The following is a 61,168-nucleotide window of genomic DNA, read 5'->3' on the forward strand; positions in this document are numbered from 1 at the left end:
GTGATGAGTCATGACTCCCTGTATATAAGTTGTTGATAAGTTTAGGGTTAGATATTTTCTATTGATGGATTATTGAATTCTTTCTAACCCTAGCTACCAACTATTTTCCCCTTGTTTCTTCTCTTCTTTCTTCAAATTTCTCTTACCTATTTACAATAGTTGTCATTAGCTTTATCCAAGCTATTTTGGTAAAAGCTGTTCTAGGTATCTGCAAGGCAAGGAAGCAAAGTGTGACTTCACCTCAATTGGGGCAAATTGATTAGACAATTTCAGGAGAATTAGTGTTTCATGATATGGGCTCTTGCAGTAGTAAAGCAATTTTTGGAACTGTGGTTGGTTGATTGCATTGCAGCAAGAAATAAAATCTCTTCAGAATATTCAAAATTAGAAAATTTTAAATAACATGGATTCAAATAGTCATTCAAGAAAGCAGATATCATAGTTGATGGAGTGGGACATACATTAGAGTTTTCTCTTGTAATTAGATGTATAATTCAGTTTTTTGTCCTGTGTAGTTTAAATGTTCAATCTTGATGATAGAAACTGGTTCTTAGTGGTAGTTTGAGCGTTTCATTGTTTAAAAAAAAAACAATAAGAAAAAAAAGTTTGAACATGTTTTTTTGTTGGACCACCTACTTTAAGATTGGAGATGATATCCACTATTAGCATAGAAAGTAATGTTTATACCTTTAGGTTTGCCTAGATTTTGTGGAGAAGTTAGTGTGATAATATTTGCAATACTTTGTTTTAATTTTTATCAAATGTTGATGTACTAAAGAGGTTTGATATGATGCTGATAGCAAACAGCCACGAAACACAAGAAAAACTGTTAAATTCTAGATAAATTTAGCAATAACAGTGCAGCTTTCGCAATAATCTGTAAGAAAATAGGGAAAACACTTTTGTAGTTTAATAAGAGAAGGAAAAGACAACACGATACAATGAATCTTCAATTCGAGAGGAAGATTCAGCTCTCCAAATCTCTAGCCGAAGCTTAGAGTCCAAGAACAAACCCTAGATCTCAAATTCAGATTCTCACAAATTCAAGATAATCCCAAACCCTAACAAGAGAAACTAATTAAAGCAAAAGGAACATTACACAATTCCTAAACAGCCCCTAATTCAAAATTTTCCTCTCAAATAAAGTTTAATTAAGCCTTGGGCCCGACCAAGGCTTCCCCCCTCTCCCTCTTGCTTTCTTCCCTTCCCCCCCAACCAAAAAAAAAAAGGACCGGCAGGTGTAAACCAGAACCGGTCCAGGTTGGACCGGTTCTGGTCTAACATTACCACCCTTTCAAAGACTCATCTTGTCTTGAAATGAAGGAAACCGATCTTTCATCATTTCATAGGGTTCCCAAGTAGCTTCAAATTCAAAAAGGTCTCTCCACCTAATAAGCACTTCTTTGTTTCCCTTTTTATTTGATATGACCCCTCGTAGCTCCAGTGGTTTCAATATTACATCTAACTCTGTAAGTGTAGCTGGCAAATCCATACTAGATACATGCTCTCCTAGAGCTCTTTTCAATTACGACACATGGAAGATTGGGTGTATGGTGGCGGATGGGGGTAACTTCAAATGATATGCTACTGCTCCGATTTTATCCACAATCTCGTAGGGGCCAAAGTACATTGGGGCCAATTTCTCGTTCCTTCTGTTGACAACTGATCTCTGATTGTAGGGTTGTAGTTTTAAAAACACTTTCTCCTGCACTTCATACTGTATGTCCTTCCGGCGTGTAGATGTCTACTTTTTCATGATTTGTTGTGCCCTCAACAGATATTTCTTCAACTCTTCAAATACCTTGTCCCTTTCTTCTAAGTATTGTTCAACTAAAGAAACTAGTGTACCTCCTTTTCCAAAATGTACTAAGTGTGAGGGGTCTCTTCCATAAAGCACTTTAAAATGAGTCATCTGAGAAGAAGAATGGTACGAAGTATTGTACCAATATTCAACCCACGCCAACCATTTTTCCCACATCCGCGATGTTTCAGAAGTAAAACACCTCAAATAAATCTCCAAACTTCTTTTTACCAGCTATGTTTGCCCGTCTGTCTGCGGATGGTAGGCAATGCTTCTTTTAAGAACAATATCTTGCAACCTGAATAGCTCCCTCCAAAACTGGCTAAGGATAACTTTGTCTCGATCTGACACAATCGACTCAGGAATCTCATGCAGTCTAACCACCTCCCTGATGAATGTTGTCGCCACTGACACTACGGTGTAAGGATGACTTAAGAGGATGAAATGTGCATACTTACTAAGTCTGTCAACCATCACCATGATGATTGTGTACCCCTTCGATCGTGGCATGTCATCGATAAAATCCATTGACACTTTGTCCCATACTCTGTTTAGAAGTGCCAAGGGTTGGAGTAGTCCTCCTGGAGCCATTGCCATGTATTTGTTTCTTTGGCACACTTCGCACTTCGCCACCATCTACTCAACTTCTTTATGCATCCCTTTCCAGTAAAGCTTAGCTGCCAACCTCCTATATGTCATATGTACCCCAGAATGGCCTCCAACTGCACCGTCATGGAATTCCTATAGCAAGTGGGGAATATGTATGGAAGTTCATGGCCTCAAAAACCTCCCTTGATGCAATAGCCTCTCCCCTTCAAGATAGTACCCTGGATGGCTATTCTTATCTTTCATCAAGTCCTTCCTAATCTTTCTTAACTCCTCAGTCTGCATACTTTCTTCCTTGATGACCCCTAGTCTACCATTGAAAGTTCTCTAACACATCTGGATATAAGGCATCAGTTGCTTTATTTTCCAAACCCGGCCTGTACTATATCTCAAAATCATAGCCTAACAATTTGGATAATCACCTATGATGGTCCTTGGTCACTATCATTTGCTCTAACAAGTACTTCAAACTCATCTGATCCGTCCGGACAATGAAATGCCTACACAACATGTAAGGGCACTATTTCTGAATGGCCAAAACAATTGCCATCATTTTCCTCTCATACATCGACTTCAGCCTAGCCCTAGTGGACAAGACTTGACTAAAGTATGCTATAGGCCTATGATTCTGCATGAGTATTGCCCCCAATCCATATTCGAACGCATCTGTCTCCACTACAAAGATCTGGTTGAAATCCGGAAGAGTTAAAATTGGAACTATAGTCATGGCTTTCTTCAATATTTCGAAGGCCTGAGTCGTTGCCTCTCCCCATAAAAAGTTGTGTTTCTTCAATTGCTCGGTTAAAAGCCAAGCGATAGTATTGTACCCCCTCACAAATCTCCAATAGTAACCCGTCAGTTTTAGGAAACCCCCTCAACTCCCCCAAGTTCCTAGGCAGAGGTTATTTCTGCATTGTCTTAATTTTTATTTAGTTAGCTGACACTCCTTTCTTGGACACTACATGTCCTAAGTACTCCACACTAGCTTGGGCAAAGCTGCACTTTTTTAGATTGGCCTTCAGCTGATGCTCCTGTAGAACTCTTAAAACCATCCTCAAGTGCTCTATATATTCCTCTTCAATTTTGCTGTACACCAGTATGTCATCAAAAATACCAGAACAAACTTCTTGAGGTATTGCTAGAACACCCTGTTCATCAAAGACTGGAAAGTAGTTGGGGCATTAGTAGCCCAAATAACATTACCAAAAACTCATAATGCCCCTTTTATGTTCTTAAAGCTGTCTTTGAAATGTCTGTCTCCCTCATTCTGATATGATGATACCCTGATTTCAAATCCAACTTGGAAAACATCACGGCCCATACAATTCATCCAAGAGCTCATCAATCACAGGAATAGGGAACTTATCCGGCATTATCCTCCTGTTCAAGGCTCTGTAGTCCACACAAAACCTCCAGCTTCCATCCTTTTTATTGACCAGTAGGACTGGACTAGAGAAATGTCTCATACTTGGCCTGATGATCCTAGCCTCTAGCATCTCATGGATCAGCTTCTCAATCTCATCCTTCTGAATTTGAGGATAGCGGTATGGACGAACACTGATTGGCGACCCCCTTCCGTCAAAGTAATAGCATGCTCTAGCTCCCTCTGAGGAGGTAGTCCCTGGGGAGGCTGAAAAACCTCGTTGAACTGCTGTATGAGTGGTTGTATTGAAGAGAGAATGTCTCCCTCCTCCCGTCTGACCCCCTCCAAGCAATGCAACTCCACCAAATATCCTCATCCCACCTCCTCTATGGTCATGATCATAGACTTGAGATATACTACAGTCTTAGATAGCCCTGCATCACCTTGAATCACCATTCTCTTTCCCTCAACCACCATCTTCATCCTCAGTGTTCCCCAATTGACCTTGGTCTCTCCCAAGGTCTGTAGCCACTTTATCCCTAGAATGACATCAGGGTTTCCCAACTCCAAGGGAAGAAAATTCTCCCTCATCTGTATCCCCTGAATGGTCAAAACCACTTCCTACAAACTCCTCTACCCATATTCACATTTCCCGTGCCCATCATCACACCATAGCCACCTGTATCCACTACTTTCACCCCCAACAGATCAATAATCTAAGTGGAGATGAAATTGTGGGTTGTCGCACTGTCTATCAGCACCACCACCTCTCTGTCACCTATTTCTCCCTTCATTTTCATGATGTAATTCAGGGTGAATCCCACCACTAAGTTTAGGGAGACTTCCGTCACGTCCATATGCAACTTCTCTTCTTCCTCCACCATTAACCCACTCTCATCTCCCTCTTCAGCTTCCTCGTCATCACAGACGATGAGAATCTGAAGAGTTTGATCCTTACACCTATGCGCCAGTATGTACTTCTCATCACATCTAAAACACATCTCTTTTACTCTTTTCTCTTGTATCTCCTTCTTTGTAAGCTTTTTGAAATTTCCTCCATATCCCCCTCCTCTTCTCCTTAGGCACTTCCCTTGAACTCCCTGATGCAGGTCCCTTGGGAGCTAAGAAGGTGGTGGTCATCCTGTATGATCCACCCGAATTGCTCCCTTAGACCCCCTTTTTCAGATGCTTCTGGTCTTCCACCAACTGCACTAGCTCCATGGTCTCTCCCAAGTCTCAAGACCTCATCACCCTAACTGTTGCGGATCTCCGTTTTAAGCCCTTTCTTAAAGTTTCCCTCTAGCATTGTCTCTGAGAACCGATCTAGTTTGTTGGCCAGATACTCGAACCTGTTACGGTAATCTGCCATGGTCCCCTCCTATGTCTGGGCAAAGAATTGCTCATCTCCTCCCCTATTGGTTCGGAAACATTCTAGTAAACAATCTTTGAACACCCTTCAGCTTCGAATGGGTTACCTCATGTCTCGCCATTCGTCTAAACACAAATTTGCCCCCGTCAGCTTCTCTTCCTCTGTCAACCCGTTGACACTTCTCCTCTTATTCCTCGAAGAGGAGGTGCTCCTGTAGCTGACCCCACATAGTAAGATAAAGGCTTGTTGTTGTTGTTATTGGACACGTTTTTGATGTTTTGGAGGCGTGTCGGATGCGTGTGGTGTCAGATATGTGTCAGACACTGCACGCCCCTTTGAGGAGAAGTGTCGGTGCATCGTAGGCTGTAATTTAAGCTTGATTGGGTTACTGTGATGAAACACTAAAAAAAAAAGGAGAAAATTTAGTGAGTTTAACTGATTCGCAATTATTATTATTATTTGTATTAATATTATTTTGAACAGGTGATTGACATGCTTCTATTTAAAGCAATGGAGGAGCTGACAAATGTTGTTGATCATGCTAAGCAGCGACACCACATAATTGGCCAGTATGTTGTAGGCCGTGAAGGCCTTGTCAAGGATTCGGGCACAAAAGATGAAGGAGCTTCTGATTTCTTGAAGCGTTTCTATGAAACCAACTATTTCTAATTGAATCTCAGATCAAATAAGTGAAGTATCTTTGCACTCCTCACAGTTTCAAACATTGGGAAATAATTACAACTCTTTAGCTGAGATAGAATGTATTCTTTTATGTAACAATTTGAGCAAATCTTCCTTCCATGTTTTGTTAAATCTGAAAGTATTTGTTGATAAAATTTCAACTCTAGCTGGGACTGTTTGCTGTGCTGAAACTGAGCAAATTGGCCCTGAAATGTAATGAGGCATTTCGTCAAATACATGAAGTGTGTGAGGCTGTAAGCCAGTGCATCCCGATCCACTAACTCAACCTATGAGCAGTCATAATTTCCTTTAGATTCCATATTATTTAAGCATTTATTTCAACATTTTAGGCACGACAACTCTAAAGTTTTCAATTAGGAAGCTGAAGAGGTCATGATAAAGCTAAGACAAACACCATGATTGCTTGTTTGAAGCGTAGGAAAGTGCTTTTTTTAGTATTGTTTTACTTTCATCAAAGCTTGCATAGCTTAGGGTGATCATTACAAAAGAGTTGTGTTCGAAATTTTCTTTACTAAAAGCTTGCATGCTATCATATTTTATTCTAACTTTCATGCATCAAGAAAGCATCTTAGCAACTTAATATTTGATTTTTAAATTGATTTTTTAGTGAATGTCATACATTGATCTAATCATCTGATTAAATTATAGCTTAATTAAATTTCTTTTTGACAAGAATGAATTTTAAATATCCAACATAAATTCTATTATATAGCTAATCATAAAGAATGTTAATGAAAAATGCCTAAATTATTAATGAAAAAAATATGTTTTTAATAGGCAAAATGTATAGTTTTAATTATTTGGTCATAATATACTTTTGATTATTCATTTAAAAGACCCCTTTCTTTTATCTTAGCCAAACTAAAGCTTCATTTGGGATGATTTTCTTAGTGCTTAAAATAGCTTCTTAGTGTAAAAATTTTAATTTTATATTAAAAAATTATTTTAAGCAGTAAAAAGCCGTCCCAACTAAAGCCTAAGGTTTTGTTTAAAATAACTTTTTTATTGCTTTATTGTTTTGCTTTTTAAATCATAATTATATATATTTTTGTTTGGGCACTGTTTTCAAAAAATTTGTGTTAGAAAGTTGCTTTTTATAATAGCTTTTAAAAAATTGCTTTTTACATAATAATTTTATGATCATCTTCATAAAAAATTGTAGATGTCCGACGGATCCTAAGTAAGCTTGAAGCACATGCAATATAATTAGTTTAATGCTATGAAAAGACTCATACCAATATGATTAAAAAATCATAAAACACATCAATAATCTTATTAGGAAAGCTGTTGGGAAACCAAAAACCTTATTGACTTGAGAAAATTCTTCAGCTTTATATCCCCTCGGCTTTCACCAAAGCTCCCTTATAAATGGACCCCCTTGGCATGAAAAGATGCCACCACCTTCTCAAGTTCTCATTATGGCGCTTCTTTTCCTTTTGTATTATCCCCTTTTTTACTAAGAGGTGGTCTGATCTATACTAATGAATCATTGCTAAAGTATAAATTAATATATTTTTTATATATGTAATCTACATCAAATATGTCATGGTATGTACTGATCAGCTCAAGAAAGAAGGAAGGTTTAGGGTTTAGGTTTTTTCTTTTTTCTTTTGTTATCATTATGAAAGTTCATGTAAATGAAATCAGAGGTAATCAGCTGGTCATAGAGAGCATGCATGCAATGCTGTGTGTGCCTCATAAGCACATAGACATGCACCTTTCAAACTAAGGACAAGGAGAGAGAGAGAGAGAGAGAGAGAGAGAGAGAGAGAGAGAGAGAGAGACCTGCTGTCAACTTCGAAAAGGTGCTTGGTGGTGTGACTAATTCTCGGCTGTACCGAGCAATACCGAGCAATACCGAGTTATACCGAGCAATACCGAGTTATACAAAAAAATACCGAGTTTTTTCTAGGAAAAACTCTGTATTTTTTGTATAACTCGGTATTGCTCGGTATAACTAGGTATTGGGTCTTCACATGATGGTATTCCTCGTTATTGTTTGGTATTGCTCGGTATTTCTCGTTTTTTTGCGCGATTTTAGCTCCGATCGGACGTAGCTCTACGTCCGGTCGGAGGACCTAATAATTGTTCACACTTAAGAAGCGGTGCTGCTCGAGGGGAATCGAGCACGGGTGGGAGTTCCCAACCGTACTCGTCCACCAACCAAACTAAATAACGGTGGGTTAAAGAGATTTTCATAATGAAAATATTTATATGCATGTAAATCCTTTAATTTTTATGGTATATAAATTCATAAGAATTTTACGGTATGCATGTAAATCCTTTACTTTTTATACGAAATTTTTTATTTGTTTATTTTTCAAAGAAATTTTATTTCTCAAGCATGCATATATCTTCATTTTTCACTTAGATTTTCTTCTCATTTGAATTTCTTAGCAAAAAATTCTTCTTTATTTGCAACCTTGAATCAATTGGATCTCCTAAGGCCATGTGAGTAGTGACCCACCACAATGTCTTTTATATGGAAAGATAAGGAAAATGTTTATTTTTTTATTAAAAGCTTCCTTTGGGTACTAAGATCCCTATCTTTGTAGGGATTAATTACCCCCCTTTTCCCATCTTTTTCAAACATTTCAAAGATTATTTTGCTTTCTCAAATGTTAGAAATGCTTTTGAGAGTATCATTGTCTCTTCCAATTATATTTTAAAGGAGAGGATTGGTAGAAGTTTTGCTCTTAATTAGTAATAAATAAGTGACAAGATCCTCAATATCAAATTAATTTAAAAATAATATAGACCCACAACTAGGACAAAAATATTCGCCCTAAAATTTTACGCATGTATTAGAAAAAATAATAATAATAATTTTATTACAAAAATTTTATATCATGTGAAATTTTTTATGAAATTTATTTAATTTATTCATAAATTATTATTTTTGGTATCAAATACTATATACATTCTGAAAATTCTCACTGAAAACATCTAAAGGATTTCCTTCAAAATTTTTGTATATTATCCTGATCATAGATAATGTAGATCAAAACACATAAAGCTCAAAGGGATTAGATGATAAAAATTAATCCTTGAAATGATTTCCCTTTGATTATATCAATTTCCCATGATGCATCAACATCTCACCATTAATTGTCCCTTCAATGCCTAAGCTTTCTTGTTGGAATTATGTCATGGTCACATGTACACATCTTTACATTTGAATAATAAATGAAACATTGGACCAAAACCTCTCTCTCTCTCTTCTTTCTCCCTCTCTCTCTCTCTCTCCTCTCCCTTCTCTCTTCTCTCTCTCACTCTCCTCTCTCTCTCTTCTCTCTCTCTCTCTTCTCTCTCTCTCTCTTCTTTCTCCCTCTCTCTCTCTCTCCTCTCCCTTCTCTCTTCTCTCTCTCACTCTCCTCTCTCTCTCTTCTCTCTTCTCTCTTCTCTCTTCTCTCTTCTCTCTCCCTTCTCTCTCTCTCTCTTCTTTCTCCCTCTCTCTCTCTGTCTCTCCTCTCTCCCTTCTCTCTTCTCTCTCTCACTCTCCTCTTTCTCTCTTCTCTCTCCCTCTCTCTCTCTCCCTTCTCTCTCTCTTCTCTCTCTCTCTTCGCTCTCTCTCTTCGCTCTCTCTCTCCTCCTTTTCTCTCTCTTACCTTTATCATTTTCAGTCAAAGAGAGATCTAAGCCTGCATTACTAAGCAGTGGGTCACATGTGGATAGGGATAGGTCATGTGATATACATATTAGAAGCCAGATGAAGATAGATGTGGATTATTCAAGCAATTTGTCATATCTGGAATAGAATCTTCCACATTATTAATGTTACCATTAAACAATTCCAGGCCTGCAACTGTACCTATATATCTTTGATGTAATACCACCATAGTTTTTCTTCTTATAAGCTCTCTCTTTTGCCTCCCAAATCCACTTTATTACATTACATTATCTCTTTGCAGGCAAGCACAAAAATGTTATCTGTAACAGTACTGATGGGAGCATATATATTGATGAACAGCACATGTGGCAGATTAAATAGAAAGAAGATTGTATGTGAGCTATATAAGTATGGTGGGAAGGTCTATTTTTTTATATTGGATGTGTAGAAATGTGATATGACCTGCATATTTGGGTACCTGTGAAACATGCTAAATACCAATCCTGCATAAATTTGGTATGGCACTATTGCTTACTTTGACTAGAAGAGCTGATATTCAAGGAATACCTTGAAGGAATAAATATCACTGAACCTATAATGTGCCTCTCACAGTTCCATTTTATTGTGGAGAAAAGTTTCTCCCATTCAAATTTTGATTTTGATTTTTTTTTTTTTTGTAAGTTTAAGTTGAAATTGATCTTTTTAATTTCTTTAGGTTCAATTTTAATTATGATATGTTAGAAAATATCACTAAAGGAAAATCGTCCATTACCGACGGTTTTGATATATTTTTCGGCGGTTTGGAAAATTTCCGACATTTCATAAACTAGTGAATTGCCGGAATAAACCACGTAGGAAATGCAAACCGGCGGCCAATTTTCGGCGGAAAAAATTTTCGGCAATTTTCCAGTGGCTCAAACAGCCGGAAATTAATGAACCCAAAATTGCAAGTAAACCGCCAAAACATTTCGGCGCAAAAACCACCGCCGGTTTATTACCAACAATAAGAACCGCCGGTATTTCCATGCTAGGTAAGGCTCCCTTTAGGTGAGTGTTGCTTTAACCACATGCTCCCCCTAGCTATGTCTCATGGAATGGAACCTGGTGAGATACTTGTCTTCATATCTAAGTTCCATGCTATTAATAATGCACATATCTTTAGGTCAATATTATTAATCTAGGCTCACCACAACTTAGAGGATGTTGAATCTAAATTTTTCATAGGCGATAACTGACCCTACTAACATGTATTTAGCATGCGAGAGCTTGAGAATTGAGTGAGAAAGATAATGAGTATGGAAAATTAGTGGAAAGCTCTAGTATCTCTATGAGTAATTTCCATAATATGAAATCTAAAATATGTCTATTCACCCGTTACTTATAGGGTTAAGAGGGCTATAAAAAAGACTACACATAAAATAAACAAGAAAAATAATACAATATGTGACCAATACAAATTGATACAAATATGTGGACGACTAGCTTGATGGTGTACACGTGGACCCTTACCTCTAGCATTTCCCTCTCCCCTTAGGCAAGTACCTTGGGAAATCTTCAAGGGTGAATGCTTTGGGTGAGCCTTTAAGATCTAGCATATAGTTCAAGTGTATGAAGGTGAGTCCCTAGGAATAGATGGCGAGTCCAGTAGGAAGTTGCTGCCAACCTAGGATGAGTTTGGTCATTGGAGTTATGGCTGTAGATTCTGTATGTGAGAGCTTCTTATAGCAGCTTGATTTGAGACACCCATGGAATATGGGTGCTCTTAATTATGAACAGTTGTTGTGGGGGAGTGAATTCTCTTAGGGTGAGCACCCTTTGGGCTGAAGGATTGTGTAGGTGAACCCTTTGGAGGAACCAGAAAAGGATGGTTGCATCCTCAGATTGATCTCCTAGGGCGAGTCTGTATACCGCAATCCCTCACATAGGTCACTTTGTCCACATGTTGGTGCTAGTAAATTCCCTGTAGGATAAGGGTCCATTTGGGTGAGTCATGCTTGACTAAGTACTCTGTCGAAGTAAGTCTCATGAATTGGAACATGATGAGATACTTGTGAGCTACCTGCATAGGGATATATATGTGTGAAGTTGCTGGGCGGAAGAAAATTTAGATTTTTTTTTGGAAATAATTCAAGCCAAGTTTATACTTAAAAAAAAAAAGACATGATGATCAACATGATATTATCACTCACCTTGGTAAATAAACAAAAACTTTCTCCAAATAAAATATCCATAAAATAATTAAGCGACACTCTCCCTTTCAATTAAATCACCTATGAATAAATATATATATATATATATATATATATAAAGAGTGCAAAAATGCTTAAAACAAACATCATCAATCTAGATTTAACTTTTCACACTAAGTCTATCATTAAAACATAAGTAGATATTCATATTAGCATCACATAAATATCAAATAACACAGATGTAAAATGAAAAAAAAAAAAAAAGCCCTCATTCAATCTCCTTCTTTTCTCTTATCTGTTTTACTTATATGCCAAATAAGATTTTTGTAAAGCTGATTATATATTTTTAATAAGCACTAATTTTTTAGTGCAATCAATAGATCATAATTGTAAGGATCTACAGCTAAACAATTAGAAAAAAATATATTTTTTTTCTAATTTTAAATTTATTGCTCATAAGTGGAAATATTTTTTTTATTTACACATTCAACAAAAAAAAAAACACATAAGAATTTTTTTATAAAAGAAAAAGTTAAAATTTGGAGAATAGGTTTTTGTACATAGCTATTCTCTATGGAAGGAAGGACTCACACTGAAACAATTCACAAATCCCAAGTAAGCATCTTCCCTGATGAGCAAAGCTATATATGCCCCATCTATCAAAGCAAGATATACTATTTCTTCTTTAGAAGCATTACCTCTTTCAATGTGGGTTGTAAGTGAGGAATGTTTGTTTTTATGTTTGAATATTTATTTACATGTGGAAGGAAAAGGCTTTGAACCCCACCAAGCAAGCCAATGACAAAAATGGCCAGAAAACTAAAAATATTGCATAAACAAAGTTCTTCCTACCAGAGGAAATTAAACTATTCTCCACCTTTCTTTTTTATTATTAATTCTCTTACCTTGCCATGTAAGTCACGGGCTTGCCTTGAAACTGCAAATAGAAATTATATTTATTCAGAATGGCAGCTAATAAAAGAAAGATAAAAGGCTTCATTTTGGACGATTTTCTTACTGCTTCTTAAAGCAGCTTTTTAATACTGAAAAGCTATTTTAAGAAGCAATAAAAGAGTTGTCTCAAATGAAACCAAAATAACATATTGTAAGTAAGCTTATCAGCAAGGAAACAGAAAATTTGGGCATTCTCAGTGTTGTTGATATGAGATCTCAGGAGTTGTTGAAGTCTTATTGAACATAGTTTTCAAATTTGGAAAACATTTATTTTGAATTTATATGACTCTCTTAAGAGATAATAAACTATAAAAGTATAAGGAGTTGTTTGGTGGGCACTATTTATATTTTTTTCTGCATTTAATCTTTTCTATATTTTAAGTTTTTGGTGTTTGATTTAAAGAAAAAGAAATACAATATTAAGGCTTCGTTTGGGACGGCTAAAAATTTTATACTAGAAAACAGCTTTAAGAAGCAGCAAAAAAGTATCCCAAACGAATTTCAAACTTGAGTTGTTGTCGGCCTTCGACTGTTAGTGCCGCCGGTGTTCACTCTCATATGAATTTCAATGTATTTTACTTATGTAGAAGGAAACATCTCCTACATGCTTAAAATTTATGAATTTATATTAATTTCTATTTCTAAAATGCATGTATTTTATAAATGTTCAACCAAATAGCCTCTAAATTTTTTTTTAATGCAATTAGAACCATCTGTTAAAAAGATTCTCTATGCACAGACTTTGCATGTGGTTCATATTCTACTTGAAAATTAAAGAAATATTAGTTTCAGAAATCCAACATTTTAGATATAGGTATTTTACTTCTCTGATCTTATAGAAAGAGAGTGTGCTGGAAGATGCCATCTTTTACTATTAGCTTCCAGGCCAGAACTTTAGAGTTACTCGCTGTAAAAGTAACTCATAGCTGGGATTTTATATCTAATGTTTTGTTGGTTAAACAATACATTTTATGCACTAATGTTCATTATCAGTATAAATCTATATAAATATAAAGCAGAAAGAGAATACTTTAGAACATTTGTAGAAGAAGTAAATTACTACTGTGTTCTGTGAAGCCATGGCCTTCCTGGTTGATAGGTGTGGAGAGATGATAGTCTCTGCAGAGTCTCATAAGTCAGCTCCTGCTCCATTTCTCACCAAAACCTTCCAACTTGTTGATGATCCTTCTACAGATCACATTGTTTCATGGGGAGAAGATGCCTCTACCTTTATAGTGTGGAGACCTCCAGAATTTTCAAGAGATCTCTTGCCCAACTACTTCAAGCACAATAACTTCTCCAGCTTTGTGAGGCAGCTCAATACTTATGTAAGCATTCATTCCACTCTTGCCTTTTCTCCTTCTGTAGCCTTTTGTTTTTTTTTACTTGTCCACTTGAAGTTCCTTTCCACCTCTTAAGCAGAAAGCAGGAATTTGTTTCTCTCTGTTCAACTTCATTCTGAAAAGTTTCTGAGTTTCTGAACTGGTTTCTTAGCCATCCCTTGTTCTTCCCCTCTCTTTTTAACCACATGAAAGGTTTCCGATCAGTTCTTTTTTCATCCATAAATTAATTTAAAATTGTTTCTTTGAGACACTCTCTTCAAAGTTCAAATCTTTTTTGTGTTTTCTAAAGTTGCATCACTTCATGTTGATAAAATCAAGGAAGAAAATGTGTGTTTGAATGGTCTTCCTAAACTTTAAATAGTTAAACATAAGTAATGTGCAGTTTCTTTCTTCCTAAAGATGGTTAATCATCTTTTAAAACTTAGTAATGAACTAATGATAATGGTCTTTCCGTACTAATTCTCTGCAGGGTTTCAGGAAAATAGTTGCAGATAGGTGGGAGTTTGCTAATGAGTTCTTCAGGAAAGGAGAGAAGCATTTACTCTCTGAGATTCACAGAAGAAAGACTCCTCAGATCCCTCAACAGTATCACCATCATCAGCAATACATTAACTCACCAACAACATTTCACTGTCAGGAAGAAATGAGCAGTTGGATTGAACCCCCATTGCCTCAACCAGATAATGAATCTAATCCTTTCATTTCTGCTCTTTCTGAGGATAACGAGAGGCTGAGGAGGAATAACTCTTATCTATTATCAGAGCTCACTCATATGAAGAAGCTCTACAATGACATTATCTACTTCGTTCAAAATCATGTAAGTCCAATGCCCACAGACCAAAGGCTGGGAAGCCAAAAGCCGTGCAGGCTTATAGAGATTGATCCTTGTGATCAACAAGAAACCTCTGAATCAGAGCTACATCTCTGTGAAAACTATGGATCTATTGAGGGCGGCTCATTGAAACAGAATGAAGATTTTAATGGCACAGTCAAGCTTTTTGGAGTTCCTCTTCATGGCAAAAAGAGATTGCACTCAGAAACTGTTGGCTGCAAAGATTAGTTCAGTAGGAACCAAGAAGCAGTAATTAGTTTGAAGAGGAAAACTATGTATATAGAGTTCAGATTGAAACTAAAAATTTGCTTTGGAGGTCAAGTTAGAACTTGATATTTGGGTTTCTTCTTCTCTTCCATCTAGTTTAATGCAGTCTTCTTCCTGAAATCTTCATTTTTCTTGCTACTTTTTTGTAATTTTCTTGTAGAATCTACAAGCTAGAATTGATCACATGAACATGTCCACTGAAAAAAAAATGCTAGATCTTACTACATGTTAGGAATAGGAAAAACCTATTCAAAACACGATTAATTATTCTGTACGGATACGGACACCGGACGTCATCTGGAGGCACCGCTGTGTACCGGGTGACATGGCACGCTCTTATTCGCCTCTAGATACAGTAAGGAAGGTCAATCCATAATTAAATTTGCTAAGTGCATTTTTTTCATAGGACAAAAATAAGCTTCACAACTTAAACAGATCATTGGATTCTTCTAGTCTTCCATGAGTAGGATGAAGACCTTCAAACTAGAGCAATCAAATAATGTAGCTCATGGGTTATAGATTTTAGATTCCATTTCATGATGGAAACATTGAAAGCTTACATAGTTGGGATAGGGCCCTTGACAGCTATGTAGGAGGATTCATTTCATTGGCTTTTGATGCAAACTTTCTTTGGGAAAAGTGGAGAGAAGTTTGAACTTTAAAGAGAAAGGGAAGCAACAAGTGTTGGAGCATTCCAGAAAGGCACAGCCTGAAAGATATTGTTTTTGGATTTTAATATAATTGTTCTTCTGTCTTGTACTGCTTTGTATTCTTTAGTCATTAGATTCTGAACTGATCATTGGTTATATAATATAAAGATTACATCAAACCCGAGATGATACAAAAGTGAAGTGCTTATATTACATTTTAAAACATACCAAACACCTTTTGTTTAGGTGGATTTTTTTTTTTTTTTTTTCAAATAAAAGTATATATCACCCTCCTCATTTTTATTATTCTACTTAAAGAAAATGAGTCCTAAACAATTTTTTGTGCTTTTTTTTTTTATGAGATAAAGGATTCATGTTGGCGACTCCACGTAGTGGGATAAAAGCTCGATTTTGTTGTTGTTGTTGTTGAGTGCAATAATATAAAATATACACTTAGGCATGCACCTTCTATAGAAAGAGATAATTTGAGATAGCTGCGAGCCAACGGATAGCATGTTGGATGATGGGAGATTAAGACTTCGTGTGGGATGACATTTTTTTGCTTCTTAAAGTAGCTTTTTAGTATAAAAATTTTAACTTTTGTACTAAAAAACTGCTTTATGAAACAATAAAAAAGCCATCCCAAACGAAGCCTAAGGCTTCATTCGGGACAGTTTTCTTAATGTTTTCTAAAGCAGTTTTTCAATACATTTTTTTTTTAAGTTGAAATTTTTATACTAAAAAGATGTTTTGGAAAGCAATAAGAAAGTTGTCTCAAACAAAATCTAAAATGTGTTTTGTGCGTTGTACTTTTGAGATATATGCAGGAGCTATTTGGCTAAAAGAGTAAGATCTAACTTAGAAGATAGGATTAAAATTTGTAAATTTTGATAACATTAAAATCTGAAAAAAAAAATTGCCATGACAAGAAGTAAACCTTGCTAAATTATAATAAACTATTTAATTATTTGTTTCAGGATTTAACTTTTGTAAGAGAGAGTATCCCTAATATGTTAAATACTAACAATAAGGGGATTGAAATGATAATTATCATAATAATAGGATTTAAAGTTTCAAATTCTGTTTGGAAGGATTTAAGCTAAATCTTGCTTAAATCCTGCCCAAAATAGGACTTCAAACAGCCCCATAAAGGTATTTGCTAGCTGTGCTTTTATGCTATAGGAAAGTTGGCTGTATCTTCTCCAGCTACACATTAGAACATAGAGATATGTCTTTTCTCTTGTCTGCTATTGCTTCTTGCTGTTGCTAACTTGTTCTTTGAAATTCAAAGTTTTGAACTTGATTTCTTTTTTTTTTTTAAATACAAACAGAATTTTTTCAAATGAGTGTTAGAGTTTTCGGCTGTTTCGATGGACATAATTTCTTGCATATAAAGTAAATAGAGATTTTAGTTTTGATGTAGTTGGTTAGAGATGCTTCTTATTTTGTGCAAAGGCTTTAGCTTGAGCCATAAACCTTCTGTGGCATTTCTTCAAATACTTTCTTGAATACCTTATCTTTTAAACAACATTGAATTATTGAAAGAGTTTTTCAATCTATCTTATCTTTTTCACTGACATTCCAATGCCTGAATCTTTTCGAGCCATGAATCTTTTGAAGCAATGTAAATTTCATTAAGGATAAAGAGATTAAAAGAAACAGGCAATAAGAGAGTATTCTGTGATAAATGGAGCAATAAGCAAAGTATAACAGAAATATGGAAAGCACAGGATTCAATCAGACAAGCACAAAAGAAATGATTAGACATGATCAATTTTTCATTATGAAGAATCATAGCTAACAAAACTCTTCACAGATGGTCTGGTAAACCGGAGAGATTATTCTGTGTGGACATCGGACACAGCTTACCGTCCAGAGACCAATCAGGTGCAGCCACTCATCCAGTATCGAACAGTACCGAGCCGCGGCACCGAGTAGGGGTGACGTGGCATATTTTCATTGGGCTCAGGACGGCATTCGGTGTCCGCACCTAATAATTTCACGGTAAACCGCAGGTTCACAGTAAAATCCTTCTCCAGAGAGAGAAAGAGAGAGAGAGAGAGAGAGAGAGAGAGAGAGAGAGAGAGAAACTTATTTTGCTTGATTATATATTTGCAGACATTAATTTAAAATTTAATTTAAAAAAAAAAAAACATTCCTTTCACTCAAAGTTCTTACAACCAAACATAAGCACAAATCACAAAAACAAATGCTTTGTCTCCAAACACATCCAAACTTAAAAGAAAAGGAGTGACAAAAAGCAGCAGGCAATAACTACAGCATAACTTCAAACTGGAAATTTGAATAGCTTGCCAGCCTAGGTATATAACTATAAGAAATAATTCACAGCTTTAAGAGCTCAAATCACTTGTTTTTCTCCATTGATTGCTGGATATTCATTGATTCAAACCAGTTGATCATGTATGCTCTGCAGCATTAGAGTCATAATAAGTAGTGAGAACCTCACCGTAAGCTCCTTTAGAGTCATCCTCTTCTAAGTAATCAGCTCTTGCATTTAGAGTCAGCATCTGACATACAAGCCAGAACAAAGCTGCATCAAGTGCTAGGAAAGCAGCACCACCAAAGAGTCCAGTCTTAGCAGTTGGGCATTCATAGTTCGGATCGAAATGCCGGTTTAGGGTTCTATGAAGTCCTTCAGTGATTGTTACCCACATCAACATAGCTTCTGCGAACAGAGTTACTAACCTGGTATCACCACACCAACACATCATAATATCAGCAGTGCAAAGTAGTAACAAATATTGAGCTCAAGTTATCAATCTGAGCTTAGTTATATTGAACCAGTGAAATTGCTCTTAAGCAGCAACAAATGTGATAGGAAATACTTGAGTTCGCAAGTAACCCCAAGGGTAATTCTTGAGTTCGCAAGCAAACCTATCATCAATTGGTGAAAAAAAAACTAGAATAACACAATCTAGGAGAAATCAGCACAAACGATGAATTGCAATACGAAAATCAAACCAAATAAGTACATAAACAAGATACAAGTGATCCTCAATTAGAGAGGAGGATCGTCTCTCCCAAATCTCTTGACGAGATAGTCTAGAGCCCCAAATCACCAAGGAACCCTAACTGAAATCAAATCAAGCATATCCTCACCCTAAAACATCTCATGCTCTTTCATACATAAACTTTCCTAATCTAATTTCCCTCCCAAGCCCTAGCCGCCCCCTCCTTTTCAATTTTGAATTCAATTGGACTAGTGGGGCCCACTATTGTTGGCGGCAAGAAGAAAGGGAGGCAGCACTTGTCCGCCTCCTGTAGACTTGAGCCGGCCTTTGGGCCGGTTCAGGTTGAACCGGCCTAACAAAAGTTGTGCATGATATGGAGCAAAAGGATCTATTTAATGGGGAGTGAGTTGTTGATGCCATATTTGAATTAATTTTCAATGAACAATGAACTTCCAAAAGAAGCAAAGGTACTTGCAAGTTGAAAATTGAAGCCATATCTTCATTGATTAGTGTTAAACATTTTAATTCAAAATTGTTTACGGAACAACTGCATGTTGATTACCATTTACCGCTCTGAATATGAAAAACCAAACAAAATTAAATGATTTACATTTCAGATTTGAATATTAACAAAAAAGATAGCTGATTCCAATCAGTTAATATAATGCTAATTATGAAGAAAAAATATCGTTCATCAACAAATCGGCAAAGCAATTTTTCAACTTAAAATAAAATTTGAACTGAGAAAGCAATAGATACGTACGCTGCAACTAGAAAAAATACACGCATAGTCATGCCCTGGAGAAGTGCATTTTTTGGAACAAATATGCCTTTATAAGGGAAAAAGACAGCGACCAGGCCAAGAGCAGCAGATATTAAAAGAGATACCACTGATAAGCTTCCCAAAGCAACTGTTGGATCATTTGGAAATTTGCACATAACATAATCTTTCATAGGCACTGCAGTTCCCCGGGCAGGCTGTTACAACCAGAAAATAATAAGGAAGATGCATATCAATAACTTCAACAACAAAAAAAATGCAAGTCAACAATTCATCGATAAAAACTGAGTCTTCGTTTTCTCCAATATATTTTTTAAATAAGATTAAAAAATTGGCATATATTTATTCAACATGTAATCTTCAAGTGGAGGTAGAAATTAGAATTTAGAGTAATTATATGCTTAATACCACTATGTATTTTGTTAGATTAAGTGTATTCAGACAATTTTTGGCTATATTTCAGTAAAGAAGCTCTCTCTTCAGTTGAATATGGTATTCTTGGTTGAGGACACTTACTTTAAGGTTTGGATGTTTTCAAGTACATACAAAATATACAATAAAAAAAAACTGAACTTAAAGAAGAAAGATCAAATTCTAAGATCAATTACAAGTTCAGTTTATTAAGAAAAGCTGATAATATCAAAAATCATTTTTGACACATAAACGGTATATATATATATATATATTCACACTTGCAACAAATTAACACAAGCAAACAAATAAAAAAATAATAAAAAATAAGTATACAGACAAACATCGGTTCAAACAAATAAGCACACACATGGATTAAAAAAAAAATCAATAGATGAATGGGACCTCATCAACGCCAGATGGCAAGGTACCATTTATGCTCTTGTATATTATATGGTCCTACCTCACATAATTACAGAAATATAAGCTTGTCATGCCAGTAAAGAAGGGTTGGTTTGGACCAAGCCGGTCAAGTGAAGAATTGCCAGCTAATACATACATATACATACGGACTTAAAATTAAAAATAAAAATGTCCTATTTAAAGTCAAGAATCTCTCCCTTGTATATATATATATATATATATATATATATATAATTTTAGAATTCTTGGTGAGAAGATGTCTCCAATCTAGATAACTAATATATATTCTTATTATAATATTGCATTAAAAATGTAAAAGAACCAACAGACACTACAATTCATCACCTTATTGAGTGCATTATTAATCTAGTCTCCATTTACCATAGTAATTAGAGAGGCATATCATCATCATCATCCATCTTATCCCAAACTATTTGGTTTTGGAATTATGAATCTTCATTTTGTATTTGTTATTGTTAAGTATTCTCTTAGATGAACTTGAAAATCCTTTTGAACAACATCTATCTATAAAATAAATGAATTCAATAAAAAATACCTTTTTGTTTTCAGCAAGGACAGCAAATATGAAGGCCATGGCACCAAAAAATGCTACCCCTAGAGCAATAATTGTGGTTTGACTTACAGCCATGACTTAAAAGAGGCTAGATAATATGAAATGCAAACACTCCTGCAACATTAATTCATATAAAAGAAAATTAGAAATCTAACATAGTAGAATTAGAAATCTAACAGAGCAGATCAAACAAAAAGCAACAGAAATTAGAAGCAATATTATTTAAAAGTATGCAAATTGCATGGATTGTGCTTAATTTTTAACACAATAGTTATTTCTTGTAATTTTATCCAAATATTTTTGTCCGACATTTATACATCTATTTTAACTGAAAAATATCCTTCTAAATTCATAAACTTGCACGCAATGATATGAGAGTCGAGCACCCCGTCAAAAACTATTTGTAAGAAATACATCTTGATAAAATTTTAGACCAATTATGCCTTCAACAAGGGAAAATTAATTGATATAAAGTATTCAGTTAGTATTGATTATGTTTTTCTGATTTTATCCTTAGAGCTTTTCAAAAACTATTTTTTTAGGCACAGTTATATACGAGTAAAAATTTTAAACTAAATTCTCCAAAAATCAAGGAAAAGATATTGAATTTTTCATCCAAACAATTCTAATTTTTTGCAGGATTTTTTCCTTGCCAAAATAAAAAAGGTAGAAAACAAAAATTAAAAGAAACCTAAAACCTACCACAGCATCATTAAATCATACAACTGATTAATTCAACTATAATTTTGAATTTATATAAAAAAAAAGAATTTATAACCATTTTGAAGATAACATTAAATTTTTAAAATATTTGTAGCAAAATTAAAATTAGAGGTCATTTTTCACATAAAATACTAAATAAAAAATGATGACATTTGCAGTTGCTCTAAAAACAGAACAATATATTTGAAGATACGCTGTAGTTTCCTCCTAAAGCTTGAAAAAACAAACAAAATAATCCATGTCAACGAGTTGATGTATAAAGTAATTATGTTCAAAAGTAAAAGAAATCCCTAATTGTTTACTGGTAAAAACCTATCTTGATTCTTTTATCACTTACAAACAGGGCTGACTGTGCCAAATCATACAAATCAATTATTAAAAAATAAACAAAAAGATGGAATCATGGAACTCACTTCTTCTTTACTGTCTGAAAAGCTAGAGAAATCATGAAAATCAAATACAATTAAAAAAACTAATTAACTTTACCACCACATCTGTATTAACAGAGAAAATCAAACCGAAACACCATAGAAAGAAACATTTAGATCAAACATCTACGAAATCCTGAGGAAAACTAATCCAATTAATACGGCAACAAAAAGAACCAAACAATCGTAGTAACGGAAAATATAAACGCTGAAGATAAGAATTTTTGAGAACTGATTGTAAACCCGACTTTGAAAACCCTCCGACGATCAACGGAAAGAAGAACGGAAAACAGCCACCGTTAGGGCGCACCTACGGATCAGCTCATTCGGATTAGAATGGTAAATGGTTATATAGCGGGAAAGGGGAGAGAGAACTATTTTGTAAATAAATTAAAAGAGGACCAAATTAGAAAAAAAGGTATTTTACTATTTACACATAACTTACAAAGTCAAATATCATATTTACATATTTAATATCTAAAATTTATTATTTACATAAATATCATTTAATGTCCTCAACAAAACTCTCACCTAAGAAAAGAAGAGGACAAAAGACAAGAAGGTTATGAAATGATCTCACTTATAAAGCTATCAATGAGATCAATGGAGTGCGGAAAACTATAACAACTATAATTTTATTTGACTATTTTTTTTTTCAAAAAAAATTATAATGAAAAAGTACTTTTTGCAATCATAATAGTAAAATTATTTTCCCTACAATAATATTACAACCAGTTTTATAAAACACTACAGCTATCTCAAATAGATCCTAAAAAGATCTCAAGAAGTCACGACAAAATCTCACTAAAGAAAGGCGATGAAATCGACGACCCATGAAAGACACCAAGCTTGATAATAAAATTGTAATAGATGGTGGGATAATATTATTTTTTATGTTATTTAAAATTTTGAGTGTTATGGGAATAAATAAAAAATTTAAATTCTTTAATGTTTAAATAAAATCTTTCCAACACTAATCAATTTCACATTACCGGTCGGTCCGGCCGGTTCAATCATAAACCTTTCTGAAGGCCGATCTGGTTCAGCCTTAAAAACCCAAATCGACCAGAACCGATTTGAGCTGCCGGTTCAAACGAGAACCGCCCGATTTTCTAAAATCAGCCGATCTAAAATTTTAATTAAAATAATTAAATAAATTATTTAATATTAAATAAATAATAAACTTAATCAATTAATATAAATATTATATATTAAAACTCTTAAATAAGTACTAAAGACAATGATTATATAATATTTACAACATTATCACATGGTTTCACAAGGCTCCATATGAGCTCCTATCATGTGTAAAAGCAAAAAAGCTATATAAACTATGCAAATCAAAACATCACAAGTGATGTGAGACTAAACCATACAAAACAAAAAATTATTTTTGATTTCATGTGTTAATTTTATTAATTTTTTATAATAATATTATTATTTATTACATCATCTGATTTCAACCCCGGTCAACCGGTCAACCGATCGAACCGTGAACCTCTCGTTCTTCCAGTTCATTGTCCGGTCCAGTTTTCACAACCTTGCTAATCATCCTAAAAATGTATGACTAGTTCAAGAGGAATAAAAAAAAAAAGATAAGTTTGATTTTTTGTAGAAATTTAAAATTTTATTTATGATACAAATGAGCATAATCTTAATTAATATATGACTTGAAATTAAAGATATAAATAGTTTTCTTATAATTATAATAATAACATTTTGATAATTAATTAAAGTCATTTTTATTTTAAACTAGAATTAATCAAATTTAAGATTGTTGCATCCTAGAATTTTTGCAACGATAAAGAAATATAAAGTTTAATGTCTTAGCTTTGTATGAAGATCCAGCACACAATCAAATAAAAGATAAGGTGGAGCGTTCATAAGAGACATCAGAGTTTTTACATGAAAATCTCTAAAAAAGGGGACGAAATCATAGGGCATTGCCCAATTTGAATGAATATGTTAATGTTTGCAGTCTGTTACAAATGAGATCCTTCCTTAGAGGGAAGGCCTTGGCTTGATGAGTAAATATACATCATATGTAGTGCATGAAATGGTGCGACTTATAAGAATCAGTATTGACATGTTCATCAATGTAGATGAGAAGATAGAGCTTTATGTCATCTTCTGTGTAAATCAAAAGAGAAGGATCCATTGTGCTTTAAAGTTCTGAGTGAGTTGAGTAGAAAAGGTAGGAATCCATTATCGTCCAAGATACTTTACTCAGCAAACGATGACGATACATACTTATAAATAAAGTCACATGCAACTCCTATAAACTCTTCTTCATTTTTAACAAATTGTTGGTCCTATCAATGAAGGCAAGGGTTTTGAATTTCATTTATTAGATTATGGCTTTCTTTGGGACAGTTTTTTTACTTCTTAAATCAACTTTTTTAATACAATTAAAATTTGTGTACTAAAAAATTATTTTAAGAAGCAGTAAGAAAGTTATCCCAAATGAAGCCTACAGCTTAGGAGAACGGGGGTTAGGGATTCAATTTTTAAAGTAAAATTAATGAAAAAGATGTTAATTTAAGTAATGCTATCATTTACTTTTATGAATTATTAATCAATGTTTTAATTTTCACAAGCCCTATAATGCCTCATAATCAAATTTGAAAGAATTGTCTATTTATCATTTTAAAAATATATCATAGATTTTATAAATCATCAATATTGACCATAACTAGCAAAAACAACTAAAATCATATACATCAAGATATTTTACTATTTATTTACCCAAAATATTATTTACACTATAAGGAGATAACTCTACAAAAGAATAAAAGAAAATATAAAACCAAAATTTAAAGAATACATGAGGATCTACGACAATCTCACTCCAAGTGGTCCTGGCCCATTACCAGACTTGAAATCATTGAAAATTCATATTCAATAAAGCCTCACTCTCTGCCCGTCAGCGTAATCGGCTATCTGTTACATGCTACAACCAGGATAACACCACAAGCCATTTCTAAAGGAAAACACGTCGACCCACGCTCCTGCATAGGGTATTATGTTTTAATAGTCAATCCATTTTATAGTATTAACAATTAACCTTTCTTGCTCATACAAATATCACAATCAAAATGCAGTAGGAAATAATCAATTATGTTCATTATAAAAAAATATATATATAATAATCAAAATCATTGAAAACTAAAATGAGATTTGAGTTACTTATGACAAATAAAAGAGATCTCTAGACAAGATTGACAAATAAAAAAAGCCCCGAACAATCTTCTCTCTCTTCTTCGATAACGTACGACACTGAAATTCAAAATTTTCATTTAAAAAAAATTATTTCAAAAAATTTTGGATTATTACACCCTTAATCAAACATCTTCATGAACTTATTCACAATCTTCATTAGCTTTAAATATTATTATTATCAAGCCTCTTAATGAACTTCTTATCGAGCTTATTTATAATAAAGTCTTAAACCATATTGCTCGCTACCATAAATGAATTAACAAGCTATTCAAGCTTGTTCATTTAATTACTAAATATTTATAAAAGTATTCAAAATTATTTGAATAGTTAATTAAATCGATCATGACATATTATAATCGAGTGAAGACACCAATAATTTGTTATCCTATATAAAATTGACGAATTTTATAATAAAAAATGGTGACAATATAAACAATGACTTCTTAAATAATAAATATTTTTTTCATTAAAAAAAATGTTGTAAGACAAATTCCAACGGTGAAATTTTTTTAAAATTTATATATTTATGCAGTCTATTTTTAAATTTCTTTAAGAAAATTTAGCTTTTTTAGTCAGATACAAAAATTTCGCCTTCTAACGGCTAGCATGGAAGAAAAGAAACAATCTCTCTCTTTTGACTGTTAGTAGAACTTCTCCTAAAAACTATTTCCTTCTGTTAAAGAACCGTTAAATGGGAGTTGCTTTCATGAATTCTCTTCCCTCCAAATGTCGTCTCGATAATTAAATCTAATTATTTATTGATTGAGTAAGCAGATACATAAAAAATAATATGGCGATGAAGAACCACATTGGAGGCATCAGAAAAGCAGAAAAGACTGAATCAATATCAGATTGTAAGCCTTCAGGTTTCAATTTCTACTCTGATTTCAACGACGGCCACCGGCCGCCGGCGGCAATTCCCTGTGACTTTCCTCTTCACTGCCTTTTCATCCTTCTTCCTCCATCAACGCGCTATCTAAAGGTCCTTTCTTTGTAATCATGACAGTAAGAAAAAATCCATTTTTTTGAAAAAGAAAATCCGTTTTTGATGTGCTTATCTGCTTCTCCGAGCTCAGAGGAAATGGAGGGCATTCAGAGGAAAATAGGAGAGATGCCTATGAATCTCTCTTATTCTTCTTGCAACAGAAATGACAAGGAAAAAGATCTCAACGTTCAAGTTGTTCTCCGGTGCAGGCATGTGAAATAAGAACTTTTTGTCCTTTCAGTTTTTTTTGTTTTTTTTGGCAAAATCTGTTGAAATCTTTTGAGTTTTGATAGACCATTGAGTGAGGAAGAAGCAATTTGCCGCATGCCGACCGTTATATCCTGCAATGAGTTAAGGGGAGAAGTCTTGGCAATCCAGAAGATTGGAAACAAGCAGATCGATAGAACTTTTGTGTTTGATAAGGTCTTACAACTTCAAACTTTTTTTTTTAATTAATTAAATTGCATGTGTTTCAAGTAAAATTAGTTGTAAAATCTGTTTTGTTTAATGTTACCTAAACAGCAAATTCTAACTAAATAGCAGTTTTATTTGAATAATAGTGTAGTTAAACTAATCAACATTGAGACGTCTTTTGATGTAATGATTGAAATTTTATTAGAAACTTCAAAGTTATAGCAGCACACTTAGAATGCATTAATTTCTAGGAAATTATAAGAACGAACAAAACCGTAAGGCGCTAAAATGGACAAGATCTCAGTAATTAAGAACTTGGATTGTTATAATATAAACTCCAACTATGATCCTCCTCTGTTCCACCATCCTAATAATAACAAATCAGAAGAGTTTGCAATGATAATTGGAAATTCAGGTAAAAAAAACATTTCAGCTAGAGCCTAGAATGAAGATAAAAAAATGTGATTAGATGACGATAGTGGAACCAGGGAGTCAGCAGGGGTGGCTCTTGCTCCCATAGTTAGTGATAATCCTTTTATAGCTACGTTCTGTATGAAAGTTTCTCCATCAGTCATCAGGAATCTCATGCAGCTTTTAATAATTGTTTAGCCAGATCGTTTGATGCTACTCAAATTGATCTTAGAGTTTTTTTTTTTAATGATTTTACGTAGGTTTTTGGCCCCACAGCCAAACAAATGGACTTATTCTCTCAGTCTATCTCTCCTATGGTTAGCGAAGTTCTCCAAGGCTTTAACTGCACAATTTTTGCTTACGGGCAGACTGGCTCAGGAAAGACTTACACCATGGAAGGAGAGAAAAAGACAAAGGTTCTTCTTGTAATTGTTTTTCATCGTTTCTTTAGTTCTTCAATTATCATATCTAGCATTTATGAACTGATTATCAGTTTTTTTTTTAGAACGGGGAATTCTCCAGTGACGCAGGTGTAATTCCAAGGTCAGTTCAGCAAATTTTTGAAGAACTTGAAGCAGAATTCACAGAATACAGTATGAAAGTTTCTCTTCTAGAGATTTATAATGAGGAAATAATAGATCTTCTGGCTCCTGATGAGTGGGAGTCATCAGATGATAAGTTGACGAAACCTATAGCTCTAATGGAAGATGGAAAAGGAGGTGTCTTTGTGAAAGGAATGGAAGAGGAGATAGTCCGTTCTGCGGATGAAATATACAGAATATTAGACAAAACTAGCGCAAGAAGGCAGACTGTTGAAACACTACTAAACAAGCGAAGCAGTCGTTCTCACTCCATATTTTCAATCACAATTCACCTCAAAAAGTTTACTCAAGAAGGAGAAGAAGTGATCAAAACTGGAAAGCTCAATCTTGTGGATTTAGCTGGTTCAGTGAATGTTTTAAGATCAGGTTCTGTAGAGGTGGGTAAAACTAGCCTGTTCTTCAAGAGAAAATTATTACCTTTATGAGTTTCAGCAAATGGAAAAAGCAGAAAATTGTAGCTTGAAGTTATATGAATGCAGGGCAGAGCAAGAGAAGCTGGAGAGATAAATAGAAGTTTGCTTACACTTGGTCGTGTTATTAACGCACTTGTTGAGGAATCCAGCCATATTCCTTACAGGTAATTGAAGTGAAAACTTACAACATATTTTATGGCCAAATTCATAGCTTGATGCATTTTGTTGATGTTGTTAGTCAACTCTAGGAATTTGTCTATTTCTGTTTCGAATTTGTCAGAGATAGTAAGTTGACAAGATTGTTGAGGGATTCCTTGGGAGGAAAAACCAAGGCTTGCATCATTGCAAACATTTCACCTTCGATTCAGTGTTTGGAAGAGACACTTAGCACATTAGAATATGCTCATCGTGCAAGAAGTATCAAGAATAAACCAGAGGTTTGTTACCTCATGGAAATTTGTTATTTGACAGTGTAGGTGATCACAAGTCTGACTTTGTTATGATATTGCTATTTTGCAGATCAATCAAAAAATTATGAAATCTGTACTGATGAAGGATTTATACTGTGAGATTGATCGTCTTAAAAAAGGTTTGTGAATATGAAATCTTCTCTCCCCCTCCCTCCCTCTCTGTGTCTCTCTCACGCACACAATCTTCCATCAGCTTCTTAGTCTTAAGCAAGTTTGATGTTTCAACTCTTAAGACAAATTCCTAAAGAGAGGGATTATAATAGATTAAGCTGTCTCCATTGTGGCTTGAAGGTCAAGAGTTCATATCATAGAAAACTATTAAGAAATACTTCAAGAATTCAAGTGAATCCGAATAAGAGAGGAGCAAACAGCAAATAACACGAATTTGGAAGAGAAATTTCAGCAAAACAGCACTTTTGATTGAAGTAATTCAACTTGAACGACAAAACGAAGGAAGATGTAATTGATCCTCAATTCGAGAGGAGGATCTTCTCTCCCAATCCCTAGAGGAATTTAGGGCCCAATGCTCCAAGAACAAGAACTCTCAAATTAGCCAGCAAAAATATGCATAACCCTAACCCTAAACAACTCTTAATATTTAATACATATTTCCCTAATTTCAAATACTGAATTCAAATTTTCCCTACCTCTCATAGCCGCCCCCTACTTCTTTCCCAATTGGCTTGCCAAGTGGGCCCACTTAGGCTTTGGCGGCAATCCCTCAAAGGGGGTTGTTTGGTCCTTCGCCTGTAGCAGAGAACAGGGCCTTGCAGGGCTGCCTAACAAAAACATAGGTGGATTTAATGAAAGTCAGATGGAAGGGGATGCCCTCACTTTCTTGGCCATCCCTTACTAACTTGTCTGATTGGGTGACTGGGTCTATCCCTCAATTCTCATTATTTTATGACATAGGATAAAAAAATTGCAAAAAATAGGAACAAGTCAAAGAGCCAAAATGTAGATAAAGAAATTGCAACAAAACATTGTACCCCTTCGGAAGATAAAGCTAAACTTTTATCATGTTGCATTAACTCAAAAAAAATTTCTTAGATTCACCCTTAATAATTTGGTAATGAAACTTCTAAGTTGAATCCTTAGTATGATTATGCATTTTTTTGTGACATATATATCACCTCTTGTGCAGAAGTAATTACTACAAGAGAGAAAAAAGACATGTATATTCCGGGGAATATCTTCCTTCAAGAAGGAGAAAAGAAGGTTGTGATGTAATATAACTTCTACCAACAACTACATTATTTCATCAATATTTAAATAATCAAGTAGCTCTTATGTACTAATTCAGGACATGGCCGAGAAAATGGAGCACATACAAGTAGAATTGGAGTCCAAAGATAAGGTGTCTTCTATAGCTTGATCAATTCTCAAAGTTTATTTTCAGAGAAGCTCTAACCTTGATATGATACTAATACCAGCAATTAATTGTGCTTCAAGAACTCCATGATTCTCAACAACATTTGACTGCAGAGTTAATTGAAAAAATTGAAAATAGTCAGGTATAATATTTACGGCCTTTGCATCTATTTCTAGCCGTTGAAAAGCAATAAAATTCCATTTTGTATATGCCTCTGGCCCAGAATAAATTGAAAGGATGTGAAAAGGTGATACTCGATCAAGAAGAACAATATCAAAAGGCAAAGTACGCAATAAGAGAAAAAGAGCATTTGATAATGCAGATGCTTCATTCAGGTTAGTTAATTGCAGTACTACTCTTTCTTCAAGCTTTTGAGAACTCAGTGATTTTTCTACCTCATTCCTTCTAGAGAGAGTACTTGTTGAGCACGCCAATTGTCTTAGATCTGAGCTAGATTTTGCTGCTTCTGATAGGTCTGAATTATTCTGTAAAATCGGTTAGTATTGAAGAACTCAAGTGTTTTCTATTAAGTTATATTTATTTTATGTTGTTCATTCAGAAGATCAAACCAGATAATATTTTATAATGATATAATCAAGTGTGGTTGATTTTCAGAACATAAAGATAATATAGCAGAGAGGAACCAAATCATTGTGCAGAGGTTTCAATCGCAGTTGACTGAACAGCTTCATACTATGCATAAAACTGTCTCAACTTCTGTGATGCAACAAAAGAACCAACTAAAAGAAATAGAAGAAGACATGCAATCATTTATATCTGTGAAGGCTGTGGTAAACACATATAAAATGATAAAACATACTATTTTATATCAGAATTATCAAATTGCCTTGTTTTTATGCTTTAAAAGAATATAGGAAAGCTATATCTAAAACGTTCATAAATCTGAATCTTACTCATTGAGTTCACTTTGTACCCAGGCTACTAAAGAACTTGAAGGATTGGTTGATAAATTGAAAGATCTTTATCAATCTGATATTACAACATTGGATGGTTTGGCAGGAGAACTAGATCACAATTCTCAAGTAACTTTTGGGAAATTGTATTCACAAGTACTAACACATTCTACTTCTCTAGATGATGTAAGAATTCCTTCATATTCCTGCAATTTTCTGTTCAACAACTACTTCCTTAGGTTTGATATCTTCGTTCTGCGACAGTGCTTTAAAAGAATTGCATTCGAGGCAGATTATTTGCTTAAAGATCTTCAAAATAACCTCTCAAAACAAAAATTCAAACTGACCGATTTTGTACAGCTGCAACATGAGGTTGGTGCTTTTAATGGAAACAAACAAACTCTCTGGTGCTTTTATTCTGTGAACTTTGCTCACTTTCAAACTTGTGATAACTAAAACAGAGAAATTTAAGAACTGTGGAGGCAACACGTGCCATTTCAGATACTGTCAGTAGTTATTTCCATAATGTAGAAGTTCTTATATCTAGATTGAGCAAAATCTTGGAAGAAACAAAGACTTCACAGTACCAACAATTAAGTGAGCTGGAGAGGAAGTTCGAGGTGATCTTCTTTTGCAATGGTTAACTATACAAAGGTCAATTTTCTTCTTAATTAATCTTATTCTTACAGGAGTGTGCCGATTATGAAGAAAACCGATTGGTAAAGAAGGTGGTGCAGATGCTGATGACTTCAAAAACAAAGCAGAAAAAGCTGGTAAAAACTTAGCATTCTTTTTTTACTCATCACTGTAGCACTTAAACACTATTATCAACCGCTAAAGAGTTTGTTTGGGAGAGTTGTAGCCAATCATCGTTGATAGCACTAAGTCTTTTATGTTTTCAAATGCTTTAGGGTTTATTTAGGATAGCTCTAGTTATCCATAAAATTTGTGAGAAATGAAATTTTTAAAAGATGTTGCTAGTATTATAGTATTTTTTTTCTAACCAAAAATACAGACAATAAATTTATTATATCTACCACACAATATAAGATCTAATTGCGAAAGTTACTTCTTGCGGCTAAAATTTCTAAAAAATAATAAGAAAATTGCAGCCAAATAAAAGTATAGTTCCAAACATAATATTTATCCACCCAATAAAAAATTAAGTTTGTTTGTAGATTTGGATCAAAATAAGCTTGACCTGTTTACAACTACTCAAATTTGGATCATTTAAATGAAAATCGGCTACTCTTAAGATGGTATGATGTGACCCATTAGGTATATGAACTATGTTGATAGTCGGCAAACTAATTGCTTTGGCCATCCTATTTGCCTTTATACTGAAGTCCATATTGACCCATACACTAACAACTTGAAAAAGATGCAAAATTGGTGACTTAAGCGACAGCCAGCGGGCACGACACGTTACTTAAGTAGTTAAATAGCCTCTGATCACTGAACGGATTGCGACGTTGTGATCAGGGCATCGAATTTACCCAAGAGGAACTACCTCGCAGTCCAATCGGGCGAAAACAGTTAAAATTGGCGACCGACACCCAAAAATGAGGCGCGACGTTACCCAAATGACGTCTAATCGCAAAACGAACTTCGTCGTTACGTTTGAAATGCGGACAATACCCAAAAGTAATTGTAATTTTGCCTAGCAAAATTCACGTGGGGAAATCGACGGGGATCGAAAGTCGACGACCCTCAAACTGGGGAAATGACATGCAAATTGAGGTAACAACGTGTAAATCGAGACACGGCTCGAATCATCAAGTGAATGTACAGTTGTGGCGCCAACCGAGATATTTATTTTTAACGTTTATATTAAGCCTTCAAGGTCTATTGCAAAAAAAAATCACTAATAAAGACATAAAACCGACAACGAACCCAATCTTCAGTTGGCAAATAGACAAAGTTGACAAGGTTCAACCGATCAAGTAAAATTTCTCATAATAACTCCAATGATGGTCGTATTGATAGAAAATCTCAATCAGAGAGGACCCCAAATATTTGAAAATTTCTCTCAAATTCTCATGAAAATTCAAAACTAAAAAATCACCAAAACCTAAAATATTTAAAAATTGAAATAAAAAACACATAAACACTTAAAACAAATGTCCATCCACCTTTCGCAACAGTTTGTCAAGGTGGACAAACTTGAAAATTACTTCAACTTACAAAAAACAAATGACTGGTCAAGAATATAAATAAGATTCATTCTTAATTCGTCTCTTACTAGTAAGGATGTGACATGTGTCCTCTAACCAGTGGTTTCGCTGCCAAATGGTATCACAGGTAAATAGTTATGATCGGGTCCTTTTGACCGGGTGGTTGTGAGCTTCGAAAATTTGCACCTCGGCCTCCCCTTTTTCGGGAGAGTTTTAACAAATTAGGTTATGAGGTAAATTTTTAGAAGGTATATTGAGTTTGAAATAATACACTACCCAGAGATTTCTCCCTCATTTTGCGAGAACTTCATGATCTAAGTTCTAGTTTCCTATAGGCGCAAGCCTATATAATTAATTACCCCTCCTGGTAACGAAAGAGAACTTTCGATTAAGGCTAGTCGTCAAACAGATACATAGTATTTGGTGTATAGTAGTAGCATGAGTTTGGTATTTGAAAATTTAATATTTAAAATCATAAATTCACCACCTTGCACTTAAAGTTGAATGTGGGGGAATGATGATGAGCCCAATCAAGATCCCATGGTTCCATCATCCCGGGTCATTATGATCCTTAGTATACTTAGTCAAAAGAGGTAGTTGACCCAACCTGACAGAAGGATTCTTGTCAGCAGCCATGGGTTGCATCGTCCAAGGGAACCTTATAGACCTAGGATGAGTTTTTGTCTAAGGGGACTAATATGAATCCACATTAGTTTACAGAAGGCTTTGTGCCCTATCAATTACATCTTATTGACATCTTATTGATTCATATCTCAAAGATTTGAAGCCATTGGGGAGCGCACGGGCTTGAACGTAACCATAATACAATAAAGTCATTAGACCAATTCACTAGGTTAGAGGGTCGCAGTCTTAATCGTTAACCACACTGAGCCATTTGGCCAAACAACAGGTTTTTACAGAGCCGTCCGACCAAACCGCCAATCAGAGGACCAATGTCACATTCTTACTAGCTCGAGACTGTTTAAGAATGAATCTTAATAATATTCTCTACCAGACATTAGCTCCTTTAAAATCATAAATTCACCACCTTGCATTTAAAGTTGATGATGGGGGAATGATGATGAGCCCAATCAAGATCCCATGGTTCCGTCATCTCGGGTCATTATGATCCTTAGTATACTTAGTCAAAGGAGGTAGTCAACTCAACCTAATAGAAGGATTCTTGTCGGTAGCCATGGGTTGCATCGTCCAAGGGAACCTTATAGACCTAGGATGAGTTTTTGTCTAAGGGGATAAATATGAATCCACATTAGTTTACATAAGGCTTTGTGCCCTATCGATTACATCTTATTGATTCATATCTCAAAAATTTGAAGCCATTGGGGAGCGCACAGGCTTGACCGTAACCATAATACAGTAGAGTCATTAGACCAATTCACTAGGTTAGAGGGTCACAGTCGTAATCGTTAACCATGCGGAGCCATTTGGCCAAACAACAGGTTTTTACAGAGCCATCCGACCAAACCGCCGATCAGAGGACCAATGTCACATTCTTACTAGCACGAGACTGTTTGAGAATGCATCTTAATAATAATCTTAATAAATTGTTTTTATTCATCTTACCATTGACATTTTATTATAGGTTCAAGCAGCATTTGACATTCTTAGAGAAAGTGCTGCTGATAGAGCAACTAATCTACAAAAAGAAATATCTAATGCTCAAAATTTAACATCATTGACTAAAGAGCAATGGAAGCTTTACATGGAGGAAACTGAAAATAATTACCAAGAGGATATTGTTGCAGTGGAAAGCAGAAGATGCAGCTTGGAAGAAGGTCTGAAAGATTGGTATGGTCATCAATATCACTTGCAGGTGCAAACTTTTTGTATATAAATGAATTTGAAGCCTAATAGCATCCTAATCTTCGGACATTCCCTATGGTTTGCAGCATACAAAAGGCTGAAATGGATTCACTACTATGGGAAAATGCTCAGGATTGCTTGTTGAGCTTGGGGAGAGCGACCATATCATCAATGGAATCGATTGTAAGGTATGCAAAATTGTTGCAATTTTGCCAACTTTTTTTTCGGCATATTATTTTTAATGAGTGATACTCTCATTATCTCTATAATATAATTATTTATTACAATATTCTTCTTATATTTATCACATTTATATCTTAACCTCTCATTAACTTAGTTTGCAATGGTTTATCTATTTTTCATATTCAAGTTCAGAAAGCATGGTTAGTCCAATTATAGATTTCTAAAACTTTGGGAAGTCTCCTTAATCTATTATTGCATTGCACTCTTTAGTTATTTCTTCATTTTTTTTAATATTCAAGAAGTTACATGCTTCTATATCCTCATTGTATTGAATGATAGAGCCAATGTAGTTAAGCTCATCATACTTATATTTCACATGATCTTTCATCATAATTAAGCAACGCTAAATGAATTTTACCTTCAATGAAATTACTATCATATTCTATTAATCATAAGTCTCTCATCTAGCAAATACTTCAAAAGTGATCTTACAAATAAAAAATATCTCAATTGAAACTATAATCCCTTCCCTGGTCATATTGTCTGATAATCAACTAGATTACTTTTCCCATAAAATTCCCATTACACAAGTTATCGAAATGACACTTTCATCTTTTCTTGGCATATTCACTTCAACTCATAACACTTTATTCATCATTACCATTCCTAAGTTTCAAGATCTACTATTTCTTTCCTTTAACTATTTCATAACCATTTTTCTCCTTTCCTAAGATCTAACATTTTATATAAAATATCAAGGTTTTAGCTTTGATTCTTAAATCACACTCCACATTTTCTTGGATAGGAATGGAATGGAGGTCAATCAGCTACTACGAGCTAACTTTTCTTCTACAGCCACAACTTCACTTGAGGACTTTGATGTTTGCAGCAAGAATCTTCATTCCTCGTTTAACTGTGAGCTTCGAGATTCATCTCTCACATGTTTTTGAACAAATAGCCACACTTTCTTGGATAGTGATCTTTAGCCTTATTGATGGAAGTTTTCTTTCTTTTTTTTTGTTTTCATTGGATTCATATAATCCACAGGTTATCTGAAACTTCACAATGATGCATCTGAGAACATCAATTCCATCATCATTCCATCTCTTAAGGACATTTGGGATCTAAAGAATGGACACTACCACAAGATTGTTGAGATCACAGATTGTGCTGATAAGTGCTTGGAACAGGAGTACATGGTAAGCATATTAACTACACATCATTTGTTTCGGTTTCAAGGTTATGATGGATCAACAAATTGAGGTAAAATATATAATATGCCATTAATCTTTTCGTGAATATGAATTTTTGGTAGTAAGAAAATCATTAATATTTAAATGATAGAAATGAGAATTTTAAAATGAACATGTGCAAAATTAGAAAAAATAGATTGAGTTTTGTTATACCAAATGGATGATCAAAGTTATTATGACTTTGTTTGGGACAGCTTTTTTACTGCCTCTTGAACTAACTTTTTAGTATAAAAATTAAAAATTTTGTATTAAAAATTTGCTTTAAGAAGTAGTAAGAAAGCCATCCCAAACGAAGCCTATATATATTGAAGATAAGGTATTGAAAAATAAGATTATGTGATTTAGACATGTATAGTGAAGAGTGAAAATGAATTAATAAGATGGGTCGGCAAAATTAATGTCAAAGGACTAGAAAAGATAAGAAAGTAAAGAATACCGGCTGGTGATGACTAATGAAAATTAAGATTCTAATATCAGTTGTAAATTGCACAGGTGGATGCATGACATATCTTTTTCAGCACTAAGAAAGAGGCGAATCAACTTGCCCATTGTGTCATTGACATTGGAGCTGAGAACAACTGACTTTGAAGAGCTCTTTGAAGGTTCTGGGAATGTAAGTCTTTATGTAAAAGCCTTGAAAGATTCTAGAGTTCTCCTAACTACAAGAAATTGAGAGAGAGTTCTACTTGATTCATTACTGAGAGTATGTACAGATTGCAGAACTTCAGACACAAGAGAAAGGGTCATGAGGCCATTTTGTGACATATTTTTTGAATAAAATTGGCGTGAGATAGTTTTTCCACTTGATTAGAGCTATTGAAATGCAATGCAAATGCTGTTTTTTTTTTTTTATGTTTTCAAATTCAATAGACTGTAGGAAAAATATTCTGATTTTTATTTACTTAAACATTAGAGAAAGGATACAAAATGAGTATATACGTGAAAAGGTTGGAGTTACTCTAGTGAATGATAAGATTAGAGAGAGTCGTCTTAGATGTTGGTCACATAAAACGGTGGTCTTCCAATGACTTATGTTAAGAAAAATAGAAGTAGACCAAAAAATACGTGGTTAAAAAATATTAGAAATAACATTTCTTTATTAGATTTAAATGAGAATTTAACTCTTAACTGGACACAATAAAGAAAAAAGATTCACGTAGCCGACCCCACATAATGGGATAAAGCCTGAAGGCTTGATGTTGTTGTTGTTATTGTAATTATTCCGTTTCCTCTCTTTTTTTTCTGTTTATAAAGACAGTTAAAAATCTAAAGGTTAGTATATTTTTACAATGCAAACCTACTCTTCTTCTATCTGTAATTGCAGAATATCAGTAAACCAGCATGAATATACCAGAAGATGAACGAGGAAAATTATATTCATGTTTCATGTACAAGGACAACATACAAATTTCAAATATTATGTTAACTGCACAATAATTTCATTATGAGCAAAAGCTTTTTTTTTTAATGCAGCAGATGTTTAAACTTGTACAAAACCTTTCTTCAAATACAACATTATTCTATCTACATGAAGTTGCTAATTTAAGAGTAAGAATTTCAAAGTAGAAATCCAAATGCAATTAATAGTGAATTAAATATGTCCTCATAAATATCAAATCCATTTGCTGAGATACACATGCAATAAAGCTAAGGTCAGAGAAACAAGATCATTAGTGTATATAAGAAAATCTGTGCTCATACAAAAAATTTGATTCAATTGAAGGGCAGTTAAAGGGAGAAATTTTGAATTAAGATATTCTGACTCAAATTTAACCAGAATGAATTTTATTATCATTAAAATTATTTTGAAATGAATATTGATATATCATCAAAAAATTATCTTGATTGGGCATGAATCTACAAATTTAAGTTGGAAACATCCGAAATTAAATTTGAGACCATCCGAACTTCGATTTCAGCAAACTTATTGTCGAACTCAACATCTCGAAAAGGCGAACCCAACGACACCAAATTCAACCCAATCCGAGCCCAAATGGGTCCAAATCGAAGACCCGAAGTGCATTTGGAAGGTTCAAACAAAAATTGGACGAACAAACAATTTACAAACGTGGCATGCATATAATTGAATCGAATAGATCGACTAGACGAATCTAACGAGCCCAAGATCGTTGAATTCTGATATCATTAAGGCACTTAAATACTCGATAAACAGTTTATGATCAACATAATCTATATCGGTAGTCCATTCGAACCACTCCGAATGTGCCCTTAATCTTCTCTCTATTGACAGGTCATGACACTCCTAAAAAATTATAAATAGACCTTTCATTCTTCACTGAAGGTGGGAGAAAGCAAGGAAGAGAAAGAAGAGAGGAAGCAAGGAATAGAAGGAAGAGAGGAAGAGAAATCAAAGTTTTCTAGCCACCTGACTCCTCAACCACCGCCCGGACATCAACCATTATTGGACTTCCGCCGAACTTAACACCCGACCACTGAAAGTCGTCGAACTTCCTCATGGCCATCAACTGTCTACGAACTTTTGTCTGACCACCAATTGTCGTCAGATGTCAGCCCAATCACCAATTGATGTCGGATCTACGCCTGGCCACCGACCATCATCGGAATTCTGCCTGGCCACCAACTGTCGCACGACTATGGCCTTTACAACCTTTGTTGCCTACCAACTACAGTCCTTCCAACCACCGTCACCGAACTACGATCTTTTCGACCTCCATGCCCACCGACTACGGTTCTTCCGACCACCGTCGCCCGACTACGATCTTTTCGACCTCCGTTGCCCACCAACAACGGTCATTGTCATTTTGACCATCATCACTAACTACGGTCTTTCTGACCTCCATCGCCCACCAACTACGGTCCTCCTGACCATCGTCGCCTGACTACGATCTTTCTGACCTCCGTTGTTAGACTACGGCCCTTCTGACCTTCGTCGCCCAACTACGTCCTTCCAACCTACATCGCTCACCTACTATGGTCATGTCGATCAAGCGAACATGTCAACGTTGATTGTTCCAACTCCCATGATGTAATACACTCTATATGATGTATCTTTGCTACATCGAGCCAAGGCCTTACCCCCAAGGAAGGGCCTCATTTGTAATCACCTCCAAACACTTATGAATTCATTTAAACTGGGCAAGGCCCTGTGATTTTTTTTTCCTTTTTTAGGGATTTTCAAGTAAAAACTCTAGTGTCTCTTATGAACGCTACACTCCAACTCTTTTATATGTTTGTGTGTTAGATCTTCGCACAAAGCTAAGATGTTAAACTATATATATCTCTATCACCACGAATATTCCAAGATGCAACAGTTTGGTGATATCTATGGGAATGTAGTTCCTGACTTGGGGAGGGGGGCAACTATTGCTCCACTCTCGAAAGATCGTTCATATCAACATCATGACATCAGCTATTACTACATCAATTTCATGGAAATCAAATGTGAACTGAGGGTAACCTTAATTGTAATCGTGGCCAACAAAATTCCTCCAACTCCTTTAACATCCAAGACAATATCTTGGAAAACCATTTGTCATAGAACCCCTAAAAAATTGAATGATGCTTCTAATAAATTTCAAGCTCTATATAGTCCCTAGCTGGACTTTTAATCCTTGGTCAAGGTATTAACCTCGACCTCAAAAAGGCAGTAACGGTATAAAGATAAATCATTTTTCACCTTTGATTCGGGATACACATGGCATTTACTCCCTCCCAGTCAAGGCATAACTGATCCCAGGGGGATTTGATTCGATCTCTTCCATACAGATTAACGTCAACGAGTAACGCTCTGATAAATAATCTCGGATAGGTCATACATCCTTGGTGGATTCTATCGACCTCTTCCATAAATGTTAACATCATTGAGAAATCCTCTAACAAATAATCTCAAATAGACATTATTGGTGGATTCTTTCGACCTCTTCCACACAGATTAACATCATCGAGAAATACTCTGACAAATAATTTTGGATTGATCATACATCATTGGTGGATTCCCTTGACCTCTTCCACACACGTAAACGTCATCGAGAAATGCTTTGACAAACAATCTTGGATAGGTCAAACATCTTTGGTGGATTCTCCTGACGTCTTCCACACAAGTTAACGTCACCGAGCAATACTCTGATAAATAATTTTGGATTAGTCATACATCCTTGATTTACTCATTCGACGTCTTTCACACATGTTAATGTCATCGAGCAACGCTTTGACAAACAATCTCAGATATATCAAACATCCTTGGTAGATTCTTCTGACCTCTTTTACACAGGTTAACGTCATCAAGCAATATTTTGGCAAATAATTTTAGATAGATCAAACATCCTTGGTAGATTCTCTCAACCTTGTCCATACAAGTTAATGTTATCGAGCAACGTTCTAACAAACAACTTTAAAAATGTCAAACATCATTGGAGTATTCTACCGACCTCTTATCTACTGCACTTTGAATCATCTCCTTCAACCTCTTCTTAAAAAAAGATTCTAACCTGATAACTATCAGGCCTGCACAAAATTGGCACTATTAGTGTGTAACCAGTGGAAGATAAGATTAGAGAGAGTCGCCTTAGATGGTTTGGTCACATTAAATAGAGGCCTTCTGATGACCCGATTAAGAAAGTTGAGGTATTAGATTTGACTTATGTTAAAAAAGGTAGAGGTAGACCTAAAAAGACTTGGTTAGAAAATATTAGAAATGATCTTTCTTTATTAAATTTAAATGAGAATTTAACTTTTAACTGGACAATGGCGAAAAAGGATTCATGTATCCGACCCCACGTAGTGGGACAAAGGCTTGATGTTGTTGTTCTAGTGTGTAACTAGACTCCTAACATGGCACACTGCTTTGACCCTTTTCATCAGGGATGTCTGATGTCTTCCTCCATCAGTATGAATGCATATTTCCTTAAATAGGATGCAACTTGACCATCACCACCATCAGCCCTTCGCCTGATGTTTACCATTGGACTTCCATTTAACTGTCGGACTTCCACCTAAGTATCGATCACCACTGAACTTCCACCCTGCCGCCGACTATTGTCGGACTTCTGCTCAATCATCGTCAAAATTCAATTCGTCTACTAACAATCATTGGTTCTCTTCCCAGGTGCAATTACAGTCAAATCTTTTCAAATCACCCCCTCATGCAAGAGGAAGTTAATTTTATTCTATCATGGATGGTCTAATGAAAGAGTATACTCTCATTGAGACTTCTACACAAAAGAGGAACACTGAAGCTTGATAGAGTATGTCACCTATCTCAAACAGTGGAATGTCTCTAATGTTAAAAGAAATTCATAAGAGAAGAAGATGGAATGAGGAAAAAGTTCATTCTACACAAAGAGGAGCACTTGTACTTGATAGGGGATATCATCTATTCAAAACAGTGGAAGGTCTATACTGTAAGAAAATTAGAGGAAGAAGTGTGAAGAAGAAGTTACAATTTTCTCTACCCCTAGGGGGGTATTTATAGGTATAAAGAGAGGAGGAATATTCCCCAAGGAATAATAATATTCTAAGAATATTAAAAGAATTCTTAAGGAATAAGAATATTCTTACAAATATTTCTAAAAGTGGAAAATTTTATGGTAAAAAAAGAAAAATTGATGTAAAAAAAAAGAAAACAATTGTTGTAAAAAAAACTAAACTGCAGTTGTAGCTACAATTGGCTCACCAAGCGGCACACAACACCGGAACAACGCGAGCCCAAACGTGCGGGCAAGCTGAGAAGCACATGGCGGCAACGGCCAGTCGATTCGGCCGCCAAGTCACGTTCGAGATTTTTGGCCATGACATTTCAATTCAGGCATTTTTAGGCTCTCTGAGACCGTTTTTTGTTACAGACACAATTTTGAAACTTTTTAAGCTAATCGGGAGCTCTATATTCACGATCTAGTTGTTCTCAAGTTTTGAATCACATCGAAAATTTCTCAAAAGTTGTAACATATTTTCGAACTTCTAGAGCTTCGACGTCCCAAAAAAGGACAAGTAATATATCATCCAAAAATTATCTTGATCAGGTACGAATCTCAAGGCAAATTTAAGTTAGAAACTTTCAAAATTAAATTCAAGACCATCCAAACTTCAATTTCAACAAACTTATTATCAAACTGAACATCTTGAAAAGAAGAACCTAACTACGCTGAATTCGACCCAATCCAAGCCTAAATGGGTCCAAATCGAAGACCCGAAGCGCATTTGGAAGGTTCAAACCATAAATAAAACAACCAAACGATTTCCAAACGTGGCATGCATATAGTCGAATCAAGTGGCTCGACTAGACGAATCCATTGAGTCCAAGATCGTTGAATTCTGACATCATTAAGGCACTTAAATACTCGATAAACAGTCCATGATCAAGAGAATCTATATTGGTCGTCCATTCGAACCACTCCCAATGTACCCTTAATCTTCTCTATATTTAATAGACATGTCACTTCTAGAAAATTATAAATATACCATTCATTCTTCACTGAAGGGGTGAGGAAACAAGGAAGAGAAGTAAGAGAGGAAGCAAGGAGAAGAAAGAGAGGAAGAAGAAAAGATAAATTAGAGTTCTCTTGCCACCGGCTCCTCGACCACCGCCCGGCCATCGACCATCGTCGGACTTTCGCCGGACTTCCTGATGTAAACAAAGGGGGGTCAACTCATGTCCAAAATAAATCAATTTTGGCCTCCCTCGAGTTTACAAGCTCAAATAAAATTAAGCTGAAATTTTAACTCATTTATGAGCTGGTCTTTAGTTCACTTATTGAACTAAGGGTTAGCTCATTATTAGTTTGTATTCCCCTTTCATACCTATAAATATGAGGGGCTTGTTATGTTTTAAAAATGGTGAATGATATGTGATTTTTGGAAATGTAAACCTACGGGTTTCATTGGAAAAGCTTGTGAGCTTTGTCTGTCTTTTTTCTCATCCCCTCCAGAAATCTTGTGAGCTATTTCCAACCTTTCGTCTTGGCTTCTAACATCTTTCGTCTCTCCGCAAGTGCCACTCCATTTGTATCCTTCTTCTCTAAGTGAAGCAAGTTTAGTGTGTCTTTGACTTCTTTGTGATCAACAAATATAGGGTCCCCTATATTTTTTGATTGCATCACTTCCGCTAGGCCACCAACTGTCGCAGGACTTACACCAGGCCACCAAAAGTCGCCAAACTTCTACTCAGCCATCAACTGTCTCCGAACTTCAACTCGACCACTAATTGTCGTCGGACTCCCACCTAACCACCAACTAACGCTGGATTACGCTCGGCCACCGACCATCGTCTGACTTCTGCCCGGCCACCAACTGTTGCCCGACTATGGTCTTTATGATCTCTGTCGCCTACCGACTACGGTCATTCCGACCAACGTCACCAAACTATCGTCTTTCTGACCTCCGTCGTCCACCGAATATGGTCCTTCCAACCTCTGTCGCCCGACTACGGTCTTTTCAACCTCCATCGCCCACTGACTATAATCCTTCCAACAACTGTCACTGAAATATGATCTTTCTGACCTTCGTTGCTTACTGACCACAATCCTTCTGACCACCGCCGCCCGACTAAGGTCTTTTCGACTTTCGTTGCCCATCGGCTACGATCATTCTGACCATCATCACCAACTATGGTCTTTCTGACCTCCGTTGCCTGCCAACAACGGTCCCGACTACGGTCTTTCTGACCTTCGTCACCCAAATACGGCCTTTCCGACCTCCGTCACCCAAATACGGTCCTTCCGACCTCCGTCACCCGATTAAGGTCCTTCCAACCTCCATCGCTTGTCGACTATGGTCATGCCGACCAAACGAACATGTCAAAACATTCTTCCAACTCCCATTATGTAATGTACACTATATGATGTAGATTTGCTACATCAAGCCAATACCTTCCCCCCAAAGAAAGGCCTCATTTGTAATCAACTGCAAACACTAGTGGATTCATTTAAATTGGGCAAGGCCCCATAGTTTTTTCCCTTTTTTAGGGGTTTTCACGTAAAAACTCTGGTGCCTCTTATGAACGCTACACTCCAACTCTTTTATCTATTTGTGCATTGGATCTTCGTACAAAACTAAAATACTAAACTATCTCTCTCTATCGCCGTGAATATTTCAAGACGCAACAAATAAAATATACAATTAATTAATTAAAATTTATATTATACTCATTTTAAAATAAATTCATTATAAATTTTGATCTTAATTAAATTTAAATCCGGCTTGCAGGATTTGTAGCACCTGTAGTTGCAATCAGAAGCAGGGAACAAAATGGCAACCCTATCTTAGACCGAGAGACAGAACTGCATGATATAAAACCCCACCAGCTCTTTTTAACAATAGTTTCCAGTGAAAATGCACTGCAATAAGTAACGAACAGATTCCGAAGCAAAAACTGCTAAAAACAAAAGTTAAAATGATCCAGGGGTTCTACTATGCACGGGGATATTTTCCAGTAGAACAAGGCTTTGCTTGCTCAGCTCTGAAGCAGCTTGGATTTCAGCAATCAGAGTTATGGAGAGGAGCCAGCCATGAAACTTCTGCATATCTGGTAGCAAAAACATCCATGTCAAAATATATGGAGTTGCTCTGTATTAAAAGACTCAATAAATATATGGTAGCTTTATCGGAGTTACACATGATTTGCCCAAGTTCCCAGCTTCTTGTATAGTCTCCATCGAATCACAGAACTGGCAGTTTACCTCAGTCAAATTGCAGCAATCAGAGGATGGAATCACCACTACATCAGTAAAATGGGGTGTTTGTGAGAGAATGTCTCCGTTAGGTTCTAGTCCAATTTGTAACCTCTTTTAAACTAAAAATTCACCAGCTCCATGCATAAAATTTGATTTGTAACTATTCTTATTATGGGTTTCAATATTTGACCCGACCCGAAAACTTCGGGTTCGGTCAAGTCGAACCCGAACCAGGTCGGATTCGGGTTAGGAATTTCAACCCGTTTGTAAAACCGTGTTGGGTTCGGGTTGACCCCGAAACCCGAAATCAACCCGATTTGACCCGTTTTTAATTAATTTAGGAGGATTTTAAAAGATTGTTAAGAAATAAATAAATTATATTTCTAAAAAATAATAAACATTGTTGCCCAAATTAAATTAAGTTATATTTATTTTAAATTGATTGAAGTAAATCTTACCTTAATTTGATTTAGGTTTAAATAAAAAAAATTTAGTAAAACATACCCAAAATGGGTTGGGTTCGGGTTGACTTGGACCCGAAGCGGGTCGGATTAAGAAAACCGACCCGTTTGCAAAAACGGGTCTAGTTCCGGTCGGGTCGAACAATGTCAGGTCAGTTCGGGTTGGCGTGACCCGATTTTGATAGCCCTAATTCTTATGTCCTCCTTGTATGCAATTAAGGTTATGACTACTTATCTATAGGCCATATGCCCGACTTTAATAAATAAAACATATGACAATTATATTTCAAATAACAAATTGCAGATAAAATATCAAAACCTTCATTGAACTTGGCAAAAATATTTGGATTCACAATGTCATAAAATTTAATTACAAGAAATAAAGTTGACTTTACCAGATCTAATTGAATGCGTTGGAACCAAAAATCCATTTTTCTTCCTTTCAAAAAGTCCATATTATGCTTATTACTTCATGCATTTGAACCACAATTAACACTAAGAAAATTCTTATGACTTTCTAGAGAACCAGCAACAAGCCTTATATTATCTTTCTGTAAGCCAAATCAGACAAACAAAACCATTAAGCATTTCTTCAGTTGAAGCAAATCATCTTATTCAAAACGGTAAGAAAACATTCATGAACATGCCTAAAAGCAACTAAAGCCTTGATGATTAGTTGCTAGAGGAAGCATGTTCTAAAGTTTCTTTAATATACTATTCTCCTCCCACATAAAAAGTGACAGAAACTGGCACGACAATTCGAATGAACCAAGAAAGGAACAAACAACCGTAACGAAATGTTTTGAGATGATATACATTCTAAAAGAAATTATAATAATTTAAATTAAATTTTTAAAATAATTTTAATTTCAAAAAAAAATTAAACCATAAACTTTCATTAAACATGAAACAATAAATATACATATACTTGGATATGTACACATAAACCTGAAAAAGTACATCTAGCATATAATCAACCGGTTAAAAACATGAGGAGATGAAGTATCTACAACTGTATTATACATTGATTGTACACAAATTTCTCTCTTATTACTCATCTACTCTATTGGAGGCTTTCTTAAGAATTTGGTTATTGATGAATGATCATGAGACCCACAAATCAACTAATCTTGATAAGGATCCTTGAACATAACAATTACGGGCCGGGGCTTTAACCATTGGATTGATCCTCATAAGGCCCTCATACTGTAATCCATACGCATCCTCATACTCTTTCATCTTGGAATTCCTATAACACAAGCTCCAAAAAATTCTAAATTTTGCATACCTTCAAGTCCATACAAGAAGGAATAAGCACAATCTAATCTCTAGAAAGTTCAAGACTCAAAACTATTATCATGATAATGATTAACCTAACACTACACATTCTTCTCTATATCACATCTCTTAATTCACATCTTTCAAAAACTATCTCCTACTCATAAATTTTTTTTTACAAGTATCAACTTCAACCTTAGTACAATACCACGAATTCTAATTGAGGCACTCTCGAGCAAGAATTGGAAGATTAATATACGAGAAAAGATGAACATTTTAGAACGGTTATAATTGGGAAATCGCTGAACAGCCCAAAAGGAATAAAATGGTAGGATACAAATAGATTTTTTCTATAATATATAGAGCATATGAAAACCTAGACTAGTATAAAGCAATATTGGTATCCTGGGAATATACTCAATCCTAACTTTTTATCATGTTGTGAAAATGAAAATAATACGCATCTTAATTTATCTTGTACCCAATCATAGATGGTCAATGTTGCAATATGATATAAAAAATATTTTCCTATATGAGGATGTTGAAGAAGTTTATATGAATTCACCACAAGGATTTAATATTTGTTTCATACAGAACAAAGTGTGTAAATTAAAAAAAGGCTCTGTATGGCATTTAACAAAATTCGAGCATATGATTTGGCAAATTAAAAAAATCATTAATAACGTTGAATACAAAAAAAGCCAAGAAAATCATAACCGCTTCATAAAGCACTCAATTGATTGCAAAATCTAAATTAGCATCGTATACGGTAAAGATATAATTATCAAAACTAATGATAATTGAGAAAAGAAGTCTCTTAGGAAAAAGCTTACTAAAGAATTTGATAGCAAAGAGCTAGGAAAACTCAAGTTCTCAATGGAAAAATAAAGTTGTTCAATCCAAATAAGGAAAATTTCTCTCTCCACAAAAAATATGTCAGGAATCTACTAAAAAGTTTATTATTATAAATTTTATGAAACCTCAACAGAATCAAATAAAAAATTAAACATGGATGAAGGAAAAGAAGTTGACAATGGAAAATATATAAAATTAGTCAAAAAACTATATACCTCGCATCCGTCTATACATCGCATTTACAGTGAGTCACATTAGCCATTTCATGCACAAACCCAAAGAGTCTTCCCTTCAATCAGCTTATAGAATCCTCGAATACCTTAAATTAAGTCCTCGAAAATGAATTCTCTATAAAAAGCAAGATAATTTATAAATTGAAAGGTATACTAATGTGGATTATGTAGGATCACCGGTGGATAAAAAATTCATAATTGGATATTATATATTTTTGAAAAGGAATATCATAAAATGGAGGAGCAAGAAACATATAACTTTAAGATCTAGCATTGAATCTCAATTTAGAATCATTAATCAAGAAATGTATGAGCTTATGTGGATCAAAATTATTTTAGAAGATTTAAAAATTAAATAGAACTTGCAAATGAAGATATATCTGTGACAAAAAATCTGTCATTGAAATTGCTCATAATCTAGTAAAATATGATTGCACCAAGAATGTGAAGATGGACAAACATTTCATAAGAGAAACTAAAAAAAGATTGTAGTCCATATGTGCTAATAGGAAATCATTGCATATATTCTCACTAAGAAACTATGTAACTCCACATTCAAAATATTGTAAGCAAACTTGATTTATAACACTCAATGCGAAGGAGGATATTAAATGATCATAGATCCATAAGTCAACCAATCTTTGTAGGTATTAGCAACACTTCTGAATCTAGTTCATGCCTAATTGAAACCCATTTAGGTAAACCATGCTTTGGGCAAATACTACTTAGTTTAAACTAAGCTGACAAGGAGTCCAACCTAGCGTAATAAGGATAAAGTTTAGTTTTTATTCCACATGAAAATTAAAAGCTTGGATGGCTAAGGAAAAAATATTAAAAGCTTCCTAGTAATCTTCTTCATGCTAGGAACAATAGAACCCATAACATTCCCCATGCAAAATAAATAACAACAAAAACAACATCAAGCTTTTGTCCCATTACGTGGGGTCGGCTACATGAATACTTTTTCTCCATTACGTCCGATTAAAAGTCAAATTCTCATTTAAATCTAATAATGAAAGATCATTTCTAATATTTTCTAACCAAGTCTTTTTAGGTCTACCTCTACTTTTCTTAACATAAGTCAAATCTAATACCTCAACTTTCCTAGCCGGGTCATCGGCAAGCTTCCGTTTAATGTGACCAAACCATCTAAGGTGTCTCTCTCTAATCTTATCTTCCACTGGAGCTACTCCAACCTTTTCACATATATACTCATTTCGTATCCTATCTCTAAGGTTCAAGCCACTCATCCACCTAAGCATTCTCATCTCTGCAACACTTAGTATTATGCTTCTCTTTTAATGGCCAACATTCGGCACCATAAAACATTGCAGGTCTCACTATCTTATAGAATTTTTCCTTAAGTTTGAGGGGGACTTTTCTATCGCACAATAAGCCTGATGCATTCCTCCACTTCAACCATCCAACTTGAATTTTGCTGATAATATCCCCATCAATTTCACCATCACTCTGAACAATAGATCCAAGATATTTAAAACGTGTACTCTTATTAATGACTTGATCGCCCAAAGTCACAATCCCCTCACTAGGTCTATTGCTACTAAGATTACACTCCATATATTCAGTTTTAGATCTACTCAAGCGAAAACCTTTAGACTCTAAAGTTGACCTACATAATTCAAGTTTACCTTCAACACCCTCTCTAGTCTTATCAACAAGAAGAATATCATCAGCAAAAAGCATACACCAAGGTACATCCTCTTGCAAATGTCTAGTGAGAATATCCATGACTGAAGCAAAAAGATATGGACTTAAGGCTGATCCTTGATGTAATCCAAACGAAATAGGAAAATACTTGGTCAAACCACCTTGTGTTTGAACACAAGTAATAGCTCCAGCATACATATCTTTAATGATTTGAATATAAGCATTATTAACTCCTTTCTTTTCAAGAACTCTCCATAGCACTTCTCTTGGAACTTTATCATATGCTTCTCTAAATCAATAAATATCATATGTAGATCCTCTTTATTCTCTCTATATTTTTCCATCAAACCTCTCAATAAATGTATGGCTTCCATAGTAGACCTACTCGGCATGACTCCAAATTGATTTTGAGAAACATTAATATCACGCCGCAACCTATACTCCATAACTCGCTCCCATAGTTTTAAAGTATGACACATTAACTTAATTCTTCTATGATTCGCACACACATGTGCATCACCTTTATTCTTAAAAATAGGAATTAACACACTCATTAAATAAATAAAATAAAAGATGAGTTGGAGATGGAGATATATTATCTTTTGTGGGAAGAAAATAAAGTCTTAGACATCTCTTACTGCCTCTTTCATAGTCTTCTTCCAGACTTGTTGCAACTTTCAAAAATATGAAGGATATGAAACTAGTTGCTTGAGGTACCTTCGTCATCAACCTCTTAAAGATATAGCTTTTCACTCTCTTCCCTCATTCCATCTCTCTATAGCCAAATAGATTTGCTATAGAGGCATAGGATATGTTGATTTGACCTTAGAGGTAGCCTCATAGGTTAAGAAAAACTTTCCCAAGCCTTCAAACTGGGAGCCTCGACCCTTTCTAATTATAATAATAATGGTGGTGGTCGCAGGCATTTCCGCTTGCCACCGCCTGAGGCACCCTCCAACCAAAACCCGCTACTCCACAACGCTCTCACCCACGCTAGTAGTTTAAAGGGATTTTTTTATATAGTACTTCTAACCTATCATAGTCAACTAAATCATTCCTATTAGATATTTAATAAGATTTAAATATTCATTAAAATCTACATGAAATCAATTATAACTAACTTTCATATTCATATATTCTAAAATTATAATTATTGCATTGTCATTATGGCCACTTTTAAAACATAAAATAAAATTGATCCCCTTGTGATCATATGGATGCATAGGTGGCATTGTGTGCTTCTTATGCCTTTTCATAAGGGAGAAACAATTATTAGCAATGATTGATTCACAAAAGCATTTCATGATCTAAAACCTAAATCATATTAGTAAAACCTCAAAATTAGGACAGATAATTTTGCATCATTCATGTCATGTGGAGAATAATTACTTATATCTGACTTGATTGCATTTTTTTTTTTTGCCTGTGGTCTAGACTGATATATGATATGTTAGTGGTTTTTCTTATCCAAACAGGATTATAAGGTATAAAGGTCAGTTCAAATAGCTTAATTCTTGTGATTAAATTGTCTCTATCCTTTTTTTTTTGTTGTTGTTGTAGGCATCCTTTCTATCTAGTAAGGCCTATGCTCTTTCCAAAATCCATCTACTATAAATGCCTATCTAGGAAGCTGTGTTTTCTTTCCTTAGTTTAAGATCAAGAGATTCCTCTAGAGCACCTCATAGTTGCTAACAGAGTGTCTCAAGGCTCAGTTGGGTCAACTACCTTTGTCGCTAAGTGAATCTCAAGCTTGATGACTTAGGAAGAGGGATCCATGAAATCCGAATCAGATGATCTGATTCAGATCATGCCTATATTTTCTTGATTCCTCTCATACACCCATCAACCCATTTGAGCTCATTCATCCCTTTGATGCTCAGCTATAAGGTCATTTATTCGACCCTCATTTGTTGCAAGGCGACTGACTATTAGGATACAGTGATTCACCTTCTCTATCTTATGGCCTTGAAACATAAGGCTGGCTCCCCATACTGAAATGACTATCATTCATTGAAAAACCTGATTGAATAGATTTGGAACACAAGTTATTCTCTTTTATCGAGAGTATTCTTAAGCACTCCCCAGGATGTAATTAATCTCAGGAACAAAATTTCTTTGGGAGCTTCAAAACCCATAAAGTTAAAATAAAAATATACAAAGAATTTTTATGATTAAAATATGGAATATTTCATAAGAAATTTTTATGAGTTTTGATAAGTAGAGGCAATCTAAAATTTCTTTCCCTATCTTCTCACGTGAGCATTCTACATTTATCTTTTACTCCTCTCCAAAATATAATGAATTCAACAAAGAAAGGCAAATTCTCAAAAGATAACATAAAATAATAGGAATCCTTGAACATATGGATTAAAAGTTCTAACTGTTGGAACAAAAATTTTACATGTACATATTGTGCATATATGCATCTTTTTTCTCCCAATTAAATGCAACATTTCTCTTTAAATCTCAAGACTAAAAGCTAATAAAAACTAAAGTAATGATTTTTATATTAGAATATAACGATTTGGTTTGAGCTATCTAAGAACTAACATTAATGGCTTGATTCTAAAATTCATGAAATAAAACAAAACTAAACCATAATCACCCCTACCTTGTGAGTTTTTGGTGAGTTTCATTTTTTGAATTTGTCCCAATCCCATGCATTATAGAATTAGAACGGCATGCTAGGCTATCTCGGCCATGGAGAGATAATGTTATGAAAATTCAAGTTACAGTTGTAATTAATGAAACATAAATAGAGCTTATCCTATTCCGATCATATCTACTAACTTAAAAAAAAGAGGAGTCTATAAATAGATGTTTTGAGCAATGTAATTTGTAACTATGGTTACAAAAAATTTACTTCTAGTTTTTAATCTTATGAGTGCAAGTTAAATGTATGATTCTTTGGATTATAATACAAATGCGAAAACCTAATAACATATGAAACCTTCTTGATATACAGACAGGAGATTTGATTTTTATTACTTCCAAATTTTTGTTATTTATTATATTTCATTTACATAATTTGATATTGTCATGTTTAGTGCTCCTAATTGTGATCAAAACTGACAAGTTAAAATACTATTTGTGAAACTTAAATACAATCCTCAATTTTCTTTGCATGTGACCATAATAAGCATTATATTAGTTGCATTAATAAACCCAAATCCTGTGACTTCCTACATCATTTATAACCACTTAAATGAAATTAGTTACTACAAATTGTTTTAGTGTACTTGCCTGGCACGAGATCTTGGCCCATTGAGCTTCTACATGGAATAAAAGATCCATCGGTCAGACACAAACACCATAATCATGCTTGTGTCCATCCAGAACTTACCAGCAAGATAGAATTATCATATGAGAACAAAAGAAAGCAACAAAACAAAGAATAACCATAACGATTGAGAAGAAAGTCATTGAGTTCATAATCAATTGGTTAGTCACAAGTAAATTCAGGAAGAGAGGATAAGTAATAAAAAAGATAACCAGAAAGCCTAATTGATGGAAAGACAGTAAAATGATATGCATATATGCTAACTAATCTTTACAAATGCAATATTTTGGAACAAAAACACGAGTGTAGAACTAAATTTCAGAAATTAAAAAACTTATTGCAATTATTATTACCGTGATCATTCCTGAAACATGGAATCACATATTGAGATCATGGAAAACAATTTCACAATAAGCTTCCATTCAAGAAGGCAGCTGTCCTATCTCTGCTAAAAGATTCATCATCAAAATCGTCATTTGTGGAGTTCTCTTGACAAAGCATTTTATTTTCCGGCAAGTGATTCACCCCAAGTACCTCCCAATTTATGAGGTTGTCTTGACGTCTATCTAAATGCGATGTGTTGATAAAAGACTGAAAATTCTCCTTAGTAGGCCTCATATCGCTATAAACAAGTTCACCATTGTCGACAGCTGATGAATCAACATTAAGATCAGGATGGAAATCATATCCAGAAGAACCAACCATAGTTAGGTCCCCAGCTGCAACAATGTTAGCATCATTCATTGCTGCAATGTCAGAATTATCTGTAGTATCTTTCCTCTGCCTTTTCCATTTTTTTGTGGATGATGTACCATCATCCTCAAAATCTTCATCTTCCCTGTCCCTGTGCAGATAAACCCATAATTTCCTGTCTCCATCAAATTGTACACAAGGGTCACGCTCATAATGTAAACGATCTAAAGCACCACTGACAACTTGGTTGATCTGTGCATCAGTGACATCTTCAACAATATACTGGGAATCCCTGATCAGAGTGCAAACATCAGCTCTGGTTCCAACACTTCCAGGCAATCTGGCAGCGGCATCTCTAACAAGGCAAAGAACGGTGACATGCGGTGGGCGATCTGGCTTGAGCATAAAATGATCGCGTGCTTTTGAAGTTGGCTTGCCGCCACCCCTTCTCAATGGTGCTACAATGGATTTTTTTCCGTCAAATGCAGTGTACTGGAAGGCTCTATCTGGAATTGAGTATCGTAAGAGCTCCTCCTTCCGGAAATATGCCCTTACTTCTTCAGAACTTGGCCTGATAGTGTTAAGACTCTTCTGGGCTCTGAGATCTCTGAATCTTTCCTTCTCATCCAAGACGGGCAACATGGCAGGCGGTGCTGGAAGACTTCCTATTTGCTGAAGGGTCTCTTGACCACTTTTTAGCCAATTAGCAAAGGCATCAACCAATTTGACAAGCATCTTGTGTGGAATGCACCAAGTCTCGGCAGAAGTTTCTTCAGCATTATCGTTATCAGATGAACTAATAGAAAGTGGACCAATCCACGCCCATCTTTTACACAACTTCTCATATGATACAAGTGCCTTCCAACCCTTGGCTCCCAACGGTGCAGTTCTAGATGAGAATATCCTTAAAGCTCCTCTAATCAAATCCTGGAGCGGCTCCTGAGTTTCAAGAATGCAAGGATCTCCAGGGTTTGATCTGACATGATTAACGATCTCCTGAATTGTGAGAGAAGGGAAACTACTCCGTCCGCAAGGCTCAAGAAAGCTGCCTTCCATTTGATCCTGAGAATGAGGAATGTCATTGGCAACTTGTGGTAACCTTTTTGGCTCTCCTGTAACCTTCTCAAGATGATTACCAATCTCTGTATTATCTTCCATATGAGGTGATACCAAGGCCTTCCGAACAGCTGAAAGAAGATGTATAACGGAGAAGGAAAAGCCAGTGTGGATGGTGGGTGTTATCAGAGTGAAGGATTTTCTCTGTGTCCTTGTATCAAGCTCTAACTCAGATGCACCCTTCTCCACAATGATTGGTTCAGGGAGTAACAGATGGGAAGAGACAGCTACGTCGGCTTTTCTTTTACCTCTCTTTTTGGTAGTAGAGGAATCTTCAATTTGCTTCTTTGAACTAAACTGCTGGTAAGAAGGTCCATCCAGACCTTCAAGACACCCATCTTGTTCCTTCCCTATATCCTCCAACAAGGAATTGCAACCCATCCCAGGGATGTTTGAACTTTGGTGATGATCAATCTCAAAAGCATAATCAGTAGATTTTTTGTTTTTGCTTACAGATCTATCTTCTTGCAGCTGCATATCCTGTAGACTTGTATTTGCATCAAAATTATCCTCAGCTTCATCTAAAATGCTACTTCCAAGATTACAATTTTCATTTGCTTGTTGGAAAGAGTGATATGCATTTGCTGAACCTTTCCTCTTTCTCTCTACAGCATAAGAACCATGTGAAGCAAGCTGTGACTCTTCACTGATATGCACTGCTTGGTGTTTCCTTGCTGATTTACCTTCAGTCAAGTAGCTTTTACGATTTGTTTTACCCTTCTGCTTGACATTTTTACAATAAGGCTCATCTTCTGCTGTGTGACCACTCATACCACCATCGAGTGGATGAGAACGATCCCTTTTATTGGATTTTGCAGTTTTACTTGATTTTTTAGGATCATGTACTGGTTTAACAATTTTTGACTGCCGAGTTTCAGTTGCAGTACTTGGAAGTTCTGATCTGCTTGTGTACGGATAACCATCCCCAGCTTCTTCACCTTGATCTGAAGAATCTGATTCAGTCTCTTCACTTTGAGCATAGGTAGGCCTATCCCTTGAATATTTATCACTGGCTCGTAATTGATGAGATGATTTATCTCTCAGCTTACCCTGTGAAATTTTTGTTCTATATTCTGGTTGAAAGAGCGGTTCACTCATCTCCGCAGGAAGAACTTTATAAGACTTAACTTTTGAATCAATGCCACTTCTACTTGCATCAAAACATTGATGATCTCCAGCTTTCAATTTCTTTGCTCTTGTACTCCTGTCATCCAACATATCAGAATTGTTGAGAGGATCAGATTCATCATAAACTTTGTGTTGCCTGAAGGGAGGAGTAATAGCAGAACCCTTAGATACTTTGGATTTGGGCAATCGATGCTGAAGGCCATCTTTCACAGTATGCTTCAAGTTCCTGTCAGAATGATTCAGTTTCTTCACACTCGTAGCAGGATCAAAGTCATAAGAAGCAATGGTAACTTCCTGATCAGAGTTCCTGCCTCTGCCAAGATAATCAGGCAACCCAAGATACCTTTTTGGTTCCTCTTCCAGAAAATCCTTCTTATTTTTTGATTTCATCAAACCGGACCTAGAAATCTTTATTCTGCCACACGAATTCCATTCACGTTGCCCAGCAAATGTATTGCCCTGCGCCTCAAAATAGCTGCCAGCAACTCCTCTGCCACCGCCATTAAGCAAATCAAATCCTGAATAGTAACTTTTTTGGCCAAAACCGTGTGATACTCTGGGCATTTCTGCTTTCTCTGCTCCATTGTCAAACAACAAAGGAAAGTTGCTACCTTTATTGTTTTTACAGCCCTTCGGGGAAGCAATCTTCAAAATTCCCTTAGATTTCTCCTTGCCAAACCTTGCTGGCTCCATATCCAACCTGCTCCTTTGCGAGAAAACCTCAGAAGGAACTTTGTGAGATAATTTGGTAGCTCGACGATTCATATTGAACCTTTTACTCCAGTAATCCTCACTAGAGTTGTCGCTTTCAGAATTCGTCTCAGAACCCAAATCTCCATTCTTATCATAACCGAAACTCCTCTTTCGTTTCAACTTGTTCAAAACTCGCAGCTTCTCTTTAATGCTATATCCATTACAGTTCATCCAAGTATCTCTAATCTGAACAAGATTCCCCAGAATGGAGTTCTGATAATTTCTTAACCAATGATAGTAGTGTCGCCGCTTAAATAAATTCAAACCTTGGCGGTAAAGAACTACCCTCGGGTCAAAATACCCGCCTTTCAACCTATTGAAGAAATTCATAACAGGGCTTCCAAAATGAAAATTCATCCCACAAAACAGCTCCTTTAGGTTTAGGGCAAAACCCTCCTGGTCCATGTCGGGGAGATATTCGGTCAAAGCAAACCGCTCTTCCTCGGTGAGACAATCGTTCCATGTCTCAATTGACAGAACCGCCCCAAGGTCAGAAAGATCATACAGTTCTAGAGGGATGCTACAACTCTGGTTCCCCACCTGGCAGAACTCCATTCCCGACTCACCGAACTCGGAGAGATCGATCTCGTCTGAACCCATGCCAGAATCTGCATCGGAAGCAGAACCTCCGTCGCTTGACGACGCCAGCGACGCCGAGCTCTCATCATCCTCTTCGCTTGAAAGAGTCACAGGTGAGAAATCGCCGTTCATTCTAGAAACCCTAAAGCTGTTCTTGACGATCGCCATGACTCAGTCAGCAATCTAATAAACCATATAAAAAACCCCAAAAAAAATAAAAGACAAAAAGAAAAAGATCAAAGGGAAAAGCTTGAAACCCTAGACATGAAAGAAATCTGTAATCTGCAAGGAAAGATACCTTGCAAAGATCTGGATGTGAGAAATGACCTAAAGAAGAAAATAGAGGGCTGGCTCCAATTAAATAAGGCGAAGTAGACGAAGACGACGGCGACTCGCGTGGTTCGTATGATGTAGGTTTAGCTTCTGCGGTAGATAAAAAAGGACGCGGAGGAGAAAAATGAAGCGTCCGAAAGAGAAAATAAATTAAAAGGGTGGAAACGGAAAAAGCTATGTGGAGAAGAAGAGATTGAGCGGTAGAGAGAGAAAGAGGCGACAGCGGAGTGCGGAGGATGGGAAAGGAAGGAGAGAGAGAGAGAGAGAGAGAGAGAGGAGAACTCGGGGACGGTGACCCAGCACCGAAACCGATACGGGATGAGGGAATTCGATTCGGTGCCGGCGGGGAGATTGGTAGCGCGTATCGAGTAATCGGTAGCGTCGAATTTGATGGGAGCTGATATCCACCGTTGATTACAGGCGGAGATCGTCATTCCGATATACGCGGGAAAAATATACTAACGGTCAAATAGAGATTGCAATATCTGATATTACTGCCTCACAATTTCGTTTCTATTTTTAGAATGGATTAAATTTAAAATTTGTGTGGACTATCATATATATGATTAATTTAATCGTAAAATATAATATTATTTCAATTTTTACTAATTCAAAATGATTTATTTGAGAATAAAGTTTTATTTGGGACGAATTTCTTATTGTTTCTTGAAGTAGCTTTCTATAATATTCTTACTGCTTATTAAAATAGCTTCTAAATTATAGAAAGCTATTTTAAGAAGCAGTAAGAAAGGCGTTCCAATTGAAGCCTAAAATGAAATAAATTTTGTAAAGTCGATGGATTAAATTATAAAATAATTTATATCAAAATTATAATACGAGGGATTATTTCGAAACAATTTTGTATAGTCGAGAGATTAAATTAGGCAACATATCATATATGAATGGTCTGAAAACTATTTTGAATTTTTTTTATTTGGAATATTCTATTTTTCACTTCTTCATATCACTAATAAATCTTTTTTAACATTATTTTTAAGAAATTTCAATTATGTCATAACTTCTAAGTCAAATTTTACATGGATTTTTATTATTTTATACTATAGAGAATTTTTTATATTGTAAATTTATTGTATTTAATATAAAGCAATTATAGAGAAATTTATTTGTTTTTGTTTCACATAAATATTAGCTTCAAGTATGGGAAGCATAAGAGGGGGCCTTTCTTCATAAAAACGTCGGGTTCGGCGATATAGGCGTGAGAGAGATTTGTGCATGTAATATTAAAGTTTTAGGTGTTAGATATGTAAATAGGATGTTATAAAGTGGTATGTATGTAAATTTCCCTTATTTTAATTATAATTACTTCCTTGATAAAAAAAATTAGAAAAAAGACTTCCTCAATAATGCTTGCTCCTTCTAAAGGTCAAAATTTTCTTATTTCCATTAGCTTTGTTATTAGTGCTGGTTTGAATGGAGATGCTAGAGAAATCAACAGATGAGGGCATCATGGTTCTCACAAGCTCATGAAAAAAAGGAGTGAAAGATAACAAAAGAGAGATGAGTTCAATTTAGAGCATAAAATAATGAGATTAAGGCTTCGTTTGGGGCGGCTTTCTGATTGCGTTCTAAAGCAAATTTTTAATACAAAAAATTTATGAACTATAATTTTTTTGTATTAAGAATCTGTTTTAGAAAGTAATAAGAAAGTCGACTCAAACAAAAGCTAAGACTTTATTTGTGACAACTTTTTTAATGTTTTCAAAAATAACTTTTTAATACCAAGAAAGTATTGTATTAGAAATTTGCTTTAGAAAACAACAAAAAAGCTGTTACAAACGAAGCCTAAGTGTGTGAATAAGACTTTTGTCTAGTAAGGGAAATGTAGATCATCAAGAATGTAAAGAAGGGAAAATAAAGAATATCGGGAGAAGGTAAGGGATGGTATATATGAGACTTATGATTCACTATGTAAAACATGGGCATATCAGTGGTTATTGTAGAAGGAATTTTTTAATCGAAAATATCAATAACTTTCTAATGGAATATTCAATGTAATACTCAATCGCTATAATTATGTCGATTTTTGTATGGATAACTTGCCAATTTTTTAAAAAATCTTATTAACGACATCAAAATTGCTGGAAATTTACTTATCATTGATAGATCATAAAGAATATAACTATCTTCTTCATCCCTTACAACTAGGGTTTGCACGTCTACGTTATTAGTATTCACTCTTTCATATTACACTTTGACTGTTCTGCTCTCTATGATCGTTGCCTATCAAAAAATTTTAGAGGATTCCTATTTTTAACATAAACCAACTAAAAAACTTTGAGGTTAGGGGCAAAGTGTATGTACATTTGTTAAAATAAAGTTTTCTTCAATTATGCTAAAATTAATTAGAAAATAATTATTTCATTAATCTTCATACACATATTTTCCTTAAAAGTAAGCATATAAAAATCTTATTAATCATATTTTATCTTTAGTCACAAATTTTTTAAAAAATTAAAATTATTATTTATGTGACTAAAATCATTTGTGGCCAAAATAATAATTTAGTCAAATCTATAAAAAAAATAAATAAATAAAAAGTTTGCAATAGCCACATTCATTCTAAATGTATCACTCTAAGGTCAATATAATCTCTAAAAGCGCAAATTTTAATCAAAATTTTAATGAAATATATGATTAAAGATCAAGCCAATGATTTTTATCTATGGCATAAAAATAAATATTAATTGAATGAAGCATAATGACATTCAAATCTTATTTATGTAGGTCAATTCATCAGATTAGAACTATGTCATAGGACATCATATCACAAGACCAAAATCTTGAGTGCATGCATGGAGAAACCTTTGAGTGCAACTCAATTCTAAGTCCATCAAATGAAACAATTCGAATCCTTTCTCATACGCAGTAAAATAGCCAAATAAAATAAAATGAAATTCATAAATTTAAATAATGGGGCTACCGCTTTGCTTAGAATAGTTTTTTTACAACTTTTTAAAGCAGTTATTTAGTGCAAAATTTTTTTAGTTTAAGAAATTTTTATTCTTGAAAATTGTTTTAGAAAGCAATAAGAAAGTTGTTTTAAATGAAGATTAAGGCTTTGTCTGAGACGGTTTTCTTATTGTTTCTTGAAGTAGCTTTTTAATACACAATTAAAAGTTTTGTACTAAAAAAATGTTTTAAGAAACAATAAAAAAAAACTGTTTCAAATGAAACATAAGTTAAGGCTTCGTTTGGTTCCCCCCGACGTTATTTTCATTCTTAAACGAATGTATTACAACGGAGAAGTAGAATTTTTTTCTTCTCATATCGGTGAAAATACAGAGGTATAGCAAAAGGCGTTTTTAAAAAGTCGCGTAAACAAATAGTAAATAGTAACTTTTTCACCTATTGAAATCGGAAACGGAAACTTACGGACAACCAAATCAGACCTAAGTTAATTGATAAAAATTATATATATATATTAAAAATTTAGTTTTCACATTTAACAAAGTTATTTATTGAATTAGAATAATAAAAATAATAAATTGAAAATGAGAGATATAAGAAATTTATAAGAAAAGCTCTTGACAAAAATATATATTAAAATTCATTCACTAAAAAATATTAAAAAAATGTTATGGTGGCCCACAGTCACCAGTCAAAGGCAGAATTTCTTGGGACCCTCAATTTAATTGGACGACACTGTATGCCGTCCTCTCCTCCCCTTCCCTTCTCTTCATGTTCTGTAGCTCTGCCAACAAATAAATAAGGAGAGAGTCTCCGTTTAGAAGAATGGGACGATATGTAAATATATATAGTTCTATATAGTTATAACACTTTGGAATGTTATCGGTAAAGAGAACAGTAGCGTCGCCATGGAGAAGAAGTGACAAGAGAGAGAGAGAGAGAGAGAGTTGAGGGCATAGAGATGGAGAGAGAAAGCAGGGGGG

The 61,168-nt window shown here is 35.0% G+C and overlaps 5 protein-coding genes across 31 annotated transcripts in view; 3 read left to right on the plus strand and 2 right to left on the minus strand.

Moving 5' to 3' along the window:
* Positions 1-6,091, plus strand: part of LOC110110751 (NADH dehydrogenase [ubiquinone] 1 alpha subcomplex subunit 6) — a 9,134-nt gene extending 3,043 nt beyond the window's left edge. The window contains exon 2 of the mRNA XM_020842372.2: positions 5,623-6,091. Within this exon, the coding sequence (XP_020698031.1) occupies positions 5,623-5,808 (186 nt within the window). The 3' untranslated portion in view covers positions 5,809-6,091. The remainder of the gene's footprint in view (positions 1-5,622) is intronic.
* Positions 6,092-13,673: 7,582 nt separating this feature from the next.
* Positions 13,674-14,997, plus strand: LOC110110744 (heat stress transcription factor B-4b-like). Its single transcript, XM_020842365.2, has 2 exons — positions 13,674-13,922; positions 14,407-14,997. Exons 1-2 carry the CDS (start codon positions 13,674-13,676, stop codon positions 14,995-14,997), a joined length of 840 nt encoding a protein of 279 aa, XP_020698024.1.
* Positions 14,998-17,793: 2,796 nt separating this feature from the next.
* On the minus strand, positions 17,794-22,367 carry LOC110110741. Its single transcript, XM_020842358.2, has 4 exons — positions 22,247-22,367; positions 20,830-20,961; positions 19,422-19,636; positions 17,794-18,392 (listed from the first exon to the last, which is right to left on the minus strand). Exons 2-4 carry the CDS (start codon positions 20,920-20,922, stop codon positions 18,104-18,106), a joined length of 597 nt encoding a protein of 198 aa, XP_020698017.1. The 5' UTR covers positions 20,923-20,961; positions 22,247-22,367; the 3' UTR covers positions 17,794-18,103.
* Positions 22,368-25,832: 3,465 nt separating this feature from the next.
* On the minus strand, positions 25,833-57,525 carry LOC110110740. 27 transcript variants are annotated; one of them, XM_028693648.1, is made up of 8 exons: positions 57,223-57,525; positions 53,009-57,107; positions 47,690-47,822; positions 44,821-44,924; positions 44,619-44,732; positions 30,280-30,369; positions 29,924-29,991; positions 25,833-26,543 (listed from the first exon to the last, which is right to left on the minus strand). In XM_028693648.1, exon 2 carries the CDS (start codon positions 57,090-57,092, stop codon positions 53,061-53,063), a length of 4,032 nt encoding a protein of 1,343 aa, XP_028549481.1. In that variant the 5' UTR covers positions 57,093-57,107; positions 57,223-57,525; the 3' UTR covers positions 25,833-26,543; positions 29,924-29,991; positions 30,280-30,369; positions 44,619-44,732; positions 44,821-44,924; positions 47,690-47,822; positions 53,009-53,060. The 27 variants fall into 27 exon arrangements, with proteins under 27 accessions (XP_028549481.1, XP_028549482.1, XP_028549484.1 ...); XM_028693649.1 differs by lacking the exon at positions 30,280-30,369; XM_028693651.1 differs by lacking the exon at positions 29,924-29,991.
* Positions 26,008-37,042, plus strand: LOC110110736 (kinesin-like protein KIN-5A). The gene is made up of 22 exons (XM_020842341.2): positions 26,008-26,199; positions 26,296-26,411; positions 26,496-26,625; positions 27,288-27,443; positions 27,533-28,006; positions 28,109-28,206; positions 28,323-28,479; positions 28,562-28,631; positions 29,657-29,730; positions 29,816-29,869; positions 29,946-30,026; positions 30,108-30,219; positions 30,294-30,380; positions 30,500-30,675; positions 30,823-30,984; positions 31,063-31,170; positions 31,260-31,418; positions 31,488-31,571; positions 34,576-34,781; positions 34,883-34,984; positions 35,785-35,894; positions 36,027-37,042. Exons 1-22 carry the CDS (start codon positions 26,008-26,010, stop codon positions 36,239-36,241), a joined length of 3,123 nt encoding a protein of 1,040 aa, XP_020698000.1. The 3' UTR covers positions 36,242-37,042.
* Positions 57,526-61,168: the final 3,643 nt, after the last annotated feature.

The sequence above is a fragment of the Dendrobium catenatum genome, unplaced genomic scaffold (assembly GCF_001605985.2).
Source record: "Dendrobium catenatum unplaced genomic scaffold, ASM160598v2 fragScaff_scaffold_334, whole genome shotgun sequence".
In the NCBI taxonomy this organism is placed as follows: domain Eukaryota; kingdom Viridiplantae; phylum Streptophyta; class Magnoliopsida; order Asparagales; family Orchidaceae; genus Dendrobium; species Dendrobium catenatum.

Excerpts from the sequence above, each read along its gene's own strand:
- LOC110110736 (XM_020842341.2), top strand. The coding sequence starts at position 26,008 with ATGGCGATGAAGAACCACATTGGAGGCATCAGAAAAGCAGAAAAGACT. Across the intron at positions 29,731-29,815 it reads TTCAAGAAGGAGAAAAGAAG|GACATGGCCGAGAAAATGGA; the intron begins GTTGTGATGTAA and ends GTACTAATTCAG. Across the intron at positions 30,985-31,062 it reads ATTCTACTTCTCTAGATGAT|TGCTTTAAAAGAATTGCATT; the intron begins GTAAGAATTCCT and ends GTTCTGCGACAG.
- LOC110110740 (XM_028693660.1), bottom strand. The coding sequence starts at position 57,092 with ATGGCGATCGTCAAGAACAGCTTTAGGGTTTCTAGAATGAACGGCGAT.
- LOC110110741 (XM_020842358.2), bottom strand. The coding sequence starts at position 20,922 with ATGGCTGTAAGTCAAACCACAATTATTGCTCTAGGGGTAGCATTTTTT. Across the intron at positions 19,637-20,829 it reads TCCTTGCTGAAAACAAAAAG|CCTGCCCGGGGAACTGCAGT; the intron begins GTATTTTTTATT and ends TGGTTGTAACAG. Across the intron at positions 18,393-19,421 it reads GTATTTTTTCTAGTTGCAGC|GTTAGTAACTCTGTTCGCAG; the intron begins GTACGTATCTAT and ends TGGTGATACCAG.
- LOC110110744 (XM_020842365.2), top strand. The coding sequence starts at position 13,674 with ATGGCCTTCCTGGTTGATAGGTGTGGAGAGATGATAGTCTCTGCAGAG. Across the intron at positions 13,923-14,406 it reads TGAGGCAGCTCAATACTTAT|GGTTTCAGGAAAATAGTTGC; the intron begins GTAAGCATTCAT and ends AATTCTCTGCAG.